Source organism: Artibeus jamaicensis, unplaced genomic scaffold (genome assembly GCF_021234435.1).
Source record: "Artibeus jamaicensis isolate MK-2021 breed Jamaican fruit bat unplaced genomic scaffold, CSHL_Jam_final contig_475, whole genome shotgun sequence".
In the NCBI taxonomy this organism is placed as follows: Eukaryota; Metazoa; Chordata; class Mammalia; order Chiroptera; family Phyllostomidae; genus Artibeus; species Artibeus jamaicensis.
The window spans coordinates 1,854,962-1,926,022 of NW_026521852.1; the positions used below are offsets into that span (position 1 = coordinate 1,854,962).

Consider the following 71,061-nt stretch of genomic DNA (forward strand, 5'->3'; position numbering starts at 1 on the left):
TGGCACCTCCGCCCTGCTCCAAAGGACAGCAGCACTGAAGCCCCTACACCAGACACACTGGCCAGGCCAACAGGGCAGGCACTGGCTGCTGCTTGCCCAGGAGGCCCTCCCCTCCTCTCGTCCCCTCCTGCACCTTCTCCTTCCCTGCAGACCCTCAGGTCCCCTAACCTCCCCATCCCTCCCGTCCCTACCCCTCCTGTCCTGTCTTCTTCTCTTCCGGGATACCCAGCCTCTGTCTCTCCAACAGACAGAACCACTCTCCACATGTGGGAGGGCCTGAGGGGCAGGGACAGAGATGGAGGGGTCAAGGGGCTAAGCTCCATGAAAAAAGAGAAACAAAACCTGTCAATTATTAAATCTGTTTAGTAAAGATGATTTCGCTCATACAAAACAACAGTTTACAACACTCTTGAATGCTGGACACACCACCAGACACGGGAGGCAGTGCAGGCACTCGGAGCCCTTCCCCCATGACAGAGAAGACCCTGGGTGCCCCTCTACCACCTTGCCCTGAGGGAGATGAAAACTGAAGTATCACTGACCCCCCACCCCTGCCCCAAAAGGACCATGGCCCTAAGGACCTCGCCCATGGTGCACCCAGTAATACTGGGGGAGGCCCCTGCCCTCCCCTCACTCGTCTGGACACATGAAGCCAAGTTGTTTCAGGTGGGGGTGACGTGGCTAATGGGGAAGGGGTGGAGTCGGGACATCTTTGGTGTGAAGACCCCCCCAAATCCACTAGGCCACACCATGGAAATGTGTGGGAGGACCACAAGGATGGTGCTGCCTTTGCCCACCAGGGGTAGCTGGTGAGCCCAGGGCAAAATACAGAGGCTCTGTGTCACTTATAAAGTACCCGGGCTCACCTATGTGAGCTGAGAGAAGGCCTGTTGAGAAATGGCTAAAAATGTAAGAAAAACAGACAAGGAAGGGGAAGCAGAGGTTACTCGGCAGATCAGCACCTCGGAGGACTAGGACCAGCACTAAATGGGGAGTCAGGGTCCTAGAGGTGGGCAGTCCAGTCTTCCTGTTTCATGCCAGTGCCTAGTGACTCCTCTCCAGCTCCCGGACTGGCCAACAGAGACAGGCCCTGGGGGGGCCGGGCTCGGAGTCCAGAGAGGCTCCCAGGCACTGCGGCAGGCCCGACACAGGCAGGGCCGGCCCGCGCAGGGAAAGGCTCTGGGGACCCTGCCTGCCTGGCCCGGCCCCACAAACGCACAGCCCCAGGCACACATGCACAGGCACGCACGCACACTCAATCACACTCCTATCTGCCTGGCACACGAGTGACGTCCCAGGGCTCCAGCAGAGGACATGGGCGGCACCCTGGCCCTAGCCCTCCATGGCCTTGAGCTCCGGGACGCCTCGGCCAGCGGCGAAGCTCAAGCTGTGGCGGGGACTGGGGCAGGTGGGACAACACACAGGGACACTCTCTATAACAGTTTCTACAAATACCCTTTAACAAGAGGAAGGGGTTTGGGGGAGAGGGGAGGGGAAAGAACAATAAAAGAAGTTTCATAAAAATTCTAAGTCAAATTACTGATAAAACTGCAAAGTGAGCACAGGTTCAAGAGCATCTTGCTCCCTTCTCTCCATGGCCTCCGAGCCCCTCCCTCTCCGGGGGGGCCGGAACTGAAGGCAGAAGTCAGCCTCTCGTGAGGCTCCAGGCTCCAAGCGGCGAGGAGGAGGGGAGGCAGCTGCAAACGGTTCTGTGTCTCTTCATTTAAAAAATATTTCCAGGTCGAGAGTTATTGCTTGTCCTCCGGGGGAGGACGGGCCGAGCGGCTCAGTGAGCGAGGGCTGCGGCCTCCAGGGCCCGAGCTTTCTTCCGCCTCTTTAGAAGCAGGGGATTAGAGGCATCTTCAATCTTTTTTATCTTGATCTGTTCATAGTCGACGCGCATTGTGGCCAAGGCACTGGTCATCTCCTCCTGGGAGGAAGGGGGAAAAACACAGAGAAATGTAAGAGATGTAAATAAAAGTAGGATGAGGGCGGGCGGGCCGGTGGTGGGTCCGGGACTGACAGCAGCCTCAGCCCCGGGCTGGGTTGACTGAGTTGGCCACCACCGCTGCCACTCTCCCAGAGCCCTCCAGTGACTTCACAGAGAGGCAGGAAGAGCACAGGCCAAGGAGTCAGGAGACCTGAGCTCTAGTCTGCGGCAGCCACTCATCAGTTGTGTGACCTTGAACGGGTCATTCCACTCTCTGGGCCTCTGTTACCTCATCTGCAAATGGTCTCTCAGGTCCTTACAGAGACCCTGGGAGCGGAGAGTTGTGGGAAACAGTCAGCTGAGTTTAGACTGCACAGAGACTCTTCTGCCCCAGCCTGGTCAGCAAGTGGCTCAGAGTCACCGTTCTCACTGGAACAGGCATCCCCCGGGGCAGAGAACGCAGAACCAAATCCTCCCGGGCGGGCACCGCCAGGCACTCTTGTAAGCTCTACCCCACGCCTCTCTAGGCCCGTGATTCCCTCACCTTGACATCCTCCCACCGCTCCTTGTCCTCCTTCAGGACCCGGCTGGTGTGCAGGGGGGTCTGAGGGACCTTTGTTGATTGCTGAGGGGAGAGAAAAGGGGTCCAAGTGAAAGCCTGGGCAGGGCAGAGTCCTGGCTAAGGCCTCATCCCAAGGGACAGTGACCCAGGACCCAGGTCCCTCTGGCCACCAGGCTCACCATGATCCAGGGGTGGTTCATAAACTCCGTGATGGTCATCCTCTGAGTGGGCTCTGTTTTTAGCAGGTTCCGGATGAGCATCTTCACTGTGGGATGACACAGAGGACAGAGCCAGCTCAGGGGCCGTTCTTCCGCTCCTGCTCTTTCCCACCATCTTCAGGGAGGAACCTGGGGGTGCCGCACGGGGGCAGACTGCCCAAGGACCATCACGGCTACCCCCCCACAGGACCTGCCCAGGCCTATGGCAGGCCCTTCACCCAGGCAGGACACGCCCAGCTGCTGTGCGCAGTCCATAGCTACACCCCCCACACGGCCACGTGTACACACACACACACACACACACACACACACACACGAGCTCTTCACCTTCCTCTGATACTTCCGACCACTCTGGGTTGGGAAATTCATACTGGCCCATTCGGATGCGACTCTTCATGCCCGGAGAGATGGCAAGGCCATGGTTGGAATAGAAGGGTGGATACCCACACAGCCTGAGCCAGGAGAAGCAGGAAAGGAGGAAGAGTTGGTGTTATTTGGGGTAACTACACCAGAAATAGGCTGAGAAACATACTCTCGTAAAGGTCACAGAGAAGCTGGGACTTGTTGAGCCAGGCACAATACAGAAAGCCAAGGACAGGGCCCAGGATTCCTATATACCAAGCACCCAAACCACAGGCTTCCCTGCCCGTTAAATAGTTTACACCCATCACTTGGCTGTTAGAACCCACTAAGCAAGGGGACATGCAGGAGATACTCAGGGAATTCCCCACCCAGCAGGGGAATGCTAACCTTTGCCTCTTCCTCTCATCCCAGAGAGGTCAGGCCTCCTCCCACCTCTGTGCTGACCCGGCCGGTCCTGGTCCCTCCCTCCCAACTCCCTCCTTGGCACACTCACAGGATGTACATGATGACACCCAGGGACCACATGTCACAGGACTTGTCATACTTCTCTGGGCCCAGCACTTCTGGAGCTGCAAACCAAAAGGCAGCGTGGGCAGGCTGGCACTCAGACACTGTGACCCACGCAGCTTCTCTGTGGATGATGCTCCCCCCAGCCAATCAGGATGGGACCACAGCTTGGGGTGGGAGGGGAATATAGGAAATGTCTTCCTCCAAGTGGAACCAAGGGCTCAAATCTTAAGAAAAAATATTTTTGACAAGAGCCTTTCAGTCCCACGATGTCCAGAGTTTGACAGACACATCTGCAAGCTGACCCTTAGCCATCAGCAGGGGTCCAGAACCGAACCTGTGTACCAGACGCCACTAGGAAGCTGCTGGAGATGACGGCTCTTCTGGGGGTAAGAGCCCATGTGCCCAAAGCCCTGCCTGCAACCGCAGGCAGACAATTTCCTATGACACTTCAATCCCAGCTTAGCTCTAGATAGAGTATCCCTTCAGGCCAGACCACACCAGAACTGGCACCAGAGCGTGCTGCGGGACACAGCTCTCTTAGGACATGTGGTTTCAAGGTCAGAAGAAGAGGGTTTGAGAAGGCTCTGAGGAAGGACAAGGTCTGGGTTCCTCTGGACCTACCCACATAGTATGGTGTATAACAAGGAGTGGTCAGCGAGTTGTGGCTGGTGGTTTCTTTGGCAAAGCCAAAATCAGTGAGTTTCAGAATGGCGTTGGGCCTTTTGGAGGTGTACAGGAGATTCTCGGGCTATAGAAAGAGACACAGAAAAATAACAATCCTGCCATGAGAGGCTCTGGAAAGTCAAAAGGGCACAGATAACATCCTTCCTTCCTCTATCAACAGCCACTTGTCTACTGCCTATGATCTGCACGCCATCAGCTGCATGCAATCGGCTAGCTCCTGGCCTACCAAGAGCTGACGTTGTGCTGGGAGGTAAGAGACTAATGCACAGAACCAGCAATAAACACCACAAGCAGAGAAACCAAAGGTACGACTGTGTGCTGCTGACTGAGGACTACAGGGCTGAGCGTGGCCACAGAGGCTTCCCTGCTGGTTTGGAGGTTTGCCTAGAGAGGGCAGACACTGCAGAGCAGAGAACGGTACCCTGCCCACCTCTGCCCTCAGGAACCAGCAGGGAGGCAGGATGACTCTGGCAATCCTTCCTGGGGTCACTATGATCCCAAAGCCCTCTGCAGCACCTGAGTTGGGGAGAGGGGTGGGGAGGGGATGAGTGATGAACAGCTGGTACCTTGACATCCCGATGAGCAATATTGATTGAGTGCAAATACTGAATGGCCTCACCAATGCTCTTCATGATTTCTGACGCTTCTATAGAGGAGAGGGAAAGAAAGATTGTCATTAGGTTTGAAAATGCAGCATACTAGCCCACCCCCATGCAGCCTAAGGCTCCCTATATCCACTGCCCACTCCAGAAACCAAGACACAGGGAGCAACCTGGGCTTAGCTGAGGACACCAGCCCCAGCAGCGAGCCAGAGGAGGTGGCAGGCCTCAGCATATTCCCAGAGGGCAGGCACTGCAGAAGGTCCCCTTCCAAAACCCTGCTGCCCTGCCTGACCAAGGTGTCGTATCCTACAACCGACCCTTTCTACCTCTTTCTGTGAACGCCTGGTCTCCTCGGTCCTGGATTCGGCTAAAGAGTTCTCCACCATCCAAACTGGAAAAAAGCCACAGTTAGATCTGGGGAACACAACACCCCGCCATCACTCTCCATCATCCCTTCCCCCCCAAAAATTCAAGCATTCACATTTTAAGCTTTGGGGCACACCTGGCCAATCCTCGGAAAGTGAGGGGCCTGGGCAGGAAGTGTGGAGGCTGGGCCAGGAGCAGAACCAGCGAGGCTGCTTACCACTCCATCACGATCAGCAGGCACTTCCGCCCCGCATACAGGTTCTCATAGACGTCCACGATCCGCACGATGTGTGGGCACTGGGAGGCCCGCCAATGCAGCTCTACCTCGCGCCGGGCCTTGGGGCAGTCCTGAAGCATCTACAAGCCAAACAGCCTCCTGAATAATGGCACCATCTCTGGAGGGGAATGGCTGGCTGCTGGCCCATGTGCCTGCTGACATGCCCACTGGTGCACCATGAACTCCTCCACCACCAATCCTCTACCAAGCCAGCCTCCTCGGCATTTTCCCTTGGCAGCTCCTTCTCCTAAATCCTGACTCGGAGCTTTACGGCTCCCTATCTCTTCTGACAAAAACCCCAGTGTGACCCCTTGGGGTCCTGACAGTCTATGCAGCAAAGGGCACCAAGTCCATTCTAGAAGACCGGCAGCAGGCAGCACCAGAAGACAGGGGTGAAGGAGGCGCGGGGGAAAGACAGGCCAAGGAAAACCAATCCAATGATGAAGAGGGATCTAGGGAGAGCAGAGACTCGAGGATTTGTAAGAAAAGGCGCTTCTGAGATCCCCCCATCCCAGCAGACCAAATTCCGAGCAACGTTCTTTCCACGTCTGCGGTTTACCTCATTCAACAACAGATGGCCTCAGAGTCAGCCCAAGGTAGTTCAAATATTGATTCTTGTGAGACGTGCAACCTTAAACAAGTTCTTTAACTCACCAAGCCTCCTTCCCATCCCCTCATCTCTCCTGGGCCAGGTGGCCAGGGGCATGAAAAGAGCCCGACTCTATCACGAGTCTCAGGGGCTGGCTCTTGACTGGTCCAAGCAAGTCTCATTAGGTCCAGGCACTTTACTTGTGACAGGCTTGGAAGTCAGCCTGAGACCAACATCGGCCAAGGAGAACTTGGTAGGAAACTGGCTCAGAGGCCTCTTTAAGGGAGCACGAGGACCACACATCAACTCTCCTGCATATGACACCCGGGACCAGGAAAGTCACCTTGGTACCGTGAGGAGAACCAGCCTAAGAGGATGAACTCACACACTGAGGAGGGCAACCAGGAGAGGGGACCACTACCTGGATCCTTGCTGATATCACCACACATCCTTTATGGCTTCTTTTTGGTAAGAGCCAAAAAGCACCCTAATACACCCCTTTGTAAATGGGTATATATTTGTTGTAAGAATTAAGTGAAAGAATTCTGCAAAATGCCTAGCAGAGTGCCTGGCATGTGCTCAGTAAGTGGAGCTGTCACTCTCCTCACAGAATGTTTGCTAAGGACCCCGTGCAGATGCCACAATCACTAAGACAAGAACCCTCCGATCACAGACTTGCCGACTCTGTGGGAAGTCAAGATTAGCACTACACAGGACACACCCCAACTGCCTCGGACAGGAGAGGGCTGGGTATGCGGCAGGCAGCCAGACTGAGAAGGAAAGGCGCAGGCCGGAGGCAAGGCTGACAGGCAGGGGGAAAGGGCGGGAATCAGGGCTGACTCAGAGGGAGCGGGTTGGGGTGGGTGGGTGAGCTAAGGAACCTGCTGGAAAGTGCGTGGAGCTTGGTGCTTAATAAGTAAGATCACATGGCCAAGATGGAGCCAGATTACAAAGGGCAATGAAAGGCAAACATGAGTATTCCCAACCGTAAAACTAGCACTCATTTCCGCCATGGCCCATGATATGCTCAACCTTTTCTAATTTTACAGTACTTGCCATTTTACAGGGTGAGAAAACTGAGGCTCAGAAAAAATAGTGTGTGCCAGGCTCAGATTTAGAGAAAAGGGGAGCCAGGGTTTGAATTAAGGACTGGTGGGCTGCAAAGCCCAAGCCTTTTCCACTACACATCACACAGCTTTTAGAGACAGAATGGAGGCAGAGGCTTGTTAGTCTCAGACCTCCAAACGCAGACTGACTGCAGAGCTGATACCCAAACAGATGCCCAGTTAATTCAATCTCCCAAGAATCTGGCAAGAGGAAGTCCCTGTGGGGTCACACTGCCACCTCGTGGCCAAATGAGGACACCGCACCGGTCCTGAGTTTGGCCAGCCTCAACTTCATACATTTGGGTGCACCAGGAAATTTATTTTCCTTTCTCAAGCTCTATGAGGAGTAGAAGGAGGCACTGAGTGATTTCATGTGCATGTAATTTAATTCCACAAGCATTTACTGAGCTCCTACTATGGGCTGTACATTGCATAGTACATTAAGACCAAATAGAAGGGTTCTGATCTGAAAGAACACAGGCTGGAGATGGGGGGCCAGGAGTGCACTAGGCATACACATAGAAAATACTTGAACCCACTGAGATAATGGGCTGTGAGAGTGACTGATAAATTCAAAGGATTCAGGAGCAATGGTTTTCAGAGCAGCCAAACAGGAAAGACCTCTATCGCCCCCTATGGGCACACAAGAACTGAGTCCCTGAGAAAAAGAAAGTTGTCAAATTTACTAGGAGGCAATATGAAGTCATGGATCAACTTCTGGTTGCCTATCCTGGAGAGGTCCTTACCTTTCTAAGCCTGTTTTGCAGCTCTAAGTTAGGGAGGATAATACCTAGCTGGGCCCCTCCCTCTTAGAGCCATTGTGAACATCTAATGAAATAACACCGTTAATTGTGCTGTGTCACCAGACAGGCACGCATCACTGAACCTACAGCATAACTGTCTCTCCGTCACATCTGTGCAGAGGCTGGAGTACGTGGTACAGCCAGCACAAGTCATCTGCAGGACTGTAGGCTGGGTTTCTGTCTGCAGCCTGGTGGCCACAGCCTGGGAACCAGCTCCAGCCAACCACAGCTGTGCTGAGTGAAGAAGCACCAAGACCCAAACCCAAGTGCACGCCCCTCCTGAAATGCCAGCACACACTCCAAGCTCTGTTCTCTGCCTTAGGCATGTTAGAATGTGCCATCAGGCAAACAAGAACTACAGCCAGAAAGCCTGGGGTCACATCCCCCTCCCAGCTCGCAGACAACTCTCGGCCAGTGGAGGAGCCCACTGGATCTAGTACAGCACACCTGGCCTTGGGAAGCACACACAACTCACTTCCCTGCTTGTGTCGACAGGGCCACTTTACATTTCTGCAAAGGGTTTCCTCATCTGTTATACTGGATTCCATTCAACAAAACAAGCAACTGTAAAGAATGATTTTTTTAATTTTTTAAATATATTTTATTAATTATATCATTACAGTTGTTCTATTTCCCCCCTTCATTCCCCTCCACCCTGTACACCCCCTCCCCCACCATCCCCCTTTTAGTTTATGACCACCCCTATCTATTTTCTACCTATCATCTATGCTACTTATTTTATGTACCTTCTCCCCCCTTTAATTCTAAGAGAAACAGAATAAAAATTTCCCATGAACTGTTAGCTGACATTCAGGGACATGTTTATCAAAAGTCCCTGAATGGATATGAAAACCAACGCAAGCAATGAAAGCAAGACCTTCAAATCAGTCAGGAGGGCAGGCTGGCTGACGTCATGGGGCAGAGCCAGGAAGAGCCAAAGAGGCTTTGCAGACAGCTGTGGCGTGCAGAGAGCCTGGAGAGAGGAAATCAAGAATGTGCTAATCTGGAGTACACGCTAAGTAAAGAACAGCAGGGGAGGTGCCTGAGCTCCACGCCAGAGAGAAGAGACAAGGAGAGAAAACAGGATTCCCAAGGTGCTGACAGGGGCAACCAGCAGAGATGCGATGGAAAGTTCAACCAGAAGCCGAGAGTCTCACCTAGGAAAGGTTCCACCTCTCTGGCATGGAAAAGGGCAGAGGACACCCAAGGGCCTGAATCGGAGGGAGGGAAGCGTCTTCCTACTAAAAAGCCACACAGGTTCTTGGGCAAGGAATGTCTGCCTAGAAGGGACTGTGAAGTATTTTAAACCCATGCTAAGCCTGGAACAGATACCGTGACTTCCCGCCTCCCTCCAAGCTTGCATCTGAAATTCTCTTGCACTGAGGAGACTGCAGCACATGCTGTATTGCACTAGACTGCAATGCAATAGGCAAGCCCGCCTCCCAGTTTGGCAGGGGCCAGGCACCAAGCCACAGAGTCCACTGCCTGGGAGGGACCCCTCAGGGCTCCCAAAATGCTGTTCCTGCCTGTCTGTCTTTGCCGGAACCTGGAGGGAGGCAAGATGGTCCCACTTATCTGCCCCCCAAATCTCCCATCATGGGCTCACATGAAGAGACTGGAAAATAGCCAGCACCCCAAGCTTGGCTGAACAGAGCCAGAGAAAAGGAAGAAACAGAGCCCAGGCCTGAGGCTCTGCTCCTCAGCGAAGTAGACACAAGGACAGGAGGGAACAAACTCAGGCCCCTATGCAGCACCGCCTTCCCAGGCTCCACCACCACTTACCAAGGAGTCTAACCCCTTTGTGCCTCCGTTTCCTATCTGTTAAATAGGATAATAATAGTACCTATCTGTGTTAAATGAATTAACATATACATTATGTAAATTACTAAGGGTGGCACTTGGCGCATAGTAAGAACTGCATTGGTGTTTGCTGACTGTTCTGCTCCCCCAACACCCCCGCCCCCAGCAGTGTGAGAGTCCCATTGGGGTGGGGAGCTGGACTCCCACTCCTGCCCATCTCATTTAAGGCATTAGCACTGGGCGGAGGGGGACCCAGAACCCTGGAAGGGAAGCAGCTTTGCATCCTAGGCCCTGAGCAGTCCAGCCCCCGCCTATGCCACCTAAACCAGACAGCCGGCGGCAGAGCTGCCCCGTAAGGAGAGAAGAAGCGAGCCCTTCTCAGGAACGACCCTGTGGCAAGAGGATGCGTGAGTCTGAATCAGACTCTGTGCTGTCTGTGTGCGGTGTGTCTTCTTGTTAAACAGAACAGCCCTGCACTCCCAGCAGGGGCACAGGTCACGCACCAGCCCCCAGCCAGTAGCACACAAAGAAGGCTGGGGCAGACCTGCCGGCCTTCCCAGGCAGAAGAAAAGAGGAGGACTTGGGAAGGAGGGTTGCTGCCCAGGCTGGCATCTGAGCAACCCCCTCTCACACAGCCCACCAAGCAGCAGGCAGCCTCGGGTCCAGAGGAGCAGGGAAAGGGGCCAGGCCACTGCCTGTTGGGCGCGTGCTGTTACTTGGGTGCTAAGTAGTAGGAATGGGAACCCTCACACCCACCCCAGGAGGAAGTCTCCTATTTTATAAATAACAAAACAGGCTCAGAGATGGTAAGCAACTAGTTCAAGGCCTGTCAGCCAGTTGTGTGTGGCTGGACTGGAACATGAACTTCATCTCCACTGCTCCCAAAGCCTCTTGTCCACCACCCGTGGCAAGGCCGAGGGGACAAAATCTGCCCAAGGCTGTGGGGTCAAGAGCCAAAAGTGGGGGCTGAAAATGTACATGTGCCTTAAAGTGCAAACCCTTTGACCTTGAAATTTCTTTTAGATTTTACCCTAAGGTACTAATCATAGATGGAGCTTTAAGGAGACATATATATATTTATATATATATATATATCCCAATAATTATTTACCTTAACTAGAAACGGCTAACAAGCTGAGTGCCCAGTTACAGCGAGAGATTTATCTATACAATCTACAATCTTTAAAATGCTGTTTCAGAATATTTACAGGAAATAGATTCCTATGTATCTACTAGCTTCTTAGTCACCGTCATTGTTATTGTCTACTTTTTTTTTTGGGGGGGGGGCAGCACAAATCCCAACATGTAGTTTTGTTAAATATATTCATCAGGAAGTATCTGGCAGTAAATGAAAGAGCAAGTTACAAAGCCTATGTACAATATAGTTCTACATGTACATCTACACATAGACACACATAACATGTGTATCATGTGTATATCTGTAACAGAAAGGGCATTCATACTCAGTAAATGTTAACAGTAATTGTATCTTAAAGGGAGGATTACAGGTGACTTGATTTTCTTTACTATAGCTTTACCTTCTACATCATTTCTAATTAACATATATACTTTTTAAAGAGGCAAAGAAGCTTAGCTCTCCAACTTTTAATTGGAAGGTGTCATCCATACCCCCACATGGCCAGGGAACAGCAGCTTGTGACTTACAGGCAGCTCTGCCAGGCGACTCAGCCAGCCAGAGTCCATGGAGTCCTGAGCAATTAAGCAGCTCGTGCCCAGGGGAGAAGATAAGGAGAACTGCAGTACAGCTGTTCAATCATTCACTGGCCCCAACCTAACCCTCCAGAACTCCCCAGCTAGGACTGGGGCACCCATGTCTGGCTCAAAGATCTCTGGCCCACTCCTTTCAGCCTGCAACCTGGGAAACTGGGCCTCCCAATGCCCTGTACCAGTGAAAAAGGGAGGTGTGAGCAGGTCACAAGGTGCAGGACCAGAACACAATGTCCTTACATCATCTACTATCTCTTCGGTCAACCCAAAGCCTTCACCCCTGGATCCGCAGCCCGGGAGGGAGGGGCATGGGGAGGAGACACAGGGCACGGGCAGTACCGCGTAGCACCTCCCCAGAATGCCATCACTCAGCAAAACCCTGAAGCATCCAGAGTGTGCCACACACCGGTCTCGAAGACTATGGAATATATAACACAGAATGTGACAAGGAAGGCCTGCCCCATGAGACTTACATTTTAACGCACGAGGCTCGTAATAAACAAGGTTGGTTGGTTGGTTTTAATTTTTAATCATGCGTTGTGATTTGTGCTGCAAAGGAAATAAACTGGGAGCTGCCACAAAAACATCCCTGGTGGTGAGGGGACTCTCTCATTCCCCAAGTCACAGAGAGCTGTTTAAAGGCTGGGGAGACAGGCGCAGGCCTCTTTGCATCCAGCCCAGCTCAGGGACACGAGTGATGACCAACAGATAAGCCTTGATGAAATGATTTTCCTCTGCATCTGCTGGGGGTGGGGAGTGCGCCCCCATGCCAGAACCTTCACGAAGCTCAGGGAGGAGGAACCGAAGGTCCTCCCCTGGAAGCTGATCTAAACATAAACCTCACAGCGGATGTGTTTAACCTTAGAAGGTCACTGTAATAAAAGACACACAGAAGTACATCACAGAGGCCCCTCGTGTTGGCGCTCACATTCTCGAACATTTGGGAGGTAAAAGCTTCTATTCGTTACCAACTTTCATTTATGGGATGGGAGGAAATCCCCACCCAAAACAAAGCCAAAGCTTACAATGGGGAATCCAGTCCAAAAGCCATAAAACAACAGGCCACACTGCCCAGAAGGCGACTACAACCTTTCCTGTGGTGCCCCCCACCTCAACCGCCCACCAGGACCTTCCCAGGGCAGCCTGAGGACCAAGGGTCCACGAAAAGGCAGGAGCCTTAAAAGCCACACTGTAAATGACAGCATTTTTTAAATGGATAAAAGGCTAACTTAACTCTGGCAAATCGACTGTAAAGGATTAACAACCCAATATAAAAATGAGCGAAGCGTCAAAGCAGGCCATTGAAAGACAAAGAAACGCAGATGGCCAAGTGGGAGATACTCGATACGACTCATTAAAACAGAAATGTTTATAAAAACTATAATAATAATTTCACCAGAATGGCAAAACTCTTTTAATGCCTGACCAAAAACATAACAAAATACAACGTCTGGGTTTATGCAAAGATACGGGAGGAGAAGGCACCCGAGCACATAACCAGTAGGGATATGTTTTTAGAGGAATTTGGTCCTATCTGTCAAAACTGTAAATGTCCAAACCTTGGACCCAGCAACTACCCAGATAAAAAATCGCCCTATAAATATGTTCCTAAATCATTTTAATGACAATAAAAAAAAAGAAAGAAAAGAAACCTGGTAACAACCAAAATGCCTGCCCCTCAGGTGCTGGTCACTCGGGCAGCAGCACACACGCACAGGAGCCCCCCTGCAGAGCCCTGCAGGGGTGTGGCCACACCCACTGCCGTGGGCAGGAGAAAATGTTACTAAATGGGCACAAAGACAAAGAACAGGCTGACACTGTGGCTTCACCGTTAATGATCTCATTTTTTAAATGGAACTGCATTCACATCATGTAACTTTTTTTAAAGAAAAAAATTTAATTTTTATTTATTTAATTTTAGAGGGAAGGGAGGAGAAAGAGAGGGACAGAAACATCAGTCAGTCGCCTCCTGTATTTACCGTGACCGGGGATGGAACCTACAACCCTGGCCTGTGCCCTAACCAGGAATCAAACCAGTGACCTTTAGCTTTGCAGAACAATGCCCAACCAACTGAGCCACACCAGTCGGGGCCGTAACTAACTTTTAAAGTTTAATCAGAAAGATGAGAAGCAAACACACCAAAAAGTTAATAAATGTTGTGGGATTTTTTGTTTGTTTATGTTTGTTTTAAGGTTTTATTCATTTACTTTCGAGAGAGAGAGAGAGGAAGGGAAGGAGAAAGAAAGAGAGAGAAACATCAATGTGTGGTTGCCTCTTGTGCTCCACCAACTGGGGACCGTGGCCTGCCACCCAGGCACGTGCCCTGACTGGGAATCGAACCAGCAACCTTTTGGTTCACAGGCCCATGCTCAATCCACTGAGCCACACCGGCCAGGGCAAAATGTTGTTTTTTTTAATTTCCAAAATAAAATACTGAACAGAATGTAAAATAATACCCCATTTGGGTGTTTTTGTTGTCATTTTTACTTTGTCTGTTTTTAAGGCAGAGGGAGAAGGTATGTAGATTTTCGGATGCTTCAAACTGTTCCAGAGGAATTTACCCCCAAAACATGTTAACACTGTTAACCACTAAGGTACAGTAAGTACAAGAAAGAGGACTGTGTTTTCCTTTTAGTTTTTCCTTTTAATTTTATATCTCTCTATTGTTGAATTGTTCACCATCTATACATAGTTTCCTCCTTCGGTCGAGGTGTTTACACTCTGAAGTGCAGTCTGCCTCAGCCTTAATCTGCCCCTGGCCTGACAGTGACAGCTATACGAGGAGGCGCCCTAAAACCGAATTGATTTATAAAAATTGCGCATTTTTTCTTACATGTTTAAATTTCAGTCACCTTCAAAATACTCTCCATTTGATGCAATGCACCTATTGAGATGTTTTTCCCGCTGCTCAAAATAGTCTTTGAACTTGTCGATTTTGACGGCTTTTAGTGCTTCAGCCATTTTTTGTCTCACCTCTTCCACATTGGCAAAACTTCCCTTTGGGGACTTTTTTCATCCAGGGAAACAAAAACAAACTCTCTAGGGGTGGGGGACAGGAGAGGAGACTGGGTGAGTAGGGAGGGTGGGGAACAGGGGTCATGCCATTTTTGGTCAAAAAGTGCTAAACACTCAGTGCAGTGTGGGCAGGTGCGCTTGTAAATCACCATGAAATGGGCAAACACATTGAAAGAATCTTCAAAAAAATTCACTGAAGCTGAACACAGCCTCTCACAACACCAGCTAAGTGCACTGATACAGACGGGTTCCTAGAACACTCACCTAGCGAGGGAAGCCTGTACTACAAGGGGCCTGCCCTCCAGAAGATAATTCCATTTTGAGGGGTCCCCCCTCATATGTGCCCCAGAGCAAGCCAACCCTCCCTCCTCTAGGGAGGTAAGTGAGCAGAGACAGTCCCACACTGGCCACAGGAAGGACGACTCTGTAACTTCTAAGGATGAAGGCAACTGAGTTGATGCAAAGGCCTGGCATGTTCCTGGAGAACGTCACTGAAATATGGTCGAAAGCAGGCCAAAGCCCCAAAGCACCCCTGCTGGCCACATCTGACGCACGTGGACGTGAGCCCACTCACAGGCACGGTGTCTGACACTTCCAGTTTGGGGTAGGAAACTGAAAAAGTGGAAGACACAGATATTTCTATTTCTGCTAGTAGATGATTATGACTCTGAAAGAGAAAGAAATTCTCACGTGTGCTGCACCAACACGTGTCAGGTGCACCTTATAAATAGAAAATAAGCCACACGCCAGCCTCCCAAGAGGGAGTCAACTGCTGACTCCACTGACAGGTGTGACCACCAAGGCCCCGAGAGGTAACCTGCCCAGGGCCACCTGCTGCAAAGTGATAGAGACAAGACTCAGACCCAACTCAGACTCTAGTCTTCAAGTCCTGCTGTTCTTCCCCCACTACAAGGGCAGCTTTGCAAAACACTGAGCTTCTAACACTGGTCTACTGTTGCCCTGTCTCGCTGTTCCTAGATGCCTCCCTTCCCCACTCTGTTCACAGGCGTCTACCCCAGTTATCTCTAAACCCATCAGGCCCAACACACAGCTCAGTGCAGAAGATTAAAGGGCAGACTGTGTATCGGAACAATGCTGGGGACCATGGCCTACAACAAGATACTGGGCATCTTTCCCTGGGACGCAGAGACGGGGGCAGGAAGACAACACACTGAACTCTCCAAGCTGGCTTTAAGCTAAGTATGAGTGGCAGGAAGAAAAATGCCATGTCTGAAAATCAGAGATGGAGAAATTACCAACAGAAATTGAGACAGGAGGGGTGAGGAACAGTGCTTCTGGTCTCCCTCAGCTGAATCCCATACAACTGACAAAGCAATTTTCAATCTTTTTTTGCAATTTCCAGTTTTTAATCGGAAGTCACAAATGCCATTTCACCTTCATCACTCCAATTTAAGGAAGAAGACCCCTGGCAAGCACACCTTAATCAACAGATCTGGTGGGAGGTGAGAGAGAAGGCAGGAGAAGAGAAGAGTCATATAAATCAAGGGGCAGTGTCCACACACACGCGTGTCCACACGTACACCGCACCTGGACTACAATTTCACAATCCACTTGCCTAAGAGTAGAGGACAACCGAGCAAGGAAAGAAAGACAAAGAACCATAAATGGTCACATGTGGGAGAAGACGTGGTCAGGCAGAGGACACAGACCACTCTTTCCTACTCAGCAAAACCAGCTCAGATGCAGGGCAGAGCTCAAGGGACCCAATGTGGGCACAGGACATCTGAGAAAGAGATGTCAGTGTTCTGCTAGGAGTAGGGCACCTGATAAATCCCTGACTTGCTTTACTAAACAGCTTGCCTCTCACACAGCCGAGGATGCAAGGAAGGGAACTAAAACCCTAAGCCCAATTTTGAACAGGGAGCCAAGTCTCATAAAAAACCATGTTTAAAGAAGAAGAAAAAAAACAGTCAGAAACAACTTAGTTAGCAAAAACAGTAATAACAAGAATACCACATTGGGAAGTAATCTTGTCATTTAAGAGTTTAAAGAACAGAACTAAAAACCTGGGGACAGAAACTGTCACTTAGCCTAGACTTCCAGAAAACCAGGATTTAGATGCTGACACAAAAGAGCAGATGAGTGGAGATCCCCAAAGGGAATGCATTCTGAAAACTATGCCCTGCTCTCTAACAAGTGGACTGTGATCATTTAAAGCACAATGATCCAGAAAAAGGAATGAAAAGCAGACAGCCACAGATGCCAAGGCCAACGCAGGGCCAGCTCTGACGAGTTCAGATGTTAAAGGATAGTCCAAAGACATGAGCAACTGCCTATAACCAGGACAGACCCAAAGCAAGTGGCTGATGAAACAGAATGAGCAGAGTTTGTAAAAATGCAAGAACTATGAGAAGCGTGCCTTAAATCTACATGCAAAGCTGTAAGAAGAACCAAGGAGGAAGTGGGCCCATCATGGGGATGGAGGCTGTAGTCTACAAAAATAACAGATGTGGGGGAATATTCGTCTCCACTATGTTCCATCATAACTGAGAAAGGAGAACCTTCTTCAGATTGGAATGACCTCCATATGTCATGCTTTCAAGGGAAACCTCAAATCCAAGCGAGACCAAGAGCCAGCTTATAATCACCCAAGGGTGAGTGAGTTAAAAGAGAGGCCAATCTTAGAAGAATCACACCCAGGATGCAGAAAGAATCTGCAGGTCCTGAGATGGGCAATGCCCTGCTTTTGGGCAGCACACTTCCCCTCAGCACCCATTATGCACCAGGCACCAGACTAAACACTTGGGCATTCAAGAGATCACGGTCTAGTTAAGGAAACAGACACAATATGTAAACAGAACTGTTGATAAGAAAGACTGCTCAACTTCTTATGTCTCTGGCAAAGCTCTAGAACGGATCACGAACTGGACCATCACGACCCAGCCTGGGTTCCCTGAGAAGCCATGCCAACTAATCTGATTACCATTTTTAGCAGGGTTACTAAATTATAGAGCAAAGGTCAGATACACGGGGCCTTGACTTCTATAAAAGCATACAAAGTCTCCTGGCAGACCTTTGAGATGACAAAGAGGGGGTAATATGACAAAGCATTTCAATAATACTTGCAATTGTTACAAATGGCCAATTATAAAGTGTTATTTAATGGGTCTAGGACAGGCTGAACATGCACCAAATTGAATGCCCTGCTCCCTTTCACTTGCCCCCAGCCTTAGTTAATGACAATGACGTCACCACCCAGCCAGACTCTCAGATATAAATCTTGACGTCACCCCTCAGCCTCTCTCCCTCCCTCCACCACCCTCCACCACTGAAGCAAACCAACTGTGTCTTGCAAAAGATCTCACAAATCCATCTTCCCTTTTCCAACCTTGGTGCCACTTGCAAGGATCCCTTTGCTCACCTTCAGTTGAAGCCACTTGCTTGGTTCCCTTTGCTCTTGGGTGCCTTCTAACTGGCTTCTAGATGGTATTTAATCTGCTGGCGGGCCAACCGCCAGAGAGATAATCTGAGCAGACATTTGCTTCCTTAAGGGTAGCGTGATAAAACCCAAGTTCCTTACCATGGTCCTCAGCTTTTACCCGTGAGACCTCTGCCCTCACTTCCCAACACATTCCGTCTCACTTAAGCTACACTGAACTTCAGTGCCCTCAAACAAGCCACGCCTTTGCATCCTTCACGATAAAGTGCATCGTCCCCTCCTATGAAGCCTCCCTGAGGACTTCCAAGCAGAGTGAGCCCCTCTGACCTCTCCACTCCCACAATTGTTAAACTCCCACTTCAGCACTGACTGGTACACTCACGAGACTGCTCCTGCTCCTGCTGTACAGCCTCGGCCCCTGGAGGCTGGGACGACATCTTGTTCACCTCTGATTCCAAATCCTAGGCCCAATACATGGCATTATGAACAGACTCAATGTATACTTGTGTTGGCTGAACCCAGAGGACACCTCTAGTGACAAAGCAACGAATGCCACTTTTGGCTTTGCCGAGTGTTTTACCGTCAAGTTGACTAAAGACAGCTAATCAAACTTGCAAGTGACTAAACACTGGAAGTTTGCCAAGATTTAAAAAGACTACCATAAGTGAAAACATGGGTAAAACTAACCCAAAACAAAGTCGTATTTTAAGGTTCACAAAGACCATCTAACAGCTTGTGATGAAAGAGACCTTCCCCCAGTTGGATCCACAACACACAATGAATGAGAGCAAGGGTTCTGGAGCCAGGCTGCCTGGGTGGGTCCCGGCTGCCCACTTAACCTGAACTCTCCGTGGGGCCCCAGAGTGTCCTAACATTCTTAGACCTCCAGTTTCCTTCAGGGTAACACAGAGGTAACAACTTCTAGGGGAGCTGTTCAATTAATGATACTAACAATGAATTTGCACTTAGAATTGTGCCTAGCTCAAACCTTTACTATTATTTTTTGCTGCTATTGTTTTATTGTTAACCAATACTTCTAAGAAAGGAGAAGCTGTAAAGTATTGTACATAAAGGCAAGGGCCCTGGAATTAGACTGTCTCAAGTTTAAACGTCAGCTCCAAGCTCAGTAACTACCTGACCTCAAGCAGTTACTTCACTTTCTCATCACTGTCTTCGTGCACTAAATGGGGCTACTGATAGTATCTATCAGCTACATCCACTGCAGCATTCGTTCAAATGGAAAAGAAACAGAGATCAACTAAATGCCCATTACTAGGAAACTGATCAAATAAATCATGGTACATCTATAATGGTGCGTAAAACAATGTACAATTATCAAGAATAAGGTAGATCTAGATATATACTGAGATCAAAATTTCTCCAAAAAGGTATTCTTCCATGAAAAAAGCAAGATGCAGATTGATGCATATACTGATTCCATTTTTGTAGAATGTTTCAAAAAAACAAAAGAAAGGTGAGTATATTCACCCCAACTTTAGTAAATACAGACAGCCTTTGCTCTATGTAGTAACATGGAATCATAGAAATGACTGTGCAAACCAATCTTAATCATCAATGAAAAAAAGGAAGATTGTTCCATCACCTTGAGAAAATTTTGCCAAAACATTAAAACCTTCTTAGTTATAAATGAAGAGAAATGAAAAAAAGAACTAGTATTTATTTAGTATACTGTAATAAAAAACATTAGAGACACTGAGAATGAGCGTTTTATTTCTTAGTAAAAAACTTATCCAAAGTAGTTCGCGCCTGCCTTGTCACACAGGACACAGATCAAGCATCTTTTCTACCCTTCTGCAAACTGTCCTGCTCCTTTCTGAGTTTGGACCGGTTTCCAGTATTTCATCCTTTGCACTTTCAATGTTGCAAAGTAACCTCCGAGAGCGCCCACAATGTGAAGTTTTCTCCAGTGTCACTTCCTCTGGACTTACTTCAACATTCTCGGCACAACCGCTCCTGTTGGTGAGCGCCGAGCTCCTCTGGCTGCACCCTGGCCTCAAACCGGGGCAGTGGCGACAGTCACACGGTCAGCGATTCACTAGATGGTTGTTTCATGTTCAGCTCCAACTTTTCATTTCTTGGCTGAAAAACCCCCACTTTTGATTCTCTCTCTTGATAAAATGTCACAAGTTATCATTAGGAGACAAGGAGGTCAGACAACTGTACATGACTTTCCTGTCTCCATATGAACCCACCGACACACTCTGAAAGAAGGGACACTCGGGAAAAGGGGGCATGAATGGTCGCTGGCCCTAACAAACACCTGATACATGCACAGTGATGTGTGGACTGAAGGACCAGTAGCAAGGTCTGTGCTCCATGCGATTACTCGAGAGTCCATCTACACGACACCTGGAATTTGAGCCATGATGTCGGGGGCCTAGTGCTACTTAACTAAGTCGTGGCGACAGAAATTCATGTACACTGGAACCACGAGAAGCCAGTACTATCTGCACAAAGGACATAATACACAAGGACACCCAAGGTGGAAAGGACAAGGAGCTGTCCCACAAAAGCAGGGGCCTGGAAGGTAGTAAGCTCCCTGTCCCTGGAAACATTCCAGCAGAGGCTGTCAGGTGGGATTTCAAGGGACCCCCACATGGAGTTAAGACGATCATCTAGAGGAGCAATAAGGAACTTCCTAATACAACCTTGGGTGCGGAATATGCGAGTGTAGCGGTCACAGAGAGTCAGGAACAGGAATAACAGTCTCCTTTGACCCTGCAATGCCACTCCTAGGAATTGACCCATAAGAAATAAAAACACGATGCCCACAAAGACGTAGGCAAGAATGTTCCCGGGAGCTCTGGTCATCGCAGTCAAAAACCGGAACTACTCCACATGTCCATCAACAGCAAAACCGACAAGAACATTTTATCATATCCATACAACAGAATACTACTAAGTATAAAAAGAAACAGACTACCCATACGGGGAACCAAGTGGATGACCCTTACATAGAAAAGTTCGTCCTGACCATTCCATTTACACGATGTTCCAGAACAGGCAAAAGCAATCCATGGGGGGAAATCCACAGAAATGAGACTGCCTGGGAAGGAGCATGAGGGAACTCACGAGGTGATGCAAACTGTTTACTCTGTGTCTTGACAGAGGTTTGTGTTGCATGGATGGAAGCATTTATCAAAACTCAAAAAATGATGCACTTAAAATTCTAAGCATTTTGAAATTCACATAAATTTCCATTTATATCAATTTTACCACAAAAAAACAAAACAAAATGAAAGCATGAACAAATATTAAACTCTAATTTATACTTATTCACACCGAAATGTTTAGAGGTAAAATGTACTGATGCTTGCAGCTTACTACAAAATGTACTCCCAAAAGAAGGTATGCTGATAAGCAGACTGGCACATGCAAAGATGGAGAAAGACGTGACAGAGCAAGGAGAGTAAAATGTCAATGACAGAATCTAGGTGGCTGGGTATTTAAGTGTTTACTGCACAACTCTTTCGAGTTTGCTGCATATCGGACACGTTTCTTAATCAGAAGGGAGAAGTAACAGTCAGCAGTGAGCACAAGGAAAAGAAGAGGTGGCAAGGGGAAGAAGAGGCTCTGTTTCAGCCAAGAGAGTGGCTTTCCAGGGCAGCAGTGCATGGCCTGGCTGACGGCGGGGGGGGCGCCAAGCAGAGGACCTTAGCCAAGACTGAGAACGTGGTGAGGCTGGTGCTCAGTCAGACCTTTGTCATCGGAGTTCTTGTCCCCATGAGACCAGCTCCATCGCTATCCTACTCTGAGTCCAGGACAAGTCTCTGCCCCTCTCTGGCCTTGATACCTTCCCCTGGACTGAAGGGACCAGTTTAAAGGATTCTTAAAGTGCTTTCCAGCTCTGACAGTCTGTGCAAACCATGTTTCTAGATAAGAGCCAAAGGATGCAGAGATGCAATTACAGCCTCAGCAAGCTCCTGCCAGTTTCCTACACACAAAAGGCACAGAGCTTGCTGTTGTGTCACTATGTCTTCAGAGAAAGGGACTGGGTACACCAGCTCTGGACTGTCTGCGTGTAGATTATCCACCCTGCAGATCAGCCACAGCAAACACCAAACCAATGAGTAGAAGCACCCCAACCCACCCACCAACCCACAGCAGGGTTTCTGAGACACGAACCTTATGGAGCCCAAGAGAATTAAGGAGATACATTTGCCAGAGAGAAAAAAATGCACTGACATTTTGAGAAGTCCAATTTCAACAATTTTTAGATCATCTACTCTACTATCTCTCCCTCCCTCACCCCCAGTGGCATGGACACTTTAAACGGAATCGACTGTGGGACTCCTGTGGTCTGGTCTACCCACTCTGTAGCTCTCTGCCTCAAGGGCACACACCCGGGGGCATACGGAGTGCTGGCAGGGCAGGACAGAAAGCCGGCCAGCCTGGAGCCAGTCCCCGTTCCACAGCTAACTCGCTGAGTGCTAACTTGCCAGCAGACAAGACATTTTCACTGTCTCCTCCTCTGGAAAATCTAACATAAGCCTAGCCTACCTGAGGTCTAAGGTTTCTTCCAACTCTAAATTCTTTGGCATCATTCTCTCTCCCTAGGTAAGTAATGTAACCTTGAAATTTGTTTAGTTTTCCAGAACAAACTCCTAGATACAGACAATGGAATGGTGGCCACCAGAGAGGAGGGGTTGAGATAAGGTGATGTGAGTAAATTCCTTTTTACCTGATATACGGCATATTGAACTATAATGTTGCACACCTGAAATTTATGTTATTGACCAATGTTACCTCAATAAACTTTTTAAAGTGTGTTCAGTTTGTATATATTCTATAGCCTTGCGTATATAAGATCACCTTTAAAGTTGTAATCTCAGTGGATCCAATGCGATCCTCATTTCAGGCACCCAGACAGAAAGGTTCAGAGCCTTTCGGACATTTGCCAGGGTTCCACAGCTGGTTAGTGGTGGAGTGAGGGCTAAGCCCAGCGGCCGGAGCAGACTGCACTGACTTCTCAGAAAAGCGCTGGGGACCCAGGAAAGCCTGGTGAACCCCTCCCAGACTTCAGGGCCTACAACATCCCCTCTTTTCCCTTCCTTACCCACTCAAGAATCTAGTGCTCCTGTCTTTAGATCTGAAAGGGGAGGGAGGATGCGTGTTTCTCAAACCGAAGACTGTTACCTCGCAAACCCAAAAGCACCTCTGGCAGAACTTCCTCCCCACCGTTCTCCTGGGAGTGAGGTTGGGGCTAGCAGCTGGGGGAGGACAGGCGGGCGGCCGCTGCACAGACTGCTGACACATCAAGACTCGGAAACGGCAGCCCAGGAGCCCAGAGGAAACCTCTGGAGTGCCTGGGACGGGGGAATCCCACTCCTCCCCTGGAGGAGCCACGGCAAATCACCTCGGGGAAATCTGAGATCCTGAAGAACTTCCATAATGACCGACATGTCTGGAAGTGGCCTGAGTACATTCCCAGCTGTGTGATGCACCCCCGGCTGATGGGGGAAGAAGGAGTCATCCCTACTCCCCAGTCCTCCTCCACCCTTACCCAAGACCCACCTCAGTGAGCTCAGAGCTTCCTGGCAAGGGCTCCCCCCTGGGGGCTGCAGCAAGTCCACAGGGTCAGAGCCACTAGTCCCTCCGGGGACGCTGGAGCCCGGGAGTCTGCAAACGCAGCCCCAGTTGGCAGCAGCAGCTAATACTCCAACTCCCCAAACCAAAGCCTGGCCCCCCCCAGACTTCCTGTGCAGGGGAAACTGAAGGATGGCATCTGCCCCTTCTACTAGCCCAGGCAACAGTCAGAGGGACTGGGTGTGCTCCTCTGCCAGCACCAGCCACTGTGGCCGCAGTTGCGGCTGAGGAAAGGCCAGGAGAGGGCCAGAGGAGCCGGGAGGTGACGGACACCTCACCCTTTTTCCTAAGGGCAGACTAACTCCCTCCCTTTGGGTAGGTCAATTGAGGAAAAGCAGTATAACAAAACATACATACACACATGTACTAAGATAGGAGATCCTGGGCCTGTATTAAGGAAACCAAGGTCTACTCACATTGGAAGTATCTGTTCCCCAGCAAGAGGGGCTGGCTCCCACCCACATTCCCATTTCTCCCCAGTTGCTGATTTCCTTAAAAATCACCACAGCTGCCTGGCAAAGCTGTCCCAGGGGGCGCTGAGGCCTGCCACAGGCTCAGAAATTCCCTGGGCCTGTGTTGGCTCCGAGTGAAGAATGCAGCAGGGACTCCCAGGCCTCTCTCAGGGAGCTGACCATCCGAGGGGCCATCACTCATATCCATCTCCCAACACCAGTGTTCCGAAAACAATTCTATGCAGGACTCTCGAATTTTAAAAACCCACAAACTTTAGTAAACACATGTCACAATTCTGAACTCGTCCTTCAATTTAAACTGAAATGCCTTGATCTCCCTTCCCTGAGTGATAGACAGCCAAGTGCCCTTCTACCCTGGTCCCCCTCCAGATGCCCTTTGGCTGATGAACAGGGGAAAAAACACCCAGCCCACCTGTTTCTTCCTGGCAGCTACCTCCAGGTTCCACACAACCTCCCCATCAGACAGGAAAAGGCAGAGAGATAAGGGAGCTAAATCTTGCTTCCCTCCACTTCCAGGATTAGCAAGCAGCTGCCCCGGGATCACCGGCCCCTCCCTGCTCTGACACTGGGGAGCTCTCAGTAGCCTGGGCCTCAAACAGGGGAGCCTGCTCACTGCTGGTTCGCCCCCATGCTACAAACCCACACTTCTCAGGCATGACAGATGTAGCTGCTATTCAGTATTTCCAAGCCGGGACAAAAGCCCCCAGAAGCACAAAGCCAGCACAGATACAGACGGGGCCAACTTCAATAGACGCCACCTGCCAGGGGCCCTTCTCTGCCACACACCCCCAGCACTCACTCACACACACACACACACACACACACACACAGCATGCATGAACCTCTTCTATGCCTCTCAAACCTGTGTTGATCTAGAGTCAGGTGAATTCTTTGAACCACTGGACAGTTCTCCTAGGGCAGTGATAAGGAAGAAAGGGTCCCATATATGACAGAAACTCTAGGTTATAGAAAAAGCAAACAGATTCTTTTACTACAGAGCTTCTCCGAGCCTTTAAAATGTTAATGTTCCCCAGGTTTATGTGATCACGGAGCATCTCAGAACAGGCACTCCACAGCACGTTCCAAGGCTGTAGTATTTGGAGAAATGGGGGCCTCTCTCCTCCATGCTCACCCAGTCCCAGTACACAGTCTTCTACTGCTTGGAGTATATAAGAAATACTTCCAGTAAACGGGTGAATGAAGAACCAATGGGCACACACACACGTGTGGTTTCGTCACCATTCAATTCAGCTGGTGATGAAGCTTCTGCAAGGACCATCGGAACTGCATCAACGAGATTAAACCTTTGTACATGCTCAAGCCAACCTTGGCTGTGAATCATCTCTGCTATGTCACCAAGGACAAGGATTTGACCCCAGAGAAGCCAGCCGGTTTTACTCCCTCATCGAGTCTCCCCCTAGACCTCCCTAACTGTCTTGCACTTGGCCATGAGGGTAACTGGGTGACCGCAGCCAGTGGGCACACCTGTGGTCAGTGAGAAGCCACAACCATGGGTGCCACACAAGGTCTGGGTGAGCTCAGGCACCAACACCACTAATTCCAACAGAGAAACCAGAAAGGAAGAGCAGGCTGGCCAAGCTTTACCAGCCAGGGTGAAGCCCACCCCTTCTCCCATCAGGGCCAGGTCCCAATGGACAGGTAACAGTGATGCTCGGACACGGCATCTAGTGTCAACATTTCCCAAGAAGCCCAGTATTTTCATATTCAAACTATGTATCTCAGATTGCCTCTTAGATGTGACAGCAGACCCTCCCACACATACCAAAAAACAACTTTTTCAGATAGACCTTTACTTCGGGATGGAAAAACTGAGGCAATGAACGACGGGATGAACTTGAGGGAAAGACCCTTTTTTCCTACCACAGGCTTTCTGCTTCATTCAGCACGAAGCAGACTCTGAAAGGGTGTCTCCCACCGACCTCTGCTGTGATCACAGCAGCAGGTGTCCCCTGTGACAGGCTGCAGGGCACTCTCAGGCCCCCACCGCTCACACAGGAAGTCATTTCCTCTTGAGCAGCTGCCCTCCCTCTGAAGCCCCGGACTGTTCCTGGCATACATGCACATTTCTTAGAACACCTCCAGCAGAGATGGAGGCTGTGGTTAGCATCCGGGCACCATCAGGGGCTGGGGAATTCCTGGCACTCTGGTTCTGACCTCGGAGGGAGGAGGCCCCACCACCAGCTCCACCCTCCCACCCCCTGCAGCGTCGGAAGAAAACAAAATGACAAACCACTAGGCAGTACTGCAGCACCTCTACTGATCATCAAACACACACAAAAAATGGGTGCTCTGTCACCTTAGGAAAAGGCCCAGACTTTATTCCTACCCTGTTTTTCTAAATGTCTCTTCTTGTCCACCTAAGATTAGTCAGCCTATAGAAACTGGGATTGAAAGGCACACTGAGAGCCCTTTCCAGTGAAGTCCCCCCCCATTCCCCACACAGCCCCAGGCCCCACCCCAAAGGGCAGAAACCCTGCCAGCTCCCCACCCACCCAGGCCTCTGCCCCACAGACTCCCTCAAGGCTAGGGAGAATTCTTATTTCACTCACTATTCCACTTACCTTCTCTAACTTGGAGAAAGTGAAGTGTGGGGGGGGGGATGTTGACAGGGGTTGTGTTTTGTGTTTAGATGCTGCTTCTGAAGCTGGCACTTTAATTCTTGATTTTAAAAACTTTATTGTTTAAATACCAGTTTGCCTGGGAGGCAGCTGAGGCTCTGTGCCTACTTGCTAATTATCAGCTGCTGAACACGGCACTTTTCTCATCACTTGCTCATCAGGGCTGATGAGGCCTGAGGCCACTGGAGAACAAGGCGGATGCCGGGAGGGGGGGGAGAGGGCCTCCAACTCCCCCTGTGGCAGTCTCATCAGACCCAAAAGAAGACAAACAGGCAGGCCACTAATCACTCCTTCGGGCAGCACCCAGCACCACCCACGCTGGGAGGCAGATTCGGTGCAGGCACACGGTGCTCATCCTCAAGGAGCACAGGGCCCAGCAGGGGAAGCCATGGGAGGGGCTGTCGTTCTAATCCGTGGCAGTCATACAGCCAGCATCAACTACCACCGATTAAAAACGGTAGTTATCCTGCCTGGGGTAGGAGGGTGGGGACAGGTAAAACATAAACCTGGAGGGATTAAGTACAATTCTACCAGGACATAAAAGGATAAACAAATGGAACGCCCAAGAGAAGCTATGGAAGCATAAGACTGCCCTGCAGAGTGGGGAGGGACATCTCCTGGCAGGGCGAGTGTTTGTGTGTGATCCGGGTAAGGTGGAGAAGAAGGTCAAAGCCGGCCAGCTTACTTGGAGACGGTGTTTAGAAGTCTGAGCCTTACACTGGAGGGAAAGGGGTGGGGGCTACTGAGGTCTCTAAACAGAAGTGGTGTTTATGGTCCTCTCTGACTGGGAACAAAGGCTGAATCCCTCTCAGGGTAAGAAGGCTGAGTTTCTTCTGGTGCCTCTGAACAAAACCAGACCAGTGCCCTCGAAAAGCAAATGTGAACCATGAAGAGAATCGGGGGCTCTTTCCCAGGGAGAAGCACGCAGCAAGGTGGAAGGGCACGTGGTCCGCACCTGATGGACCGCCGCTGGGAGCCTACTGTCAGGACCCACCCAGATGTGCACCTCTCCTCAACCTCTCGGGAAGACCTGGGCATGGCGTCATCTCTGCATCCCTGGGAGCCCTCAGCAGGCTGTGCACTCGGAGAATGCCGTGCCGCTGGGCGGCTTGACCACGCTGTGCTCAAGCACCTACAGGAGATGGCCCCGATGCACTCTGTGGGGCTCAGGAACACAGGACTAGCATTATGCCTTACTACAAATGCAGGAAACCAAATAAACACAGAACTTTAACAAGAGCAATGTTTTTATTGCTAAGTTTCTGAAAAGGAGGAAGCTCTTCAGATTGGAGGAATTGAAGCACAGATTCCACAAGTCCGTGGTGGCCAAACCCAGATAACTGCCAGATAAAAGCACACATGATGAATACCACCCCTGCAAGGGTCTTGAACGTAGTAACATGCGAATAGTGGGGCCCCGGAGTCTGTATTTACCAACGTCACCTAAGATGACTCTGACGATCCACTTGGTTTGGCAGTCACTGGGCTAGGTGACCATCTCCTCAGATGCAGCCCCAAACAAGACAAACTAAACAACTGTACTACTTAAGATCCCCTTCTAAATGATTACCTTCTCTTTACCCCTGGCCTAGACCTCAAAACTTCCCCTCAGGCTCTTCCCCAAATCTGCTTCCAGATCAGATGAACCTTTACCGGAGAGTGGAATGATTAATTCAGAGTCTGGCACTATCTTAAAGAACTCTGTACGATGATGAGATGTTCTCTATCTGTGCAGCCCAAACTGGTGACTAGTGAGCATTTGAAAAGTGGCCAGTGCTACAAAGGAGCTAATTTTTCATTTCACTTATTTAAATTTAAATAGCCACATGTGGCTAGTAGCTACCATATTGGTCAGCACAGCTTCCTGGGAAAGAACTTCCAAATTCACTGTGAAATCCAGGCAAAATGAGCCAATTCTGATGCCCTGCCCTCCACAAACATGGCTCGGAGCTCGTCTCCAGGCTGAAGAGACTCACCTGATGATGGGGAGATGAAATGAAAGCAAACAGCAGGAAAGGACAAGCGCTATGTCGGCTGTCCCAGACAAACCTGGTACAGGGAACTAAGAGCCTGCACAAAAGCCCTCAGCCCTGAGGACCTGAACCCGCCCGGCCAGGCAAACCAGCTGCGCCCGGAGCACCAGCAGCCACCACCGTCCCAACAGGCAGCTTCCTCAGAGCAAGCGGGCCTGGCTCTCAGGGCTGACCTTGCTCCATAGCGGGCTCAAGCTGGAGTCTCAAAACAGGGTTGTCCAAGAGAGAGGAAATGAATCTCACCAGGAAAAAAAGTTCCACGACTTTCCAGACCTCAAAACTTTTCATCAGGAAAATATATCATCTGAACACTTCCAAACACAACTGGATCCCTGCCCAGGTACAGCACAAAGGCCAAGTTCAAACCTGACCAAGGACTCCAGATGCACGTGTGTGGTATTCCGGGCGGGCTTCTGCCTCCTACATTCCAGCCCCTTTTCCCAGCGTCCACCAAGGCACATGCTCTGAAGTGTCTACCAAAAAGTGTGGGCATCCCAGCTAAGAAGCCAGTACTGCCTCACCCTTACAGGATGCCAAATGAACCCAGACCGACACAGGAGCACGTGAGGCCAAGTGGGGACCAGGAACCATCTGTGTACTAAACAGCTTTCACTGTCAAGGAGAGGCCTCCCCGCCACCCTGCAGGCATGGGCTGCTGTAGTCGGTCAGTTGCCCAGAGGACAACAGACAAGGTGCTTTTCAAGGCTCCCTCAGCCCAGGTCATGGACACTTTCTCTTAGGAGAGGCAGCAAGCATGCAGCAGGGACACAGTCCCTCAGAGGGACACTGGAAGGTGTGTGTGGGGGGGAGGGTGGAAGAAAGGCTACTGACAAAAGGCATTGTGGGGGAGGGAGCAATAACCATCCATCAAAGACTAGATGCTTTTTCTCAAGTTTACTGGAAGATGTTTTTCCCCCTTCTTGCTCTATAAAAAGAAAGGAAAAAAAAAAACCTGTTGCAACTTCCTTTGTCACAGCACATGCTCAGGAAAAAAGACCCGACCCATTGCTTCACTTTCCCATCTGCACTAACGGTCAGTCAGCCCGCTCAGTCCCAAGCCCTGACTTCTGCTCCCCCAGCTCCTGAGAGGCGGGGAGCAAAGGTGGCCCATGCCAGGGGCAGACAGCCTCCCAGTCACCCTGCCTGCCACCTGCCAGTCCTCCACCTGGGAGGCTGAACACATGAAAGACATGATTCTTCAGAGCGAGACAGAAGCCCTGTGAGAGCCCGAAGGAGGACAAAAATAACCTCCGCCACGGCGTCGGCCTGGCCATTCCCCTTTCATCACCCCTTCCACCCGGGCTCTGTGCGGTGGTCAGGCAACACCCCATCCCAGCATTTCCGATAACCAGAAAGATCCAAGGGGAACACTGCCCTTTCCCCTGGGCCACACAGAAGGTGAGAACACCCAGTGAAGTTCCTCTGTCCACCCAACCTCTGTCTGCACGGTCCCCTGGGTGTGTCACAGGGGTGAGTCCATGAAGTGTCCCTGTCAGTGCCAGGCGAAGGTGATCACGCCCCCTAACCCCCTCCTGCCCTGGGGAGCCCATCCCATGCCTCTGTATCCTCTGGGGCCACTCTCTTGCCTGACTCGGTCATTACCCAGCACCGCCTCCCTGAACTTTCTCTCCGCGTGTAAAACCAGGAAGCAAACCACCTGGCCTGCCTGTCAGGGAGGTACAGTAAGTCCTCACTTAACACTGTCAATAGGTTCTGTGACTTTCAGTGAAACGCTGGCTCATGAAACCAGTTTTACCCGAGGCCAACGGATTTCAAATTACAGCTAAGTTCCTACAGCAGCATCTCGTCAGTGTTACAACGAACCAACACTTATTCGAGGACCCACTGTCCTACCCATCAGAGTGTCAAGTAGGAATATGTGTGAAAGGGCAGAGTCCGGCTTTAGGAGGCCGTCCTTTCTCATTCCTTCCACTGTTTATATACACACAGGTGTTCACTCCTCCCCTAAACTGTAAGTGTGCAAAAACAGGGCCTACATCTTACCACTGTAGCAATTAGCACAAAATCAGCACTCCATAAATACTTGATGATAAAACCTAAAATGCTAGGTCATCTAAGTACTGAATTATAATGCAGTAACAAAAGAACTATGAGAGGGGCAGTACTGCAAGCTGTAAGGAGCCCAGGTGTCTGAGTTCTTATATTCCCATCAGTAACAGCCTCGGGCTCTGCACTTGCTGCTGTCAGCCTGCTGCCCCTCCCCCTCCAAACATTTCCAAGGTCACTCAAATGTCACTTTTGTGGTGAAGCCCTGACTGAGCCCCTATTTAAAATGTCAACACCACACCCCCACACACACACACACAGCATTCCAGGGCCTCCTCTGCTCTATCTTCTCCTTTACACCTACCACCATCCAATAACTGTACCACTTAACTGACTACATTTTGCCTGTCTCCCTCTGTTACAATATAAAGTTCCATGCAGGCAGGATTTGTTTTGTTTTGTTTTTCTGGTCTGTTTTGTACAGTCATGTATGTCCAGAGCCAAAAATAATACTTGGTACTTAGTAGGCGCTCAACAAATAATTGTTAATGAGTGAATTATTCTGAACATGTTTGAATGTGTTTCCCCTTCCGTAATATGAGGACTTTTATTCTGCAGTATTATTTTAAGGATTAACAAGAGAGTAAGTAAACACCTAGCACAATGCCCAATACACAGTATCTGCTCAGTGAAGACTTATTAATTTAGGAAACCTTCACAGTGTTGCTAAACTTTCAACAGTGATCTGAAGGAGGCAGAAGACATAAGACTGCTATATGTATCTAATTCAATCTGCTGTTCTGATTTTATCCTTAGGGAGGATGCAGAAGTCAGTCTTGGCTCAACTTAATTGATTTTCTTGAGTAGTAAGTTGCTTTGGACCTCTGAGGGACAGAAAGCACCTTAAGGCAAATCCTGCTTATAAAGGCAGGGGTCTAGTCTAAGCTGCTAGAAATCAATCCTCATTGTTCAAATCCCTCTTATGTCATGGAGCAGAAGTATTCAAGGGGCCTAAACCCAAGGGGATGGCTCCGATCAGTCTTGGGCGTCCACTCTAGGCCGGTCCTGCCATCTGAACTCCTGACAGCCAGCCAGCAGGGAAGAAAGGAGGCAGGCATGGAGGAACATACTGTTTGTAAACTCCAGCTGAATGGCTGAATGAATAAAAAGACGACAGCCAGGAGGAGGGTGAAAGAACACTGGCCTGAAGACAGTGAGGACAGAGAAGATGGCTCCCAGTCCCCAGGCTCCCTGGAACCTGGGCTGACCACCTCTTTCCCAGCATCTGGTTGTTTTCCAAGTAGTGGGGTTGCAACAAAATTAAAAAAAGGAAGTCCTTCCATTTGCAGTCCTTCTGGATCAAGTCTAAACCCTCTGTCTTACAAATGAGGAACTGAGTGAGGCCCAAACAGGTCCCAGGACTTGCTGAGGACCCCACCGCCAGGTCTCAGTTCTGTTTCCCACAGACATCTGTAGTAAGGAGTTAAGTGGCCCCCTGAGCTTCAAATCTCTGACCTTAGTCCCAGCAAGTTGGTGTGCAACGCTGGTCCTCTTGCAACACACAGGAGAAAGGACAGCAGATAGATCAACTTGGACAGCATTTGTGTGTCTCTGATGTTTCTGGAGCTAACTATAAGTTGCCAAGAGTTGTAGTAAAGCTGGCAAGTGCCACATCTGTCCCTCCCTCAAAGTTTTCCGAGAGTCAGAAGGGTCATCTCCACAGCGGAATGGGAAAAGGAGGGGCTCTGGCACAGGGAGGAGAAGGAGAAGAAGCATCAATGGGAAACTGTGGTCAAGGCCCTTACAAGAAAGAGAACTCCGTTAGCAGAAACATAAGGTGCCAACTTGAGTCAGCAGATCCGAGTGAATGGTGGAGGGAAGAAACGCCCAAAAGACTCTTCTCAGAATGGCTTTTTAGCAGATAGGAGAAATAACAAGGACAGAGACTTAGGGAGACCTTCATATACACCTGGGTCAGTCACAGAGAGTCCAGCTCCCTATTGTTCATCTCCCAGAACCTCCTCCTCGACACTGAGGATCACTGTTAGTAACCTACATTTATGTGGGGAACATCCCCAATTAGTCAGTTGCAATATCACACCTTTATCAGGCAGCTGGGTATAGTGCACAGTGCGAAAGACCTCTACGAATTTCATAATGGCATATGGTCACTACATGGAAATAAGAGGATACGAAAGTAATAAACACAGCAGTCTTCAGGAACTCAGACTCCAGTATCTAGGGGAGCACCTTGCACATGGAGAAAGACATTTAAAATGTGGAATAAAAGGTAGCAGTGTCTTGGTAAGTTTGACAGGGAGGGAACGGGAAACCAGCTTCTGGTGTGAAAGGCTTCATAAAGCAGCAGCATTTGTTCCTTAAGAGGAAGAATAAGTAGGTACAGACAGGGCTGGGGTGCAGAGTCAAGGAAGCTACAGGTGGACAGATGAGACGCATGCCATGGCAAAGGTGAGAGGCTGGGAAAGCCGAGTCCTGTTAAGGAAACAGTATAGTTAAACCACCTAAAATGAAACGTAGCATACATTTTTTTTTTAATCGAGGCCAGCCCCGGCCAGTGTGGTTCAGTTGGTTGCAGCAATTGTGCCGTAAACAGAGAGGTCATGGGTTCAATTCCAGTCGGGGCACATGCCTAACTTGTGGGTTCAGCCCCTGGACAGGGTGTGAACAAGAGGCAACCAAATGATGCTTCTCAATATCTCTGTCTCTCTCTCCCCACCCCAACTCTCCACTTCATCTCCCTAAAATCAGTATGTCCTTGTATGGGGATTAAAAAAAAAAAAAAAAAAAAGAGGTCAAATCAGGGAATGGTTTGGAATTCTCTTGTATATTCTGCAGGCAAAGGGAACCCACTAAAGGGTTTAAGCTGGGAAGTCACATAATCAGAGGTGGAATTTCAGCAAACTAACCCCCCATGCACTCCAAGGAACTGAGGGCCAAAACCTTCCCTCCACGGCTGAGAGTCTCAGAGTCAGCAACACATTTCTGCTCCCCAAGTCCCCCACCCCTACTCTGTATTCCTTCTTTCTCTAATTACAGCTCAAACCCAATTTTATGCTCTTTTGAAAACACCTAAGGTAAGGTAACCAAAACAATTACATGAAATCAGGAGACAAATGCAAAAGGGCACCCATGCTCCTCTTGTTCCTCCTCCCTAAGAGTACAAAGGTAGGGGACACAAGGGCATGAAGACCCTGAGAACCCCACAGCACCTGTGGAGAGAGCATGATGCCTGTGAGCCCTGCAGCCAAGAGGAATAATAAAACTCAGCATTTCTATAAGCAGAAGCATTTACAAAGCAGGTTATGATGCAACCTCATTTAGTGCCTGTGGCCTTCTGCCTTTAGAGCTGGGAGCCTGCAAGGAGAGAGGTAGGACGAAAGGTAAAGATGACCACTGCTGCCCTCCCCAACACAGCAGAGCAGAGAGTTCTAAGCTCTAAGGCACCGTCTCTTTATCAGCCCACCTGCAGTCCTAAAATATTGTAAGTTCTTCTGCACATGGCCTCAAATGCACAGGATACCCCTCTCCCTCCCCCAGCCACCCTGACCCCTTGAGCTCTGCAGAAGTCAGGCATGCCAACCCATCTGTAGATTCTTCACTTAGAGAGGCTTCCCTTCCCTGCTCCTGTGAAGCCTGGCCTTTAGAATCCTACCAGCCTTCCTCAAAGAATTACAGATGCCAGGGAAGGAGGCTCAGGGTAGGGTCAGAAGAGGAAGAGCACGGCCACCCAAGGACAGGAGCTCCTTCTGTTAGAGTTAAAAATAAACTCTTAGCAATTTACACCCAACTCCTCCCTGCAGAGGCCAGTGGGCCTTGGCAAATCAATCTCTCCCTGCAGAGGAAAGGAGGACAGACAGGAGAAGGCAGACATGGAGACATGGTCGGGGTGTGTAACTCCAGCAGACGACAAAGGACCTCTCAAGCCCTCCTTGGCTTCTATCACTGTTCCCACACACTGCTCCTCCCAAACAAACCCTCGTCCTAGAACACAGACACAGAACCCTCCCCTCCTGGGCTGCGGTTAGTACCAACACCTGTCCAAGAATTGGAAAAAGCAGAAAGAAGAGAATGCCACAGTCAAACTAAAAGAAATATTCTGCCCAGAATCACCAGTTGAGCAGGTGTCCCAGCTACCTGAGTCCCTTTCCTCACCTTCTTCTCTAGGTCCCCAGAATCCATGGATGGCAAAGGAAGAGGTCACCTTAATGGGCTTCAATGGACATAGATCACCAATCACCCTGTCCCCGCAGTCAGGAGGTAGATCAGACCCATGCTGTCTGTGACACCCTGTAGGTGGCTGAGCTGGGAGGGCCAGAGGGGCCATGGCCTGACTCAGGAAGGAGGCCCAGCCAGGCAGGGCCCAGTTATTCTTGGAAGCCAACGAGATGAGGTCACACTGGTGAATGCGGTAACCCAAAGCCCCATGCTGCAGAGGTGGAGAGTACTGCTTGGCAACAGAGGCAGAAGTCCTAGGGCAGGTAGCATGCTCAGTCATAGGGCAGCTGGGGTAAGGGCCTGGGACAGCAGCAGGCAGGGCTCTCCTCCTCACCCCCACACTTTGGCAGGGAGGCCCACTTGCAGATGGAGACTGGAGGCAGCTGAAGCAAGCACAGCCAAGAAAGTCTAGAAAACTCTGATGAACTGTTCACCCTCCTCCCTGTCTCCCTTCCCCGAGTAGGGAATATGCAAAGCAGCTCCCTAGAGCCTTTGTGCACATGCAGCTTGGTACCTGGACAAGCACCTGCCACAGCTCATTCCCAGCACTCAGAAAATAAACTGGTCCCAAAAAAACACCAACCAAGCTCAGGCTGGAAGCAAAGGGGCAAATGGGGAGGGAAAAGAGAGAAGTTCAGCAGTGTCGCAGGAAGGCCAGGGACAGATACCAGGGCCTGGCAGTGACGTGAGACTTCAGTAGTGGCAAGTTTATTTTTAGCTGTTGGGACAGGGGCTGAGTAACAGTTCTGGACCCTGGGCAGGAGACCAGGTTGCAAATGCCCAGGGTGGGCTGGCAGCCTTGGAGCAATATGGATAATCACAATGGTAACAATGAGTGACTCAGTCATCCGCCTGTGGAGGTGCTGGAGGACACGAGGGTGGAAGAGCTGGCGGCTGTACTGTCAGTATGTCTCCTCTTGGTCCCCTCCCCTACCCAGGACTGCAAAGATTTCACCATTGCTTCTGGTCTAAAAGAATCTTCGGCCCTGGTCGGGATTCTCAGATGGTCACAGCATCGTCCCAATACCCCAAGGATGCCGATTTGATCCCTGGTCAGGGAACATGCAAGAATCAACCAATGAATGCATAAATAAGTGGAACAACAGACTGATGTCTGTCTGTCTCTCTCTCTCTCCACTCCTCCCTCCCTCCTTTCCTCTTCCTAAAAAGTCAATCAACAAATTTTTAAAAGATTTTAATTTAAAAAAAGAAAAAGAATCTTCATAGAGAAAAGCCAAACAGAGAGAAGGCCTGGGCAGAGCGGTGCCCTTTGTCCTCCTCGTGTTCTCTGAGATGAAAAGGCTGCCAAGGTGGCCACGAAGCTTATGCCTTCGGTCACCGCTCCTCGCCTCCCAGGCAACAACTCCCAGAGGAATGCTGGCCATGAGGATGCCTGGAAATGTCCCTTAAGAGTAAGATGCCCTTTCTAGTGACTCTTTAGGACAGCTCAGGTTCCTACCAGAATAAACACACAGCCTGGCTGGTCATGGAGGGAACATTTGTCACAGACAGGGACTGACCTGCTGGACGGCACACAAAGGTGTCCACTGGACCAGAGAATCAAGACCCTGAGAACTCTACACTGCCAACCAAGTCTGACTGCCTGGCGCACGGGGCCTGACAGTCCAGAGCTCCAGGGCTTTTGCCTTGAATGGGCAGGAAGAAGAAAAAAGAGGACCCACATCACCAGGCACCCCTCCTCCTCTTGCTTCTTCAGACTCCCGAGATCCCTCTTACCCAGTCCTATGGGAAAGAAGCGGCACCTGGATGGAAACCCTAATCTCCCGTCAGCTCTGGGAACCAATCTCCAACTCTCACCTCAGAACAGGCCCTGGCCCATGCCGCATCTGCGAGTGAAACAGAAGAACATACCCACGTGGATGGACACAGCCACACACCAAGGCAAAGCCTGACAACCTGGCAGCCCTCGCTCCCTCCCTCAGCAGACACCCCGTGAAGGGCACGGCCTGCACCACCAATCACAGGGGCCATGTTTGGCCCATGACTTCAAATGATAAAAGCATTTCGGATGGGAAGATAAAGAATTCCCCATCTCCACTTTGAGCCACCGCTGCACTAAGATAAGACCCTTCTGTTTTCAATGGAGTGGATCCACAGCCTGTGGTGTGACACAGCCCATCTTCTCTGCTAACCGAAACACTTCCCGAGTGTTCATGCTGCAAGGTATGGGTCCCTTTACTGGCTGGACAGTGATGACAGCTAACTGGACACATGCTGCCCTAGAGCTCAGCATTAAGCTGATCAGAAAAAAAGGGGCATCCATGCTGGCCCAGATACTGCTGATGGTCAGACACAGAGCAAGCTGGCGTGCTATCCCGTCCTCAGCCTCTTGCTTCCAGGGCAGCCTTCCACTGTCCCACACTGCCAGAGCTCGAGGAGCCACTGACCGCCGGACACTGCCAGAGCTCAAGGAGCCACTGACCGCCGGACACTCTGATGTGTACACTAAGGCCTGGGAGGTTTAACTGACCTGCTCAAGGTCACACACTAGCTAGCAGGGCACAAAGACCAAACTTTTTTTTCTTCCTTCTAATCTAGCACATAAAACCCATCATAATGGGCTCACCTCTAGATATTTCTATCCATATAGATCTTAAAATATAAAATTTCAGCATTCCCCTAAAAACTAGAAAATACAGAAAAATCTGATTTGGGTTACATGCCCATCACAGTGGTGCAGTCCCTTCTCTTTACCAGCGTCCCCATTTATATGAAAAATCCCAGGGACCAGTTCGTGCAGCTCGGTTTGCACTGTAGGTCTGCAGCCCCAGTACTACTGCCTCTAACAACCACACCACCAAAGGAGACCAGATCGAGAGGAAGCAGGTCCCAAGGCGTGGCTGTTATGCTGGCACCTGGTAAGACCCTGGACATACCACTCAACCCTTCTGGACCAGCCCAGACTTCTCCTTAGCAAGGGGAAAGGAGTCAAGAAAGATAACGGGGAGAATGGTCAGCTCTGAGGTGTGAGGCATGTCCCTTTACCACTGGGCCTGAAATCATTGCTAAGAGCAACTGCAGCCCCTTCAAACACAAGAACAATTCTGCCTGCCTGTTCACCTCCCCCTGGGACACCTGAAAAGACGAAGTATAGGGGGGAGGGGAAAAGAGAGCCCACGTGACCCTTGGAAGGACCTAAAATAGAGGAGAGGATTCTGTGCCACAAATCCTGTGGCACAGACATCAAACCACGGGGGAGAATCCTGGATCAGAGCACGGAGGGCCACCCGGGCACTGTGAAATGGCTCAGAAGCAGATACCCATGCCCTGTCCTTCCCTGTTGTGCCTGACATTCCTCCTGGCACAGGCTCCAGAGAGAGTGGGTGACAGAAGCCTCGGCCCCCTCCCCAACCCCAAGATTTGGCCAGTTAGCCTCCAGCAGCACTAAAGCGTGGCTCTTCCAGGCCTCAACCTGAATCCCCTGCACCTGCTTCTTAAGTAAAATCACCAGCTGATGATGACACAACTTCTCAGGTCCCAAACAGTCAAAACACTGTAATCATGGATACCAGCACCTTCACCCTCCTGAAGAAGAGCCCCTCATTTCCCAGATACCCACCCCTATCTGGTCCCAAGGCCTGGGGCTGCTTTTCTCCACCCCCACCTCCTGTAAGCCACTGATTCCAGATCTTAGTTGGAGATTATTTTCAAACTCCATCAAAGTCCCAGAATTCACAAGTGAAAAGGGACCACAAGCCAACCGAGCTTTGATCCTGCCTCAGTGGACGCCAAGAGTCCTGCTGTAGGATACAGGGGCCAGAGGCTCAGCAGAGGGACGGGGTCTCTGCAACCTTCCCTCAAAAACCATAAGCCCCTATCTAGCCATTTATAACCTTTCTTTACAACATCCTGTTCACTTACTTCATAGCCCTCAAACCCTTGAAAAGCTGCCTTTAGTACAAAGGTGGCTCAGGTTCAATTCTGAGCCACCAGCCACACTTGCTCCCTACCCACTGATGTCCTGCTCTGCTCTCCTCTCTACTGCTTGGGGCCAACAGCACCATCGCCTCCTGCGGGTCGGCTTGCTCCTCAGAGGCCCAGCAAGGAGCTGTTCTCTGCCCCTTCAGTCCTCAGATTTCCCTGTCTCAACGCTTCTCTATTCCCAAACACACCATTTAACCCCCTAGTCCAGCAAAGTCCCCGGAACCTTCTGTAAGGATGCAACTGTTCTTCTACATGGTTCATTTCAGTAGCCACATGCAGCTACTGAGTACCTGAAATGTTGCTAGCAACTGATTTTTAAATTTTAATTTAGTTTAATTTAATTAATTTTAATTTAAACAACCGCGCATGGCTACTGGTTACCACACTGGACACTGCAGCCCTAGACTACATCTGGAGCCCTAGACTCCAAATCAGTTTCTTGACACCCTTCCCAAATTTTAAGGCCACTTTATGTGTGTGTATCCTCCACACAACACATGGTAGGATACTCAGCAAACTGTTAACCACCTGTAACCATAGTGGATATAAAGAGGCTGGTTTGGTCGGCGAAACTGTCCTCACCGTGTGGCTCCACCCAGCAAACCCCGATTTGGAACACGGCCTGTCACCCAGCCACAGCACCCATCTCACTCCCCAACGGGTGCACATGGGCTGTGCTGGGTAAGACGCTGCTCGTACTGTGGGAATGTGGGAGTTCTGGCCCTCCCTCTGACGGTGTCCAGATCAACCGTGAGAAGTTCCAATCAGATCCTCTTGAGAACGACAAAGGAAGGCACACTGCAGGGACACTGCGTGGTCTGGGGAGGGAGGACCACTGCAGAAAGGACAGCAGAACACACAGCGCCTTGTTTTCTCTGATCTGTGCACTGGAAAGATCCACGGAGGTAAGTGAAGATGGCATTCTATTTTTTGAAAGCATTAACATGTTTCACCTAATCAGAGTCACACAGCAGAGAGGGACAATAATGCCAGCTTTAATTAGATTTGTTCAGCTAATACCGAAGGGTCACCATGTCACAGTGAAGCACGAAACAGCTGAGGAACCCACGGGGAATACAACCAATTACCACTCCAGTGGGTTGAGACCAGGCATCCCTGTCAAAAGAAGTAGTTAACAGAATTCCCATATTCTTGTACAAAAAATAATAATAGATAAGATTTCTATCAAACACTTCCTAAAGGGGAGAGGGGAGTGGTTAAAAAAAAAGGGGGGGGAAAGCTTGTTACCATAGATTCAAAACTCATTGAGCTGCTGAGTTGGTTCATAAACTGCCCCTCGAACTTCAGGGATTACTGCTAAAATGCTGATAAATACCCACCCAGCACCCCCTCGCCCAAGTCGAGAAGGGCCTGCAGTGACAGTGTCACTCCTCATGGAGCTTGAGGGCTTCCGGAGCAGCAGCCAGTCCCAAGCAGCAGCCTGCTGATGACACTGCAGCTACGGAGTGTGAAGAGGCCTGAGACCCAAAGTCAGGTGTCCTGGGTCTAATCCTGCCTCTGCCAAGTGCATGGCTACATTGCCTCTTGCAAGTCTTTGTTTTGGGCCTTACTTTTCTCATCTGCAAAATGAGGGCGTTAGATGAGATGACCTCTCAAGTCCCTTCTGACTCAGAAGTATGAAAGTAACTCAGAACTCAACAGAAACAGCCAGGAGAGATGGTGAGGTGAGGTTCGACCACCTATCAAAAGCATTTACATGTTAGAGATCTCAGGTGGAAGGAGAGAAGCAGCAGAGAGAGTAAGGTGAGATTATTTTTTCTAAGAATTGATTTTACTTTATAGGCTAAGAGGTCCCAGACCATTAACAAGGAGTGAGGCATCTGGGCAGCCTCCACCTCCCATCAACTCTCCAAGCTGTGAAACAGCAGGTAACACAGAACCCCCATCAGGGCCCTGCTCTCTGCCCCAAGTCCCCAGGAACAGCATGACACACTGTACAAGGGAAAGGGCTTTCCCTTTTTCTTCAGGCCACTTCATGATGGGGTGACCCCTCCTGCCCCACCCTCATCTTCCTCCCTTGCTTTATAATCAAAACACTCCAGGTTTTGAAAATCACTTCATTGCTTAGCACCTAAGGTCAAGTTAATCAAGATTCGAGGTCTAGCATCTCTTTGGTGTACGCTGCAACAGGATTCTTTGAAGCAGATTCCCTCCACGGCTGTAATTACGTGTTAGCCAATATTTGGATGTGGAAGTCCTATTCACACTGCCGTGCAGGCTCTGAATGCCTCATCCCTTCTTTCTTCCTCTATTATTACCTTTTTACACAAAGATGTGTGGGTAATCTACAGTTTAACAGTTGAGTCAACTTGTAAGATCTGGGAGCAGACTGCCTGTCAAAGCAGACTCTGACTTCAATCTTTGCCTGCTGCTAAAGTGAGACGGATAAACTATGAGTGGTATTTAAAATACTGCTGGATTTCCCTTTCAGAACTATTCAAAGGGAGAAATTACCCAAATCTCTCTTCTATTAATTACAACAGACATCTTAATTGCCACCCAAAAGCATTTTAGAGGGTAGTCTTGTGTGCCTGTTAAATAGAATAAGGAGAAGTTGAGAGCTTTTGTTCTTAAATACAATATTTCAACTTTTCATGAAAATGAGCAGCCAGTGTCCCCAAACTGCTGATGGATGAAGGCAGATGGTGTCTCAGAGGGGACAGAGGAGCCTCCTGGAAAGAAACGTCTGTCACTTCCTCAACAGTGCAGGTTAACTGTGGTCAAACAGTATTCACTCAACTCTACTCCCCAAGGTCAGGGCCACGGTCAAACAACCACTCCGCCTCTAAGCCCCTAGTTATGAGTGATCTAAGGTGCAAAAAGTATTAAAGTGTTCAAGATACTGATACTGTCCCTCTCCAACAGTCCAACACTAAACAACAATCAAAAGCCCACAGTAACACCTTCAAGTAGAAACCAAAGACCTCTGACAGTGTTGGGGTGAGCTGAAAGCTCTCCCCCAAAAGAAAGGATGAAAGCTGCAAGAAAAAATAATTTATAAAGGGCCTAAAATCTGGAAATTGGACATGCTTGCCCTATACAACCCTGAAGTACACACCAGGGTTTTATTATATCTAATTATATATTCCAACAGTCCCACCCATTACACATATCTGAGTGTTGTATTAATAGCTGAAATGCAGCTAGAGGAGGAAGAGAGAAATACAACACAGGAAGTAATTTTATCCTCCAATCATTAAGACACCCCAGGGGAAACAGGGGTGATGTGTCACCTTTAGAGATACAGTTTGACCTGAAAACCCTCTGAGGAGAAAACCTTTCTGTGACTCTGAACACCGGCTCCCACTGCACTGGGGACCCATCCATCTCATCATACCTCCAAGTCTATACTGTTTAACTTCTGAAGTAGGTGTGCTCACTGAAATCCCCATTCTCCCCCTACAACAAAGGGGAAGGGGACTTCCTCAATTCAAGGATAACGCTCTTTCCCACTGTCCACCAGTGGCCCAATGACTCAAGTGTCCAGGACTCAAGTGGCCACCTCCGGTCTGCGGAATTAGCATTGGGCCAAGCGTGGTTTCCAAACCCAGTTTACAAAGATCAGTGACGCTATGGAAACAGCAGACGCGGCGCCGCGAGCCTGCTGCCCTCCCATCTGGAGCCTCACAGGCATGGAAGGTAAGAGGGCGCCTGCACTCAGATCAAAACAATCCCTCCTTCCCCCGGAGGGGGCGGTGGCCCCGCGGAATCCCCAGGCTTGCACCTACCTCCGGCGCCGGCGCGCGCCTAGGCGGCCCAGCCGCACTCGAGAGGCCCAGGGAAGTGAAATCACACATTCCGGCTCCCAAATAAGGAGCGAGGCTAAATAAACCTCTGAGATCCGACTTCTCCAAACCAACCGACCAACCAGCTCAATGAGTAATGGGCCTTTTGTGCCCACAGAAAGAAAGGAAGGAGGGAGGAGAGGATGGGGAACCACAACCCCGGAAAATCACTTCCTCGAGACGCGGTGAAATTAGCAGAAGTGGTCCCGGAGCCAACCGTTCAGACTCGGCTGGATCCCGCTCAAACCCCAAAATGGCAGAGTCCCCAAGAGTCGGGTCCCTGCCACTCACACCTGAGGTGACCGGAAACGCAGTCTCCGCGGCGTGGTCCGCCCCTACCTGACCTTCTCTCTGCCCCCGCCACCGCCGCGCACTTGCTCCCCCACCCCAGCTCAGACCCACCGGGCCGCGGCCCCGGCACCGGGTCGCAGCAAAGAGTCCGCGCGGTCTCCGAGCGACCGCAGCGCACCGGCCGCTCTAGAGCGCCCGGAGGTTGTCCCTGGGTGCTCCCCTCTGCCCGTCCATCCCTTCCCCGGCCCCCAAACCTACTTTTAGGGCGAATTTTTCCTGGGTCCTCTTGTTGAAGATCTGCAAAACTTTCCCGTTGATGCCCAGCCCCAGCACCTGGGTGGTGACCTTGTAGTCGTCGATGATGGCGTTCTTCTTGATCTGTAGGCTTGACTTGACATGGAACTGGGGGAATTGCTGCGGGGGCTGCGGCGGCGGTTGGGACGGGGCGGGGGGCTGCGGCGGCGGCGGCGGCGGGGTGGGGAATAGCACCGGCGGGGTCTGGCCCTGGGATTTGGACAGCATGGTGCCCGGAGACGCGGGAGCAGAGGCAAGAGGGCCCCCGGCCGCCCCCTCCTCCGGCTCCGGACAGGGTCCCCGCCACCCCCCGCCCGGCGACGAAGTTTGCTCCGGGCTGGAGCCGGCTTCCCCGGCCGGGCCCGGCTCCAGGCTCGGCGGGTCGCGGGGCTCCGTGGGTCCCGCCGTGCGCCGCTGGCGCCCACCGGCCCTGCTCTCTCCCTTCCACCCTCCCCCCGGGGGCCTGGCGCCCGGTGGAACGCTGGATGGCGGGGGCCCAGCCGGGGGGAAGCGGCCGCGCGACAAACTACCCAGCCCCTGGGCCGGCGGCCGCGTCACAGCCTTGTCTGCGTCCGGGGCCGGTCCTTAAAGGGGAGGGTCGGAGGGGGCAGGGCTTGAGGAGGGGGGCGGGGCCTGCAGGAGGCGTGGGCGTGGGGAGGGGCTGGCCTTAAAGGGAAGGACAGAAGACCAATAAAGCGTGGGGGGCGGGGCGGGGACCGGGAGGAGAAGCCGAGAAATCCTGGTTCTTAATTAGTCAGGCCCACGCAAAGGGAAGGGGGAGGCGTATGAAAGTAGCTGCATAGTTCAGATAGAAAATCCACTTTTCTACAATTGTCTAGCTCTTAGCACCGACCAATTGGGAGATGAAGGTGTATTTTGAAGGAGGTTGACTAGGAAACATCTGCTGAATGAGACCTCAGGGTGGAGCTAGATAGGTGTGAAGCAAATATTAGCTCTGACTTTTTCATTTCATTTCTCATATATTTGTTTTTCAGTAAAGACTTGCTTAACTTTGAACAACTGAGTAATTATACCTTTGAACCTTTTTTTCACATAAATTAGTTTTCAATAAGGGTACAGGGTGGGAAGAGGATGGGTTGACCTTCAGATGGCCTGAATTCGGGGAGCCCTCACCACCTAAGTAAGCTGTGTGATCCTGAGCGAGCGGCTGCTCCTCTCTCTCACTGGAAGAACAGCAATACCTTTTCATAGGGCTGCTGAGAGAATTGGGTAAGACGGTGTAACAGACAGGAAGGTCTGGTGAATAGTTTTTGATTTCCAATGTGGAGAAGTTGACCCTGAACCTGCAGCCATGAGGAGAAGTGGTATTTTTTAAATTATTATTAAGAGAGGGAGAGAACATCAATGTGTGAGTGCCTCTTGTGCTCCCCCAACTGGGGACCTGGCCCACAACCCAAGCATGTACCCTCACCAGGAATCAAACCAGCTACCCCCTGTTTCACAGACCCAAGCTCAATCCACTGAGCCACACCAGCCAGGGTGGAAGTGGGTATTTTTGAAGAAGCGGAGCTCCAGTCCAGGTTGGCCCTATGTCTCTGAAGAAGATAGTAAGGATCCAGCTGGACCTATAGCAGTAGCCCACATCAGAGCAGGGGACTGGAGAGGCCATAAATGTACACTGTAGAAGTCCTCTATACATATTTCTGATGCATTCAGTGATGATTATTAAACACATCCCTGCTGACCTGCTCCCCCCTCTGACTAGTAGAGCAATTGAGAAATAAGACAAAGGAACCAGACAGGCAAAGACAAAACCTCATCTTAAGTACTGATAAGGCCCAATTATAGAGTGGGGCATGACCTACGGCCACACATGGCCCCTAATATATCTCTCCAGCACTGCAGAACCCCCTTGTCCAGGGAGATGCAGCTTAGGAAGAAAGAGAGAAGAATATCCAGGGGATGGGGGGCTTCGGGACTGAGGCAAGGCAGGTAAGGTGTGAGGAGGTAGAATGAAAGGCAGAACTTGCCCTCCCAGCACATCCCTTCCTAGGACAAGCAGGGCTCTGTCCAGGGGCCAAAGAGAGAAGCAGTTCCCCTGATACAAATATCTGCTTTTTTCAAGCAGAGTTAATTTAGTGCACACATTGACTGAGTACAAGGTGCCACACTCAGCCTTGTGGTGGTGGATGGCATTATTCTGTGGAGAAGAAGACAGACAGGTGGCTGTGGACAGCTTGGGGAGAATGGCACAGATACACGTCTGGGAGACAGGGCAGAGGGATCCACCATTGCCAGCAGGAACCGGAGCTTTTACCTATACTAGAGGGTAAATGCAGTTACCCAAAACCCTGACCTTCAAAGACAAAGAGACTGCCAGAGGCCACAGAGGTCAGAAGACAGCTCACCTTTATCTCACCAGTTCCACCATGTTGCTGTCACCTCCTCAGGCACTCGTGGGAGGCACCCACAGACTGAGATAAAGATGCCATGATAGGGTCGGGGGTTTGCCGGGTGGCAAAGCTCCGGTTGCTCAGTGTCTTTCTTAGCTGATAGGAGGTCAGGGTCCGGGCCTGCTCAGGGCTCTGAGTTGGCCTTTTTTCCTGTGCAGAGTGTCACTGGAGGCTTCCTACTGCTTGACACTGAGTCGTCTCCCACTTCTATCCCCAAGGCTAGAAAGACAATAAGCTCTTTTAGCCCTTTCAGAGGTAGCCAGGAACCATGGAAAGAGAACAGAATTTAGACAAATGACCTGAATTCAAGTCTGTCCTCAAATTGAGTTTGCCTTGAGCAAGCCATTTATCCTTTTTTTGCCCCTAAAAAAAGTGAGAAAAATAACAAAATCTACTTTAAGGGCTGAGTGGGAGTTAAATGAGATGGTTTTACAAGAACTCTTCAGCCCTGGCTGGTATGGCTAAGTAAATTGAATGCCAGCCTGCAAATCAAAAGGCTGCTGGTTTGATTCCCAGTCACAGCACAAGCCTGAGTTGAGGCCCAGGTCCCTGACTGGGGGTATGTGAGAGGCAACCAATAGATGTATTATTCCTTACACACATCTATTGTTTTTCTCCCCCTCTCTTTCTCCCTCCCTTCCCCTCTCTCTAAATATAAATAAATAAAATCTTTTAAAAATCTATAAATTATAAAGTGTAAATTATCACGAAACGGTCAATGTTATCATTATTGAGGCGTTGCTGGCTTGCTCCTCTGCTTTGTGCCCACTGCCTGGGAATCTGTCCCTGATACCAAATCCGCCTGCCTGCCTAGCTGGGGCTCTGGGAAAGTGCTGAAGCTCAGTAACAGGAAAAACTGGACAGCTGAAACCCAGCTGGGGACTCCTCCTGGAGTTACATGTCCGTTAGGCCTGGGGGCACACAAGGACTCTAAGGGCTTACACACAGTGTATAGAGATTACATAAATTTCACATAACACCCAGGAAACACACAGGCATGTGAAAACACACATATAAGCACCATATTACTGACATGCAACAGACACAGAATAAAGGCCTCATGGATGAATAACTAGGGAGTGAGACGAGCTAAAGAAAGAAGCAGTAGGCGAGAGATGTAGTCTTAAACCCCACTCCAGTACTGATTAGCCATATGACCTCACAAAAGTCACTTGCTCTCTTTCTTATCTGTAAAAAAATTAAATAAGGATAAAATAAAATATTTTCCCTTAGGACAGAGAAGTCGGAAGTCCTATAACATCAAACTCAATCATCTGTAATGAACTACTTAAACAGTTTTTCTGTTTGTGCAGAAGCCCTTTAAAAGTTAAGTCTATAAAAATAGAAAGTACTATTTTATGTCAGGCAAAATTGTACACACAAAGACAACTTAAAGACCTCAAGTGCATAGTATTGGATTAATTATAATCCTTGATTCATGACACACCCTCATCATTGGATCATTGACCCATGTGTCACTGCTTTTATTTAATTATTCTTTTTAATAATGCAAGAAGCATCTACAAATCCATTACCCAAAATTAAAACTAGACTTTGACAATAACATACATCTAACTAGGTGGTCCCTTCATCCCCCTCCAACCTCCCTGCTTCCCCAGTCAAAGATAACAGTTATCTTGAGTCCAAGGGTAATGATTCCCTTACTTTCCTTTTATCTGGTCTTATTTTGTAAGGACACATTAGAGACATAGGTGTCTGGCCTTCAAAAGAAATGAAGATCAGAATGTCTTAAAAGGGAGAGGGATAAGGGCGACTTGATGAGCAAGATGAGGTTCACAGAAGGAAATATCTTGTCATTGTTTCTCATGGTGGTGGTGATAATGATGATGATGTCCATGAGGACTGAGGGCTAACTCTGCGGCCAAACCTGTGCTCAGCCCTCCACCTGCATCATATCATTTAAATCTCAAAAGATCTGTGACAGATTGCTACCTGCTTGGGCCAATACTTGTTTTCCCCTCTGTGATAGTAAAGAACCTCCAATGTTTAGCTAAGCATGTAACTACCTGGAATAAAAATTACATTTCCCAGCCTCCATCACAGCTGGCTGTGTTCATGAGATTGAATTTGAGCTAATGGCTTGTAACTGAACATGGTTGAAGGGAAGAATGAGTTCCTTCTTTACATTCTCTTTTCTTTTTCCCAATGGCTGGAATGAAAATTTAATGGCTGGAGCTTGAGCAGCCATCTTGGTTTATGAAGTGGAAGCCACAAGTTGAGGATGACAGAGCAAAATGATAGAAGAAACCTATTCTTAAGGAGCATGGATTCATCTTATCAGCCCTAAACCACTTACCCAGACTTTAAAAAAGAGAAATAAATGTTCTTGTTACAGTAACTGATATACTGTTTTCTATCATTCACAGCCAAACCATATCCTATTACACAACCTTATGAAGTATGTACTGTTATCCTTGTTTATTTCATAAATGAGAAAACCGAGTCTTAGAAAAATTAAGTAATTTTTCTAGGGTCACGTGGCTAGCAAAGGACAGAACTCAGGTCTTTCTGACCCAAAGTTCATTCCTGCTCCCCACTCTGAATCCCGAACAGCATACACCCACATATTCTTCTTGATGTCAGGAATACAGTATGTGCCACTTCTAGGCAGGAATGGCCGAAAGAGCTATGAGGTATAAACTTACATTTTAGATGAACTTTAAATCTCCTACATTCCAATTTCCATTAGGAAATTAGATAAACTTGTATAAACTTGTGTTAATTTGCATGTCTGGGTTATGTTATAGGACAAATCATGAATCCATGACAATGTCTATTCTCCAAGCTCTCCCCGCCCGCCTTCACACCATTGGGAAGTGAAAATCCTCTGTTTAACTATGATGTGGCACTATGAATGAATGACAGAGGGTAGAAATCTACCGAGGCGAACTTGGAAGTTTTCAGGGATATGCCCTTGAAGGGACAGGCTCTTCCACTGGCTGCTGGACATGCATATGCACACATAAAGCGGTCTTCGTATCTATTGTCTTTTAGTACATCGGACAAAACAATGCAGAAGGGAACATGAGTCACAGAAAAAGTCTGTCTACTGAAAACTCACTCTTGGAAAGAAACGTGACTTTAGGCCAGGGGGAGAGAAGCAGTCTTCATGTCATAAGCTAGTAAGTCTTTCATAAAATGAGGACTCTAAAACAAGAATGACAGCTCTATAAGAATCATTGGCCACAAAAATTTCTGAAATCTCTGAAAGTTCTAAGGTCTGATCCACAGGAACAAATTCTACCCAACTCAGGTGCTGTCAGCAATGCACTACCCAGAGAAGTGCTCTGCTCCCCGCCCTCAGCCTGTCCTGCAGCCTGTCCTTTGACAGTTCAGTACCACAGCAGGGAACAGCTGGAGCAGTGGGAAAGAAGAGGAATGGAAAGAGAAAGAAGGAAGCACCCAGAAGGGAACAGAAAACGTAGCCTCAGCGCATCCACAGACATAACATGGTCCAAAGGCACTACAAATGGAACTAATCAAGACTGTGACATGCATAGTTATAAATTCTGCAGCTTAGTTTGGAGAAATAGAGGGGGAAGCTGGCTCAAGGCTGTTGTCTCTGTTGAAAAGCTTTGCCCCTCCAGCGTAGCCTGTATCTGCCACGTCAATTGCAACTCAGGTTCGTATTCAGCCTGGAGAGTGAATTGGGGAAGGGAGAAAGCAAAAGGGGATTTGCCTCTAGGGACACAACCAGGGTATGTCAAGGGGAAATGTCATTGTTGTTTTGGTTTTTTTTGCCTGGTGACCCCTGAATTTTTTTCCTCTACTACTTAAATAATTGGAAGTGGGAGGATAGGAAAGAAAGAGAGAAGGTGTGTATGTGGTGTGTGTGTGTGTGTGTGTGTGTGTGTGTGTGTGTGTGGTGAATGGGTAGTGATTCCCTAAGGGTATAATGATAAATAACTTCACAGGAAAATAAAATTTGGAGACAACAGAGCATGTTGAAATGAAATCCAGAGTTCAGATTCTGTTTCCACCACTTACTACTATATTAGCTGCACCTCAGAAGTCTCTTTCTGTAATGAAGGGGGTGATAATATTCTCTAGTGTGCAACAGTTTGAACTGTTAATCATACATAGTAATTTACATCTATAAATGTGAGCTGTTATTATACAGTAGGCACTTTCATACCAATCATTTTCTTCAATCGCCTCAACAAGGCTATAAGCAGTATTATTTCCACTATTTTGATCATTGAAAACACTGTGGCTCAGAAAGGTTGCATTACTGGGCGAAGTCATCGCTGGAATGGGAAGAGCCAGAATTCTTTTTTTTTTTTTTTTTAATTTTATTTAGTTATTTTTCAAGTACAGTTTTTTTGTCTATTTTTAGAATTCAAACTATGGCTTTTCACACACACATCAGAGTCCATGTTTCTGAGTGCCCTTGTACAAAGCCACCCCAGCCTGTGTGTGCAGCTCAAGGAAACACAGTCTGTGACCTGCCACTTAGATTCCAAAGACTCTCCCTCTAAGAGAGTTAAAGGCAATGACTGAAATTAGTTTAGCATTAATAACTTTGGCATCCCAGCATGCATAAGCTTTTGAAGAGCAGTCCTAAATATAGAAGGTATATGTGGTATATACTACATTTTTTGGGTTTTGCCCTTTCCATGACAGAGATGGGAGCTCATCTCTCCCCTATGTTTCTCATTAGGTTCTGAAAATGATAATATTGCAAATCACCAGATCTTTCTCTCTTCTCCAAAGATCACAGCTACATCATCATATGGGTAGGTGTGTGACCTTAAAAACTTGAGAGTCTCAGAACTTCCAGCGCCTCAACCACAAGAGGAAGTTCTTCTTTTTGTGTGACCCAGACACACATATTGCAGGCAAGTCCCTGTCATTCTGGAAGCTCACTCAGTGAGGCTGGGGAGGGGTCAACCCACGGACAAACGTTCGAGCCCCCCTCCAGGGAGGCAGTAGGCTTAGGGGAAATTGGACGTGTTGGAAGAGAGAAGTTGGCATGTGAGCTGGCCTGAGATGGGCACATGCCCGCGCTTCCCCTTCAACTCTGTGCCCCTTTCATATCACCAAACATGGGCTGAGCACCAGTTAGTGCCAAGTATTGTGCTAGGTATGGGGATACCCAAGGCTCCCTGGGCTTGAGTGCCTTGAAAAGTATATGTATAAATGATGATAGTCATGTATATACATGACATCAAATTTCTTTTTAACCATGTTTTAAATGTACGGTTCAGTGGCATTAAGCACGTCACCACCATCCAACTCCAGAACTTTTCATCTTCCCAAACTGATACTCTGTACCCATTACCCAATAACTCCCCACTCCCACCCTCCACCCCCACTCCCACCCCCACCTCTTGGCAACCACCATTCTACTTTCTGTCTTTATAAATTTGAATCCTCTAAAAAACTCACATAAGTGGAGCCATACAGTATCTGTTCTTTTGTGACTGGCTTATTGCACTTAGCGTAATGTCTTCAGGGTTCACCCATGTGGTCACCCATGTCAGAACGTCCTTCTTTGTTGAAGGCCCCAGTGCAGGTGTTCACACTGCGTGTACCACCTTTTGTTTACCCATCATCTCTCCATAGATACTTGGTTTACTGCTGCCCTTTGGCCATTGTGAGTAACACTTCTAGGGATATGGGTGTACAGATATCTGTTGAGTGACTACTTTCAACTCTCTTGGGTATCTACCCACAAGTGAGATTGCTGGATCATATGGTAATTCTGTGTCTCACTTTTTTACAGACTGCCATTCTGTTTTCCATAGGAACCACATCATTCTACATTCCCACCAGCAATGCACAAGGGTTCCAGTTTCTCCAAATTTTAGCTCATATTTGTGATTTCCAGGTTTTGGGGTTTTGGGTTTTGACAATAGTCCTAACGGATATAGCCTTGAGAGGGTTTAAGCACAGCGCTCCAGGGCTCATCAACAGGAGAGATTCATCCAGAAAGGCCAGTCCTCACTGAAGAGGTGGCATTTGACTTAGGCATCCAAAGATGAGCATGAACTCTCCAGAGAGAGGAAGAAAGCAACATAGCAGAGAGAGGTAACACTGAACGATGGAATGGAGACAGATGAGAAATTGCACGGCCTGTTTGGAAGCAGCAAGTGGGCAGCAGAGGAAGGAATGTAGGGTGTATGGGGAAAAGTGTCAAGATGTGAGGCAAGAGGCAGATTTTAAGGACTAGAAATTCAACCAAGGCTTTGGACTTTGGACAATAGGGAGCCATTGGTAATGTATGTGAAAGTGCCTGGCAGACTTCAACATAGGTGATACATGTAAGAATTTAGAACAAAAAAAGAAAGAAATGTTTTTTTAAGGAAAGAAAGGTACTAAAGACTAATACACAATGCCTGGAAAATGGAGGCAGTTTCTGGCATCTCTCAGGGAGGACGCTGTGTCCCCAGGGTCCTGACCCTGGCTCACTTCCTTCCTGTTGGCTCCCAAGTACACAGGTGAACAAGCAGCACAACTGGCTTGACCCTGTTGACTTCTTCAATGTGTGTTTGGGGCAGGATGGGGTGGCAGGCCTCCTGCTGTCCATTACATGGGAGAGTCCTGACGTCCAGGCCAGAGGGGCCCCAGTAGGGCTTCAGGTCCATCCTGCCCCTCCTGGACCATGACACTCATTAATGTGTCCCCGTCTAATGCCAGACTCTGAGGGAATTGCAACCCTGAGCAGCCTCCTGCCTCTGACAGCCTCTTCTAGGCCTGAAATCAGGCCAAATGAGGCCTCCCCAGTGTGGACATCTCCCTGTCCCTTCCACCATAAAGGGATGGGGAAAGGACTCTACTCTATATTAAACGTACAGGAGATTTACACAGCCACAATTTTTTTTTGCCTTTAATACATTCACACAATACAAAATGCAATAGCTCAAAAGGAGATCCAGTAAACTGCTCCCTCCCACCCAGTTCCCCACGTAGCCTTCTAGAGGTGTCCCAGTCAGTCCAACCTTTCACCCTGCAAGTAGCAGGGACTTGTTTGGCCCAAATCCCAGGATATCAGATTTTAAATTCAGGAGTCATGCTGTTCGGAGGAAAGCCCTGGACCAGCCAGGCCACAGGAAGTCAGAGCTTGGGCAGTCCTTTGGCCAGAGCCAACCGCCAGTTCAGCCTTTGTTCCTGGGTGCCTGGGATCCAGGTGTCCTCCCAGGAGTGTGACACTTCCCGCGGCACCCGTGAGGAAAGCATATAATTCCTTCTGGAACGATAGGGACTCGGGGGTGACAGCCAAGGGTGGGAACTGGACCCATGAATAAGGAAGACAGTGCGACCAATCCTGAAAAAAAGGAGAGATGGGGCAGATGATCCCTGGTTGTGATCATCTAAGTGCTTTCTGTGTGAACCAGGGGGCTGCATCTGGCTGCTCATGTGCGTCTGCAGAGCCAGTTGGTGCAAAGGCCCCTGTAGCTCAGGCAGAGAGTGCTGGAAAGGTAGCAAAGGGGGATGTGGGGGAGCCCTCCCCAGGCCTTCGCTAGACAGGTCAGGGCTGAGCAGAGGTGTTTCTTCAAGTGCCGGTGTGATCACAGCTGCCAGGGCCACAGAGCTCTCCCCCACGTCACTCCCCAGGAATCTGGCTCTTGTTTACTACGAAGAAATGTGGTTATTACAGCACCTCATGGCCCTCCTCCAGCTTCCCCAGAGAGCCTGCGGAGGCGCCCAGGGCCTGGGAAGGGAGAGCTGCTGAGTGGGAAGACCAGCAGACTTCCGGGACCCTGCCCCTCTCTGGCACCCTCGCCAGGACAAGTCAGAGAAGGGTCTGGCAGGACTCATGACACACCTGGGACCTACTACCTTCCTAGAAGCTGGGAAAAGAAAGAACAGAGAAGCAGAAAAGCAAATGAAGGAGAACAGGTCAGGAACCACTGAAGGAACCAGGAGGAACTGGATTCTTGTGTGCTCTACACTGTGTTAAGAAATAAGAGAAACCTGGACAGGCAGTGAAGCCACTGAGGAGATTTATGTTCTGTAAACTTTGTGCCCAGCCCAAGTGACTTATTGCCCAATGTCTACCACAGCACGGGACACATAGTTTGCTGAACAGATGGAATGGGGGTGGGGGGTGGCACTCGGAGAAAGACAAATACAAGTCATGATAATAGCTCCCATCAGCGGGGTACCTATCAAGTTCTGACTTGGTTCTAAGTGCTTTCTGTGTGTTAGCTCAGTCAATCCCGGTAACAGCCCTACCAGTGGGTGTTACCGTTCCAATAGCCCAGATGAAGAAACTGAAGCCCAGAGTGAATTTAAGTGACTTCAAGTAAGGACAGGAGTGGGGATTTAAATGCAGAAAGCTGGGACCCCTCCATGTGTCCTTTGACGCTGTGTTCTCTCGAACGGGGAACGGGGCCACTGGAGAGGGCCCACCTGAAAGCAGGTGGCTGCTGCTGCTTAGGACAAAGCTCTACCTTAGACTCTTTCTTCTTCCATTGGTCACCCTACTGTGGCCTCATCTCCAATCCAACCCCTGGGTGGGCTCCACTGGACCATTATTCTAGGCTCATAAAAAATCATAATGAGCCCTGGCTGGTGTGGCTTAGTGGATCGAGTGCCGGCCTGTGAACCAAATGGTCATCAGTTTAATTCCCAGTCAGGGCACATGCCTGGGGCGTGGGCCAGGTCCCCAGTAGGGGGTGTGGGAGAGGCAACCACACACTGATGTTTCTCTCCCTCTCTTTTCCCCTCCTTTTCCCTCTCTCTCAAAGTAAATGAATAAAATCTTTTTAATGATCATAATGAAGCTAAGATGGTTATGCTTTTCCCAAACAAGAATTCCAGTAACATATAGATTTGGCTCAAGATCTTGGTATGAAAGCCATGAAAAGGTGTGGGCCCAGGGACTAGAACAGGAGCCCAACCCCCAGTCCCTGTCTCTTTGCCACCTCCCCTTAACGTCACTCTCCTGTCCTCTGTGCATCCCCACTGGACAAATGAGGAGATATTTCTGAAGCACCAGCTTGGTTCATTTACACACCGCACAGCTGCCTGCTCTTTTCTCCCTGGGAAGTTGAGCCTCACAAGGTGGTATGAAAATTAGGTCATTTCACTGTTTCTCGGAGTTTCCAGAGGTCACGGCACTGCCAGTGGGAATATCAACGTGTGATCATTACATTGGCCTGACGCCCTGTTTCCTGATGACCACTTACCCATCATTGATTCCTGAAAAAGACAAAGGAGGTGAATAATCAGCCAAGCAGATGGAGCACCAGGTGCATAGGCCCGAAGGGCAAACATGGCTCCCTTGAAGGGAGAGGGAAGGAACGTCTCTGGCTGAGGGAACGTCTCTCCTGTGAGGGCAGGACAGGCTACAGAGAAAGGCATAGGGCTCAGACCTGGCCTCAGCAGTTAACATGTGTGTAGAGGAACCAATTAATCACTGGACTCATGTTTTAACATCTTTCGACAGCGTGGGAAACTCTCTCTAGGAAATGGGGAAGGAAGTAGTGAGGAAGGACACTGAGGATATCTCATGAAGGAGGAGGCCTGGTGTTAGAGTGAAGCTGAAGGAGCACAAGTCCTGGAAGCTAGTTATCTAGAGACGCTCCTTGTAAGACACATGCACGCGCGTACACACACAAACACACGCAGAGTTTTCTTTGGCTGGCTTCTCTGCCTTTGGGTCTGGCTAAGGAGCTGGATCCAGGCAGTTAGCACCGGGCATTTTAGTCAGTTTCACTTCCTGTTTCTCATGCTGAAAGCAGAGTAATCGTCATCATCATCATAATAATTCCACAGCTCTGCCTCGGCCTCCTATTTATCTAGGGCCTCCCAGAGTGTGTGTTTAAGTGTGTAAGTGGGAGGGGGAGAGTGCCGTTTATCTATTCTATCAGTCAACAGCTGGGGTGGAGACCGGCGTGAAGGTGATGGCAGGGGATAGGAATCAGCAATGGAAATTATTAACCTCGTATTTGTTTCTAAGAAGAGGAATCTAAATGGGTTGGTAGTTTCCCCAATGATTATTCTCACCTTAGAGACATGTGTAAATCTCTTCCCCCAAGATCCCTCCAAAAATAAATCCTCCCCAAGGCTTTTCTATCCTCTGATCTGCCCCAATCAAGGAAAGCCCAGTGAGGTTAAGCTAATTTCCTAGAGTCACAGAGCAGATCAGCAGAAAAGATAGGAGCAGGCCAGGCTTCTTCGGAGACCTTCGAAAGTTGTAACCAAGAAGGGAATTTCCAACTGTATGGGGAAATTATGAAGTTTTTAGGGAAAACCACAACTATTTCTGCTAAGGAAAAAACATGCAGTCCCTGCAGGCTTGAAACACACCAGGACCATAAGAGAGCATTTGCTCTTTCAGAGAAGGTGCTGGGAACATCTGAGATTAAGAGGGGTAAGATGAGCAGCCCGCACTTTGGTCAGGAGCAGGGTTCATGGAGTTGAAGTGTCTAGCCAGCGTTTTCTGTCTTCTAGCTGCCAGGGGTGTGCTCTACTCTAAGAACAAAGGTGAGCCTTTTCACAGGCTCTGGAGACTCGGGTGGGAGTGGAGGAATGTGGGGGAGGGTGCCATTATCCCGATGACGATAGTGGATAGTGACAGTCTTCCTCAGATCCTGCCCTCCCCTTGGGGATCTGAGGAGAAGGGTGAGGTGGGCTCTATGAACAAAAAAAGAACAGGTAAAGGGAAAAGAAGAAAACCTCCAGAGAGAGAACCCTAAATAACTGAATTAAAATGAAAAAAAAGAAAACCTCCCACTCGGACACGCACGCCCTGAAGCGCTACCTGGCCACACAAGGACAAGGGCATGTGATCTCACATGGTTGTTGATTGTGCTGTTTTGTTGGACTTTTTCCCCCTAAAGTATAATCATAAACCCTGGGGGTGGACGGTGAGTGAGGGGTTAACAATGTCAAAATGGAAAGTTAATTGTGATGCTGTGAATAATAAACCTCAGGCTGTCAGGTGCTGAACCAGTGCAGGGAGGGAATGGAAATAATACCTCCACAGCAATCACTATGTGCCAAACACTGTTCTAAGCACTTTACTTATGTTTGCTAATTTAATACTGCCACCAATCCTAAGGGTAGGCTGCTACTCCTGTCACCTTATCATTCAGACTCATTTCGACCCCGTCTCCGCATTTCAGGGCCTGTAGAAGTTCTGGGCCACTCATCACGGCCTCTCTCCGCAGCAGCCACTGCACCCACAACTGGATACATAATTTGCAGGGCTCAGTGCAAAATGAAAATGCAGGGCTCCTTGTTCAGAAGTTAATAAGAATTTCAAGAGAGCAACAGCGGAGCATTAAACCAAGCATTGGGGTTCTCTAAGTTTAAGTCCCCGTGTGACTTTACAGTCACAAATCCATGAAGCTGATCTTGCATTGGAACCTCCCCAAGTCCTCACACAGGGACTGTCTTAGTTCACCCTGGTATGTGCTCAACTCCTTAACCAGGAAAGGGAACAGAGAAGAATGCTTTCTACCCCAAATACACCGGGCGTGTGTGTGGCTTTGTTAAAGAAGGTGCTCCACAGCTGAACAGGTTTGCTTTTCAGAGTGAGCTAGATAATGTGTAAGATCTCTCCTACTGCTGTATTAGGAGATCCGTCCCTCCACTCCTCCCTCTCCTCTCAGCCCACAGCTAACTGGCTGGCAGTCCACACTGATTCTATCTCAGCAGGGCCTCCTGGATCCTGCCCTCTTTTCCATCTCCCCTGCTCCTGCCCTAGTTTTCTCTCACCTAGAATATTCCAGGAACTGGCTAACTAGATTCCTTGCTTTCAACTCCCAGAGTTTCCAATCTGTCCTTCCCTCTACTTGCCACACTTGGGCTTTTATTAGTTTGGCTTTAGGACTTTCTTTCCCCTGGGCTGTTAATTTCTCCAGGTGGGCTCTTTGTCCCCAGTCTCCTGTGCATCCCTCAGCAGCCCTGAGAAGTCTGTGCCTTCAGTGTGCTTCTCTGTAAAGCCTCCTTTGCACATCTCTCCTTTTCTTTCAGGCCCAGCCTCTGGGAGTCGCTATTGCAGCTCAGCCTCTGGACGTCTCAGTCAAGACACCGCCGCTCTTCTGTCTAAATTCCAGAGGAAAGTGTGACATCCAAAGTCCCATCTCCTATTACAATCAAACTGTGGCCAATTGTAAGGCAGGAAGATCTGTCTGCCCAATGGGTCAATAAAGAGATGTACCAGTGAGAAGTTGTAGAGAGGGCTGATTGATGTTTCTTGCTTGAAAGCGTATACAAGAGCTTATTTGGCCTAAGTTCAGAAAGGCAGAGAGGTCTGGCTTCCATACTTTTCAGTGCCCATCACAAAGTAACCAGCGGCTCGGAGTTGTTTTAAAGAGTAATGGCCTGGACTGCTACTTTGGGAAAGCAGCCCCAATCAAAGATGCTTCACCTCGACGTTTTTAAGTCTTTCTGGTACTCTGATTCCATCTTGATACAACAACCATCCATATCAGTGAGATTGCCTTCTGCTTGGAACTAGCAGTGACTTAAACCATGAAGCTAATGGTTTCACAATAAGACTGAAGGGAGGTGATCTGAGGTTGTCTGGCAGCCCAACGAAGTCATCGGGTACGTTCAGGAGCTGGTCTTCCCACCCTGGTGCTTTGCCTCCTTAGCAGCATGGACCACACCCTCAGTCTTCCCTTCTCCGGCTCAGCTCAGCTCTTCCCTTCTCCGTTGCGGGAGACTAGCAGCTCTGAGCTTCACATCCCCAGTCAACTTAGTTCAACAGAGAAAAAAAAAAAAGACAAGAGTAAAATGAGGAATACAAATAAATTTTGAAATTCTAAGGGCTTATTTTCTCATGTGACTATCTTACTTATCAAGGAAAAAACATATCTGCCAAAGAACCTCAGCAGATTCCCCCTCATGTCTCATTGGCCATAAGCAGGTCATTAGGCTCATCCAAAGCCAATCATAGGACAAAGGAAGTGGAATTCCCAGGACTTGTCCCCCGGAGTGGGAGGAACCTAACCCACAGGAAAGAAGAGGCCGGTGGTTTTTGAGTAGTAACTGACAGCAAGTCCCACTCCCCCTCAGCTGACTCCTTCCCCTGATCCTGTAACATGGTTAAGTACCCCTGGCTCTCGGGGCTGCCTCTGCCTACACTGCCTGGTTCTCCTCTTCCCTTCCCAGCAAACTCACTGCAGGAGCCAAATGACTGCATCGTCTGCCTCCTCGTCTTCACCAGCTCTTCACTCCCGAGCTCCACTGAAGCCAGGCTTTGTCTCCTCCCCTGTTCTACCTCCTTCCTGGCCGGCTCCCTCCCTCAGCTAGATCTCTCTGCTGGCTTGGACATGTTGCACCATCCCTTTTCCTCAAAACTCCTTCCCACCTTGGTCTCAGGACATCATACCCTGGCTTCTACTTCTTCATCCCTGTCTGCTTCTCAGTTTTCTTCACTGGCTCTTTTCTCTTCCTGTCCCAAAAATGTTAGGGCTTTCCAGGGCCCCTTCTTTGACTGTCTTTTTAAATTATTCTCTACTACTTCCAAGGTTTCAAATGCCAGCTAATTCTATACCTATGACCCCTAAATCTACAAATCCAGCCCAAACAGTTCTCCTGAATCCATATACATAGTGGACTTCCATTACTCGGTATTCCTAGACACCTTAAGTTTATCATCTGCAAAACTGATTTCCTCACACACTGCTTCACTCTGCTGCTCAGAGAAGGTACCGCCGTCTGTTCCCAAAGACTGAGGCTAGAGGTTGTCCTCGACTGCTCACCGTCTCTCATCCCCAGTACTTCTCAATGACCAATTGTTGCCAAGCCCGGCTCCCCACTATCTGTTTCCTTTAACTCCCTTCCCATTTACACAACTCAGTTAATTTTAGCTTTATGCTGCAAGTCCCAAAAAGAAAAAAGAAAATGGAAGGAAGAAGAACAGAAAGAAAGGAAGGGAGGAAGGAAGGAAGGAAGGAAGGAAGGAAGGAAGGAAGGAAGGAAGGAAGGAAGGAAGGAAGGGAGGGAGGGAGGGAGGGAGGGAGGGAGGAGGGAGGGAGGGAGGGAGGGAGGGAGGGAGGGAGGGAGGGAGGGAGGAAGGAGGGAGGGGAGGAAGGGAGGAAGGTCTTCGTTAATTTATGTATAGAAAGAGTGAGGGCCATTTCAAACTGTCTCCCTAAGGAAGAACAAGAGTTTGTTCTCGTGACTTGTTTCCCAGCGGTAGCATCCAGTGACAGAGTCACCGTGCACACAAAAGGGATTTCCGGTAAGGTGTCTAAAAATGAATGTAAATTAAACAGACTGTTAATGGACAATGACTAGAAGATAGGCCCAGGACTGCGTCTTTGCCGCCGGAGCCACACAGTCACCAGGGCTCTCTGACCCGCCCTGAAAGGCACCTGGACTCGGGGAAGGCGACTGACTGCCCTTCCTGATCGATGGCAGGAGCCAGGCAGGTGCGAGTGCCTGGGACATGGGGGGCCTCAGGTCCAAGCACGAGTGACAGTGATGCCAGCTGCTGACAGGGAAGACACCCCCAGCAATGAGACTAATGGGGTCCCGGGACCAGGAAGAACCCCACCACCACCCCGGTTCCCTATTCACACAGATAATATAATTTCTGTTCCAAGTCAGGGACTGCTCACCCACAACACCAAGACAGGCGGCAGACTCACTGGGAGGCAGGCAGTGCCGCTATCCTCTCCACGATGCAGAGATGGAAACCTCTAACTTGAATAAAGATATTCACACAGGTAGGTTTTTTATTTCTCCATGGAGCAAAAAGGAGAAGTGACTCACTCAGTGTTCTCATCCGAACCAGGTCCCCGTTCAGGGCATAGGTCCAGGGCTTTTTCCATTGTAATGGGTCAATCCGTAACTTGAAAGAAGCTCCTGGCTAAGCACCATAGCTGCCATGAGGAGAAAAAGAAGGAAAGCCAGAAGCCTGGGCTCACAGTCATCTCTTATTCGGTACTTTGGGGGAGGAATTGCCACAGACTGAGTAAGGCAGAGGGTGAAGAAGCCGCCCCCCTGTAACTTTATCCCGACATTTACCACCAGAGGGGGCAGTTGCTTCATATTGGTGGTCTTCCCACCTCAACAAGAAGGTACATGGCTAAGGGTGAGAGACCCCCTAAGGCCATAAGGGTCATTTTTAGCTCTCCCCTGCCCAGGTTCTGCCTGCATTTACTTAGCAAATGTCACTCTGTTGTCGATAAGAAGGACACTGCAGGGATCATCTGGTCCCAGGCAGCTGCCTGTTTCCCTGACTCTTACACAGCTCCAGAAATAGATTCCAGCAACTCACTTGGCTGTACCACAAGGCTGTCAGTGTGGCTGCTGGCTGCCCACAGCCCCAGGGGCAGGAGCCAGGTGAGGGCAGACTCCCCACCTGCACCCCACCCTGGGGACCGTGCATTAATCCTTGTGGAGGGAGCAGGGGTTCCTCCTCCGGTCCAAGAGCCCCGGGTACCTGCTTCCATCCTTCTGGGCACATCAGAGGCCATGCCTGAGAGCGAGTTAGAGCCTTGGCCCAGGATCCCAATGGCTGGAGCCCCTTCATCTGCCTCTTGAGCTCCTTGCAGTAAGAGGCACCCTTTGTGGAGATGAGTTTGGGTTCCTGAGACAACCCCATTTAGAATCGACTCCCACCCCTCCTAGCCCCCAGTGCATCTGTCTTTGCTTCATTCCATCTGGCATCCTCAGAGGAATGGCTAATTAAATTGAAAAGAGTTGGCCTATTTTTGGTGTTTTTCAGCGTTGGTTTGGAGGCATGGCCACAGTTTGGAAAGAACCCCAGAGAGACTGAGAAGCTCTAGGTTGGTTGCTTATTCTAAGATTGGCAGGTGCTAAGTCCCATAGGCTGGCTGGTTCTCTTGAGGTCCCACCCCATTCTCTGGGTTGTCACAACTGGGGACGGGGTAAAATCGGAAAGGGAAATGTCTTTCTGGGTGGTCTCAGTCCACGTGGTCCCAGAAGAAGCACACATGCATTTCTTTCACCTTGTTATTTGTGACAGTAGCAGAGTAGCCACAGTTTGGAAATAAAAAATTGTTCTCTGGAGAAAGGTGGCAGGAGCCAGGGGGTGGGCATGGGGGATGGGAGCAGAGGAACAGATCCCAATCTCAGATTCCATTACCTGCATTTGAAGAAATATTGTTTCCGCCCAGAAAATTATTGAATACTTTTTCTTCAAAAAGAAAATTCACATTACTTCCTTGCATTAAAACATCCTTTGGTTCCTTATTTCTCTGCTCAATGGACAAATTCCTCAGCTGGACGGTGAGAGGCCCTTTACTGTGGCCCCGACCTTCCTCACCAGGTTCCTGCCACGCAGTGCGCCAGCCACCTGGAACAGCCACCTGGAACAGCCACCTGGAACAGCCACCTGGAACAGCCACCTGGAAGTGCTCGACACCCTGTTCGCCTCTGCTGGTGTCCACGAGTGTCAAGTGCTCCTCCAGGACATGGCCCTTCTCTGCCTGGCAAATTCCACTTGTGCGTGGACTTGCACTGCAAACAGTACCTCCCTGAAGCCTTTTTCTTTCTTTATTTTTCATCACCTCCAGGAATTAGTCCCTCTCCGCTGTGCTGCCCTAGAACTTTTGTCACACCTCCCGCACACCTCCTACCAACACGTTTTCATAATTTTGTACATGTCTGTTCTATGCAAAATATGAGCTCCTTGAGAGCAAGCACTGTGTTCAATCATTTGGATAGCCCAAATCCAGCATGAAGTCCTGTGAATTTTTACGGATGAATTGCTCAAAGAAGACACAGGCAGTGTGACAGGTGGGCTGTCCCAGGTCAGGTGAGAAGCAGTGTGGAGTCAGACAGCTACGGTCAGATGGGTGTTTTCAGCCATGGCTGGTATGTAAAATCTCAGGGATGGACCTGACACAGGACCGTGGCAGTTGGTTCCATTGCTCAGGGGCACTCTGCTCCAGCGAAGAAAAGTCTCCGGGCTTTTTTTGCACCTCTCCTCAGAGCCCCATCTCACAGTCCCACCTCCTCCAAGAAAGCTCCCCCGACTGCTCCTGCTCCTGTCTCTCCGGCTGAAGGACCGGACTCCTGAAGTTCATCCTTGCTGGACAACACAGTGACGGTGCATGTTTTGTGTTAGAAAAGAGACAAGCTTATTGATGCTGATAACTTTGCTTGCTTAGGATTGCAGACACTGTGCTGTGCAAACTCTGCCACTCCGGATCCACCCCCCACCCCCACCCCGTCCCCGGGGCTCTGTGGCGCAGGAGGTCAGCCTTTTGGGACTGCACCAGCCAGGCTCTCTGGACTTTGGGCTGTTGGCTGGGCGCGGCCCCTGGGAGGCACGGGGGTGGGAGGAGATGGCAGCGCACTAGCCCCTTGGTTTCTCCTGCTGGCCAGAGGTTGGCAGTGCCTGCCTTCCTCCCCCGAATGCCACAGCTCCTGTGGGGCAGCCCGCCCCTCCAGCCTCACCCACAGCCACGCTCTGCACGGTTGCAGCAACCACTCCCTTGCCTTGCCCCATGGGCTGTCCCTGCAGACCTCGCTGTTCCTTAATAGTTCCCTGTAACTCTGCCCCTGTTTTGCCAATGGCTGCTCCTCAGAGTTCCCCCAGTTACTCCCTTCTGAGGGAGGATTAGACACAGCGTCCACAGGAAACTTTTTGCCCCCATGTCCAGCTCTGTAGCTGTCAGGGCTCCCCGATGCCTGCTCAACATTTGGTGACTACAGTTCAGGAACTCAGATGCTCTGCATGTGTTCCGGTCCACTCGATTTCTTAAGTTTTCCAACCAGAGAAGATGAGCATTTGTTGTCAGCCTCAGGAGTCATTTCCGTGGAGTCTGGAGTTCCACAATAGCTCTCGGAATCTCAAATACTCCTGCTCCCTCCCTATATATTCAGTGTGTTTCTGAACCACTTAGCTATGCAAACATGAAGTGTTTTGGTTTTGGGGGGGTCTTGATTGGGGAGGCCCATTTCTCCCTTAAACCATCAACCACCTGGTCAGTAATCTCCAGAGCTGCTGAACGTGCCTCCCTTCCTACATATGGCCATCCCCCCAGTTCAGGTGCCTTGAGTTCAGGCTTCCTGGGGCCTACAACCGCGCCTGTTCTCTTGCCTCCCCCACCGCCGTTTCATAGCATCACGTCCTTCTGAGGAGAGCAGTTTGGTGATTCCTCATGATCCTAAGAACTGCTCCAAGCCACCCGCTGCCGTGAACAGACGCTCTTGGCATCACACGCCTCCAGTCCTGATACACGCAACATCTTCTCCCCAGGAAGATGTGAGCATGAGCCTCGTGGCCCACGGTTCCCCAACATCCCAGGGAGCTCAGATCCAAACAAGGCCCTCAGCTTGCTAAATCAGTGCACTAGCTCTGGAACTTCAGTAGGCAGATTAGGTCCAGAGTAAAAACTCTCCTCCTCCCAGGAGCCTCTCTGCCTGCTGCCCTAGATGGCCCCGGGGGACACTGAGGGTGAGGGCCAGGTCTGGAACAAGCTCCTGAAGGGAAACTGAGGCTGGGAGAGAAGCAGCGGCCACGGCCCTGAGCCACAGACTAGGCTGGGTGCAAGGAGGGAGAGGGGTCAAGCAGACTGCAGAGGGAGACAGATGCTGGTGTTTTGACCTGGGAAGGATGGAACAGAGCTCTGAGAAAGAAAAGATACTCAGTGGTGGGTGTGTGTGTGTGTGTGTGTGCGCGCGCGCGCGCGTGGGCAGGGGCAGGGGTGTGCTGGAACAGCCGCTCTGGCCGAAGTAAGACATGGTCATGCCCTGACCGGTGTGGCTCAGTTTGTTGAACCTCGCCCCACAAAGTCAAATGTCACTGGTTTGATTCTGGGTCAGGGCATACACCTGAGTTGCGGGTTTGGTCCCCAGTTGGGGCGAGTTCGAGAGTCAGTCAATTAAATGTTTCTCTCCCTCCCTCCCCCTCTTTCTACAAATAAATAAATCAAATCTTTAAAAAAAAAAAAGACTTGGCGAAAACATTTGCCAAGCCTTTTCTCCCTTCCGCTCTTTTGCCCACACTGCCCTCAGCAGTTATCACCCTGCCCCGGGGCCAGGGCCAGGGTAGCGTCCGACTGCCTGGCTCCTGCCCTGGCCCGAGCTGCCCCTTCCCACTGCTCTTCCCTGTCCATCCAGGGCCCACAACGCAGCGCTGGCCCCTTGCCCACGTAGCTCCTCCAGCCAGATGACACTCGAGCTGGGAGATTACGGGAGCGCTCTTTTTAACCAGCCTGGGCTCATGTGACTGGCTTGTGTCCAGGCGGACATATGCGGGCCAGCCCTGCAGGCAGGGCACACGGCGCTATTTATTTCCCACTGGGTCTCTGCAGGCAAAGCGAGCTGCCAGGGTGGGGCTTTCTCATTGTATTTAAGCTTCAGCTGGCGCCACTGAATTGCCCCAGCCTCAGCCTTTGCCCCTTTCTCAACCCTGTAGGTAAAAATAACTCCCCCCTCCCCCGTTGCATCAGGTGGGGGGTGCTGAGTGGGGTACTTTATTCTGTGGGGAGGGGGGCGGACAGCAGAGGGTAGTCTGGCTCCAAACCATGGCTCCGATACTAAATGAAGGCACAAAGGTGCTTGTTGTCTCTAGTTGGGGCCTCAGTCTTCCGCTTTTCTGTTGGGAAGAGCCTGGCACATTCTTCTGTTACACATAAGTGGTGGTCGAGGGGAATGGTCACGGCTGGTGAGGGACAGCAGCGGCCATTCATCCCCTCCCTGAGTCCTGGCTGTTGCGGACTCCCAGGGCATGTAGTCCCTGTCCACCACCTTGGGCATCCACCGCACTTCAATTCTTTGTCCACTAAATTCTGGAGCAAGCGTGCATCCCGTTCGCTTCTGGATTGCCTGCTGTAGCACCTGGAGCACAGGAGACACTGGGTGTTTACTGATAGAAGGAAGAGAAGGCAGGCAGAGGAAGGTGGGCATGGGGCCTGCCGCCCCAGGCCCCTGCAGAACATGCTGCTGGGAGGCCCAGAAGATTAGCACCCGGAGAATCTGTGGTCTGAGAAATCGCAGTCCTGCCTCCTCCTCCAGCCCCGCCTGCCCAGGCTTCCCCAGCTAAAGCCACACCTTTCTCCTCCGGGAACAAATGAACTGAGGGATTAGTCTCTCTTTGAACTGCAGCTGCCTGGGGCCACATCAGCTTGCAAGGGGTGGAAGGGGCAGCATGTGTGGCACAGCAGTTAGGAAACAGTTGTCCCTGCAGGAAGACCGACCACAGAGAAGCGCTTGACCCTGCCAGTTCTTCCAGCAGGACTGGGGGAAGCACCTGTGTGGCCATCGGCCACCCCCTGCCCACAGCTTCGCCTGAACATCTCTCTGGCATTCTAAAGTGGGCAGTGGTCTGGGGTTCCAGGCTGAGGGAAGGGACTCTTCAACCGAGAGAACTGGAGCCAGGACAACATGGGGCCACGGCTCAAACAGCAGGAAAAGATCTCAGGGATGAGTGCCCTGAGTCCCGCGCAGTTACCTCGGTCTTGGGCGCTGACCCGGTTTGATGACAGGACGGAAATAAACAATGTTGATTTAGCAACCAGAGAAAACAGCGACACAAGCCAGCTATTGCTGAGGGAAGAGAGGGAGAGAGCAAAGAGGCAGGGAAGCCGGGTGCCTGTCTTCTTCCCGCCTGCCGTTGCGCTGGGTGGCTCATCTGGGGTAGAACTGATGTTTGAGGAGGGAGCCCCGAAAGTCAACCCCTGACTTGAAACCGTGTCAGAGAAACCTCTAGGGGCAGCCCATCTCATGTTCAAGGTCAGGGTGGGGGCAGCGAGAGCCCAGTATTCTGGTAGATAGCAAGTCTCCCTAGCCTGTCATCTGTGCCCTCTTGCCCTCCTCCTTCAGCTCAGAACACAAGCCTCAGAGACACAGAACATCAACTATATCCTCTTCCTACCCATTCACTCGCAGGCTTATACAAATTTTAAACCCCAAACCAAGTGTAGATAGCTTGGAGTTTCCTCTAAACCCACTGGCTGCCTTTTATCAAATTCTGAGCCTATGATCTGAATGCTCTCAATGCCCCTTATCCCTTACAAATGCCACAGTGTGGTGCCCCCTCCACAGCAGTTGCTCAGCAAGTCACTGTTGACACAAATGGGCCAGTGAAGCACAGCCTGCATGGACGTGCTTCAGAATGGCGGAGGAGAGTGTGCCTGCGCCGGGCTTCACCCCAGGAGTGAGTGACAGAATTCTCCGCATTGGTTCGGATTGGCAGTCCTGAGCCCGCTCCTCCCTTAGGGGCTGGTCCGCAGCCAGATGCAAAGGCGGGGCTGGGCAGCCTGTGAAAGCATGGTCGAATTGTGCCAGGCCCCTGCTACACAGAAGCTGAGATCAGATCTTAGTATCAGATTTTGGTATCCTGAGATCAGGTCTAGCTGCAGACACCTCGGGTCGCTGCTTCTGGACGGAAATTCCTGGATGTTGAGAAGCAACAGACAATGCACCTGTGGCTGTCACTGCCGTTCACTGCCTTTTGTAAGTTCTGCGGTATTTGTCCTAAATGTACAAAAAGTCAGGGAAGCATTCTGGCTCGGGGTGTACTTGATAATGCAGAAACTTAAACAGCTATGTTGAGGGCTAATGCTCTTTTAAATCCCACCTGCCCTATAGCTTTTCTAGCAGCTGGTCGCTAACACGCAGCTGCTTCATGAACACAGGAAGGCCCTCCCCTAGCTTTGCACCAGGCAGCCATAAGGCAGGAAGCATGTTCAAAACAGAAAGCAGGCCTTCGGTGCAGTGCCCACTTAGCTCCTGTTGCCAGGGCAGTGATGGCTTGGGGCCAGATCAGAAGCAGGCAGGAGCTAAGTTGCCCAGGGGCCCCTAAGAACATTGTTTCCCTTTCCTGCATTTGCTCAATTCCCTCTGGCTTTAAATTACCATGTGGACCAAGGCCAGGGCCAAAGACAAACAGTGCAACTTCCCAAATAAGCTGTCTTCCTTGGAGCTGCTTGCCAGACTTCACCCTGGAGCTAAGCTGGGGCCCCTGTAAGTGTAAAGATGGGAGCTCCCGAGGAGAGAGCTGCCAGTCAGGCCCCCGGGATGACAGCCACCCGAGCACGCCACGCGCGTTCCCAGCTCCCTTCTTCACACCGGTACCGGTGTGAAGAACCCAACGAAGCTCTGGGGAACCAAAAGGACGTGACAGGCGGAGTCTCTGTGAGGCTGTCTCTTCCCGCTCCCTCTCCCTTCCCAGTCTCTCCTTCGTCAAGCCCACACGCGCCCTAGTGAGGGGCGCACACCCACCACACCGGGCGTATTTCGGGGCACGGCACTCAGGGCCCGCCCAGGCTGACCTCAGCCTTGGTTCTGAAATGGTCACGAGGTGCTGAAAAATGTTTCGTCAAAGCATTTCATCCTTACCTTTGAAAAGACAAACAGCCCCAAATATAACAACACAGACCCGGGCCTCCCAGTGCTCACCACAGGCTGTGTTCCCACACTGCCTGTACAGACAGAGGACGCAGAGCGAACCCACCCCACGCGCCTCGGCCCCGGCCCTTTGCCTGGTCTCTATTGTGAATGGGGGGAAAACACAGACTCGTCCTTGCCTAACTGTGCTTTCCAGAGGAAGTGTGTCAGCAGATTCGAACGCACAACGGAGAATCCCGTGATACCGAAATGAGTCACACCTGGTGCTTTAGAGGCTGACATCCTGAGCCGAAACAGCCATAGGTCACCATCTGGCCTGATTTGGGGCATTTCTTCTTTTTGGTTTATTTGTGTGGTGGCCGAAGAGATGAGACTCTTTCTAATCAAGTCAGGCAGGCTTCTCCTGTTATAGAAAAAGCCAGGCTCGACTTAGTGGTTGGTGAGCTATATTAAGAATCACGTCCTCTCCTTCAAAGTCTAGACAGTATATTTGTAGCTCTGGCTTATCTCAGGGGTTATGGATTCGGGGACCAGAGAGCTTTCAGTCCTTACATGGATGGGTTCATTGTGACTGTTAAAACTTCCCATTGAAATCAGCAGGCATAATTCAACAGACAGTTGGAAAGGATTACCCCTAATTTGGTTTGAAGGCCAGGTTTAGAAATAAAGTCTTTTAAAATCTTGGGCTTGGCGAAGCATAGGTTGAAGATGAAAGTGGTACATGTTGAAAAGAGGATATTAAATATGTTCTCTAACACTGGGGAGGGGGTCCCCCGGCAAAGGTCGACTCTTCCCTGATTTGCCCCTTCCCAGCCTCGCCCATCTCTCTCCTTATTTCGAAGACCCCGTGCGATTCATACAACGGATTTCTGCGTCACTCTGTGCACAGTAGGGTCTGGCGCTCCGCAGGCTGGTCGGCCCAGAGAGACTGGACAGATGGGGAAAACGTGTCCTGGCAGCCCCGCCTGCTTCAAAGGATAAGTACTTCTCCTTAGTTCACAAGGGAGAAAAGGCATCCAGGTGCAGCCCGGAACAATCGCTGTCACCTCTCCAGCTTCTGTGTTGGTGACATCAAATGACAGATGCCAAAGAAATAATTAAAAGTAAACAACAAAGAGTTTTCCATGATTCACTAAAGCGGTAGGAGTATTCTGTTAGTCAGGAAAGCTGAGAACCATTTATCAGCTGCCACCTAAAATTTAGCATTCAACTTAATTATGCCTAGTTAGGAATTAGGCGAAACGCAAATGTTTCAACATGACCAGCTGCTCCAGACCTTAACTGCTTTGCTGTTGAAATTTTTTATTTAATCTTTTTTGTTTTGTTTTTTGATCACACGATAAGCCCCATTCTTAACAGATTAAATGTCAGGAAAAGTAGCCCTGACTGGTGTGGCTCAGTCAATCGGGCGTTGTCCCACAGAGCAAAAGGTCGCTGGTTCAATTCCAGAGCAGGGCACACGCCCGGGCTGGGGGTTCTGTCCCCAGTTGGGGTGCGTTCAAGAGGCAGCAGGTCGATGTTTGTCTTGCACATCGATGTTTCTCACTTTCTGCCCCACTTTCCCCTGTCTCTTAAAATAAAGTCTTTAAAAGTCATGAAAAGAAAGGTATAATGACATTGGCCAGCCAACTTGTGTGTCCCAAAGCCCCTTAAATCACCCAGGAATAAAGCCTGCCGCCAGAGTCACACCACTGCCTCAGTCCCTCTGGGAAAAGAAGGCCCAGGCTAGACCCTCTCCTCTTTACAGAGCCCCTGGGGGCAGAAGCAGGACTTTCTGTCAGAATTAGGTTACGGTTGTATTTTCCTTTTCATTATTATCAAGGTGTCAAATACTGGGCCTCATACAACCCTCAGCCAATGAGCCTTTCTCAAAAAGAGACCGGAGACTGAGGTCGCCATGATGAGGACGGCGTGAGCACACTCCTGGCGTGTGGCAGGGAACAAACGCTCACCACCTGCATGTGGTCAGAAGCGACCTCCAGTTAACTGAGAACAGCAAGTCCAACCTTCACCTCATGGCAAATTAATGACTAAAATTCTACAGCACATCAAAAATTATATTTTTTGCCCAACTGACAAAAAATAAATATAATTTTAATTCATTCACACCAGACAGCTATTGTTGGCTGTTGTTTTTTAATTTGACAGTCTAAGGGAAAAGAGGTCAACGCCCCTGACTAAATAGCCAGGTACTGCACGTTTTAAAAACTCTTGCGGCGCCGGCTGAAAATCGCTGACCCAGAGCATCACGGAGTCACAGGCCTGCCCGTTTGCACCGCACACTCAGGCTGACGTGTGGAGAAACTATGATAGCACATGATGAACAAAGAATCACTCACTGGGAGGGCAGACAGTCAGACCCAGCAAGATGAGCGGGTATTAGCTAGAGTGGCCAATCCCCCACATTAAAAGACAAAAATTATTTTAGGAATGAAATAAAACCAAAATTCCTATCCAACTCTTTTCACTGTGTCAGTAAGAATTTGGAAACTCCTCTGATTTTGTCAATTCTAAAATCAGTTGACTAACTTACCCCGTTGATTGAAATGGCCTGAAGAACACAAGTGGCAAAAGAACTTAGAAACTGTCAGACACAGCTGGAACCCACCGTGCAGCTGTGGTCCTGTTCAGCCACTCACTGCTGTGGCTGGGAAGAGATCCCAGCAAAAACTTAAGTGGCCGCGAAAGGGGGCACAGAATGACAGCCTCTAAAACCTACAACTTGTCCCTAAACTTGAAACCCACTCAGAAAAGAACCTCCCCCAATTCATCTGGCACCACCGCCACCGCTTGAAAGCGGCCCACTCTCCCCAGCTTGAATCAGCCTGCAGAAGACACACGCCAACCTGAATGACTCTGCTCTGCGTCACTCTCTGACTTGCCAAATTTAGGCACAAACGCGTCCATTCACCTTCCCAGAGCATTCTAGAATTTGTCTGTTGTCATGGGTTGTCTGTATCCTGTCACTCAACCCGCTACAGTAACCTCACGGTCCAACACACAGAAACAAACCACACGCCGACCTCAGCCGCAGGCTCACTTCTCTCCCGAGGCCCAGAGGTGCTGGCCAACCTCCCAAACAGGCCTCTCACTGAAAACACAAACATT

At 49.9% G+C, this 71,061-nt stretch overlaps 1 protein-coding gene and 1 non-coding gene across 3 annotated transcripts; one reads left to right on the top strand and one right to left on the bottom strand.

The window, feature by feature from the left end:
• Positions 1 to 345: 345 nt before the first annotated feature.
• Positions 346 to 43,855, bottom strand: MAPKAPK2 (MAPK activated protein kinase 2). 2 transcript variants are annotated; one of them, XM_053667961.1, is made up of 10 exons: positions 43,250 to 43,855; positions 5,453 to 5,592; positions 5,196 to 5,260; positions 4,834 to 4,913; positions 4,205 to 4,331; positions 3,567 to 3,642; positions 3,038 to 3,162; positions 2,672 to 2,757; positions 2,475 to 2,555; positions 346 to 1,930 (listed from the first exon to the last, which is right to left on the bottom strand). In XM_053667961.1, exons 1-10 carry the CDS (start codon positions 43,511 to 43,513, stop codon positions 1,787 to 1,789), a joined length of 1,188 nt encoding a protein of 395 aa, XP_053523936.1. In that variant the 5' UTR covers positions 43,514 to 43,855; the 3' UTR covers positions 346 to 1,786. The 2 variants fall into 2 exon arrangements, with proteins under 2 accessions (XP_053523936.1, XP_053523937.1); XM_053667962.1 differs by lacking the exon at positions 2,475 to 2,555.
• A 24,132-nt stretch (positions 43,856 to 67,987) lies between these two features.
• LOC119056863 (small nucleolar RNA SNORA51) lies at positions 67,988 to 68,117 on the top strand. Its single transcript, XR_005083965.2, has one exon. It is a non-coding gene; the product is annotated as a small nucleolar RNA SNORA51 (small nucleolar RNA).
• Positions 68,118 to 71,061: the final 2,944 nt, after the last annotated feature.

Bases quoted from the DNA above. Each gene is read 5' to 3' on its own strand.
- MAPKAPK2 (XM_053667961.1), bottom strand. From the start codon at position 43,513: ATGCTGTCCAAATCCCAGGGCCAGACCCCGCCGGTGCTATTCCCCACC. The intron at 5,593-43,249 runs GTAGGTTTGGGG...TTTGGCTTGTAG, and splicing joins AGGAAAAATTCGCCCTAAAA to ATGCTTCAGGACTGCCCCAA. The intron at 2,556-2,671 runs GTGAGCCTGGTG...CTCTCCCCTCAG, and splicing joins TGAACCACCCCTGGATCATG to CAATCAACAAAGGTCCCTCA.